We start from the raw sequence: 72089 nt of genomic DNA on the forward strand, positions 1-72089 counted from the left end.
GCTGCAATCTACGATCCATGAAACCTTCAGCCTTCCTTATGCTCTGCAGTGACTCCAGCTGCCCCTCAATCTCAGAAACCCTCAGCTTAAGCTCGAGAAACTAGAGGCATTTCCTGCACGTGTGGCCCTCAAGGATACATGAAGCATCCTGAAACTCCAACACGGCACAGGGATTGCAGGCAATGAGTCTCAACTGTCAGTCCATTATATTTAGAAAGCTTCATTTTGCAAACTCCCTTTGGATACTTGCTTATTGTTAATTTACTTATTGTTACTTATCCCAATTAACCTACCCTTAATCCGTGGTCACTCAGAGCTCCTCCTCTCTGTTCACTGTGACGTCACTGTGATGTCACTCCCTCTGTTCTTCATGAATGGGAAAGGGTTCCTCCCCTGGTGCTCAGCACCGCTTCTCACAACTCTGCTCCGCTCCTGCTTTTGTACTGATACCTGGGGCCTCCCATGGTGCTCAGCACGTCTTCTTCTGACTGAGTTATTCATCTATTTGGAGATAATGGGGGGAAAATTGGATAAGGGCCGTTTTTGGGTGCAAGTAGTGCGATGCGCTATTACCCCACCCCCAATGACCCCTGAGCAGGCAGGACATAAGTTTCTGCCGGCCGGAGGACTCACCTGCAATCAACGTTCCATTCCGGGCCTTGGACCTGCAATCAATGCAATTTGCATTTTCCACGACTGGGGCGAGCTCAATCTCTGAAAGGGAGGATGTTTCTTCGAAATCTCTGAAAGTAGTTGGTATCTGTTATTTGCTGAAAATAACAGTCTGCTGTCTGCATGGAGTCTGAACAGAGTTCAGAGGTCGCACACATAAAATACAGGTGCAGGTCCCATCCTTATGTTTACACACTGTAAGTTATGTTAAAACATTGAATAAAAGTTGGGCACAACTAAATCCAACATCCTAAGATCTGCACTTCGGACCTCACCAATCTGCCAATCTGAGTTGGTACCAGGCCTGCAAGAATGCGTGCACCAAGGTTCTCTGCTGATGCACTAGAGACCTTGGTGCAAGGGGTGGACAGAAGGAGGGACATCCTATACAAGTGGGGGAGGGGGGGTGCAAGAAGCACTCCAGACATATATCCAAAGGCAGTGGGAGACAGTGGGGGACGAATTTAATACCAGGCACAAAACATCATGAACATGGATGCAGTGCAGGAAGAAGTTCAATGCTTTGACATGAGTGGTCAAGGTGAGTGAGGCCAACTGTCTAGTGGCATCCCCTACGAACTGCACCACGCACTACACCCCTCATCACCCACATACCTACAAACTCTTTCCATCTCTACTCAATACTTCCAATCAGATGCTTCCTCTCACCCTTAAACATTACCACTGTCGCAAGCCGCCCACCCACAACTCACAGGCCACACACACTGGTAGCTATTCAACCATGACAGGCACATCAACCAGACATCCCGCTTTCTTGTAGGAGAAGGTAGCGCATACCAGGAGGCAGCAAGTGGGAGTGGCATTTAGCCCCTCAAGCCTGTTCCACCATTCAATGAGATCATGGTGGACCTGTGACCTAACTCCATGTACCTGCCTTAGCCTCATATACCTTCATACCCTTGGTTCACAAAAATCTATCAATATCAGCTTTAACATTCACAAGTGAGCTGGCATCAACTGCCGTTTGCAGAAGAGCGATCCAAACATCTCCCACCCTTTGCGTGTAGAAGCATTTCCTAACTTCACTCCTGCACACTCAGGCTCTAAATGTTAGGCTATGTCCCCGGATCCTAGTATTCAAGGCTAGGAGACCTCCAAAAACAGTTACAAATGTCTCGGCAGCAAGAAGCAATAATCCAGCCACTAACCTGTAAATCCTGCATAGTCCCTTTAAATAGCAATCGAGGGGGGTCCTCCAGGCTTCAGCACGTCTGCCATTGGAAACAGTTTCTCCACATTTATTCCATAAGAACCGTTCATGATTCTGAACATCTATATTATTCTTCTCTTAACCTTCTCTGCTCTAAGGACAACAACCCCAGCTTCTCTAGTCTCTCCATGTAACTGATGTCCCTCATCCCTGATACCATTCTAGTCAATCACCACTGCACCCTCTCTAAGACCTTGACGTTCTTCTTAAGTATGGTGCCCAGAATTGGACATAATTCTCCAACTGAGGCCTAACCAGTGATTTATAAAGGTTCAGCATAACTTTCTTACTTTCATATCCATTCTAAAATTGAAGGCATTAAGTAGAAAAGGAAATTCCGAGATACCTAGTGGGGAGGGGATTTGGAGGATCAGTCAGGGACGATAGAAGGGAAAATGAGACAATGAGTGGAAGGGACATCAGGCAATGAGTGGGGAGGGGAATCAGTGGAAAGTGGGAATGAAAATCACTTGTGTGACATTTTATCCTACACATTTTGAAAATCTATAACTATAACTCTGACTACATTTCTTTATTTATATCTGTGACTTCCTTGAAAAAGTTAAATAATTATCCAAACACAACCTGTCCATTACAGATTCATGATGACTGCCCCGAATGACCCCATGTCTTTTCAAGTATTCATAAATTTCTTCCCAGATTGTGGACTCCATAAATTGGCCTATAGCTGAGTTAAGAAGAAAGGGACTTACTATTTCATGCCACCCTCCAATCCTTTCATCTTTCAGCCACATTAACGTTTCATCCTCCGTGTGTGTTGCCCACCAGTGCTTTTCAGACTCCCTTTTACACTTCCTGATCCCCTTTTCGCCTCCCTTCTGAACTTTAAATAATTATTAAAACATTAGCCTATTTTATAGGCAATTACTACATTTCAGTTTTACTCTTAGCTCTCCCGATAACCATTGATCCCCAGCCTTAGAAGGTCAATCAAAAACTAAACGATTTGATGAAAAGGTTTTCACCAAAACAGTATCTCTTTAAGTTGCTGTCATGTGATTGTTTAATTCAAGCCCAAATCACTCACTGCCGCTGTCCACAGGTGGTGCTGGTGGGATTCGGTCCCAGATTCACTCATGGAGAAGTTTTTGTTTGTAGTTACAGCTGAGAGTGATTTTATGATATTCCCGAGTAACCGGGGTATCCCGGATATCCCAAACCTTTTCCCAGCTCCCCCTCACTCCCTCTCAGGGTGATCCGTTCTGTTTACAAACACTCCTCAATTTCGGAAATGACGAGACTCGTCACTTTCCCTGAGGCACTTTCGCTTTCGGTGAAATTGACACAAGGCTCATTTTCACAGACAAACTGACACGGACACTTTCCCGGGAGAGAGAAAAGAAAGAAACGATGAAAGAAAAGGAGTCGGTTCTTCCTTCGGATTCAGAGTCCGAGCAGATTAAATATTCTTGGAGAACAAAATCTCAAGAAACCTCCAAAAAACAACCGAGAAATGAGGAACTTTTTCTACTTAAAGAGCAGAATCTCCGACAGGGGAATCGGACAGACAGCATCAGACCGTGACCCTGCACTGTGAGCCGGGCTCTCTGCAATGTCCAGCCCGCGAAGTGTGAACAGTAAAAGCACGATGTGAGCACACCGGGGAGAGAGTGGATTTAAAAGGGAATCGCTCTCCATGGAGCCGAATGTCAGCACTAAAAGCCGCGGCACCGGGATCACCGCTGTCGGTGTCACTATAACCCGGATTATAAAATACAGCCCCCAATACATGTCCGCACTCCCCCAATACAGACTCTGCCCCCGACACCACTTCAGTGCTCCCTTGATTCGAATCCAGACAACATTGAGCTGGGACCGAGCGCTGGTTGTGATCTTCGATGGGGGATTTTCCAGTCGCTGGTTCACGAATCTCCAGCTTTTGGATTCCTCACCTCAGAAAGGAACCGCACAAATTATTGCTCTCCTGCGGCCAGATTTCACTTTTCGAATGTAATCCAAACATTCCCAGTCTCTCCTCTTAAAGCCGACAGCATGGCAGTGAGAGCTCACAGCAGTATCCAGCCAAACACCCACAGGACTCGGCAGCTCAGGCAACCGCTCCGGGATCACAAGCGGCGACATTTCGACTTCCAGAGTTTCATTCAGAACCGTTTTCGGAGCTGAACCGCGATCCGCTCAGTTTCTCATCCTTCAAATCGGCGTTTTACCCATGGGTCGGTTGAACATGGATTTGGCGAGTGTTTGGAGATTTTGGATTGTGTGGGTCTTGTTTTCCGGGACCCTGAGTCTGGGCTGTGAGAGGCTGCAGTTACAGCAAGTTCTCAACAGAGAGACTCTGGGGAAACTGAATGAAATGGTGAGTTTAAACAGCATCAAAAGTCGGAACCGAACTATACAGGGTCTGTTTGTTATGAAAAGTTATATCAGGAGAAATAGTTTGGGGTTTTGTAACTTTGTCCAATTAATATCAACTGAGTCTTCAGTATGAATTTGACGTCTTTATGGTTAGAGTGACTCTACTGTTACACTCGGTACACTCATTGATAGTGTCCTACAGCAAGAGTTCCCTGAAACCTGGAGGGGTAATTAGACCCCTGGTTGGAACAGAGGAATTAGACCTTGAGGCGACAGGGAGAATCGGGTAAAGAAGAGATGGGAATCAGGGGCTGAGTGGAGAGGGAACGTGATCCTGATGGAAGACGTGGAATCAGACCATGAGGGGAGAAGGGAACTGAAAAACTGATGAGGTGGGTAATCTTATATTGAGGGGAGTTTGAGTCAGATTCTATAGGTAGAACAGATAAGATATGGAGTGGAGAAAGGAAGTGAATGACTGAAGGGGGGGGTAATCTTATATTGAGGGGAGGTTGAGTCAGATTCTATCGGTAGAACAGATAAGATATGGAGTGGAGAAAGGAAGTGAATGACTGAAGGGGGGGGGGTAATCTTATATTGAGGGGGGAGATTGAATCAGACCCCGGGGGAGTTGAATCAGATTCTAAGTGAAGGAGGGAATCAGATCTGAGGAGAACGAAAACCGAACAGTGAGGAGTGGGGTACCCTGATATTAAGGAGGGAATCAGATCTGAGGAGAGAATGGGAACTAGATACTGAGGAGACGGGAAGTCATGAATTGAGGAAAGAGAGGGAATCAGATATTGAGGGGTGGGAGAAATCGAGATTGAGGGGAATCAGATATTAAGGGAAGAGGAGAATGATGGTTTGAGTGGGAAACAGAAATGGTGGAGATGAGACCAAATGGAGAGTGGGAGAATCAGATACAGAGGAGAGGGGAAATCAGGCCCTGGTGGCGGGGGGGGGGGGGGCATCCTGATATATAGAGGGGGGAATCAGAGACTGAGGGTAGAGGGAAACCAATATTGTCTGGAAAGGGAGAATCTGATGTTGAGGGAAGGGAGCAATCAGACCCCGAGGGTAGAAAGGAAATGAAACACTGAAACACTGAGAGGGGTAATTATATTGCGGGAGGGTGAATCAGACTCGGCGGGGGTGGGGGTGGGAGAACAGAAGAGACACTGAGGGGAGAGGGGGACACCCACAGTACTCGGCAGCTCCGGCGGTCGCTCAGTTTCTGATCCTTCAGATCGGCTCTTTACCCTGGGTCGTTTGAGCATGGTTTTGGCGAGTATTTGGAGATGTTGCATTGTGTGGGTCTTGTCCTGGACCTTGAGTCTGGTCTGCGAGAGGCTGCAGTTACCGCAAGTTCGAAACACACAGAATCTCAAGAAACTGAATGAAATGATGTGTTTAAACAACACCCAGAGCCGGATTCGAAACACATAAGGCCGGTTTGTTGTAAAAACTCATATCAGGAGAAATAGTTTGGCGTTTTATAACTTTATTCAATTAAAAGTCACTGATTCTCCTGTATTTCTCTCTCTGGGCTGTCTGTGACGGTGATGATCTTCTGTTTCAGGGCGGTCCCTTTCCCCGTCAGTGTGTGAACGAGAGGCTCTCGCTGAAAACCAAGTCCTTGAACCTGGTGAAACTTTCAGGGGGTTTACAGGTGAGCGAACACTGGATATTATTTTATATTATTCAAGCAAGAGTTTGCTGGAAACTATGAGTAAGATCAACAACCTCATCAGAACCTTAATCAGGAAATTCAAACCACGTGTTGGCCGCCCATTGATGTGAAAATGGCAGAAATATTCACTCGCTCCAGCTCACTCTCTCTATCTCACTCCCTCTAATTATCTTACTCCGTCTAACCTCCTCAATCCATCCAACCATCTCACTCCTAATAATTCCATTTCCTTTAACTATCTGACTCCCTGTATTCATCTCACTCCCTCTAACCATCTCACTCCTAAACTGCGATGATTGGCTATGTGGTATGCATCATCACGGGCAGGTTAAATCATAGATTCATAGAATGATCCAGCACAGAAGAAGGCCATTTTGCCCATCGTGCCTGTGTCAGGTCTTTGAAAGAGCAATCCAATTAGTCCCACTCTCCTGCCCATTCCCCACAGCCCTGAAAAAAATGCCCCTTCAATTGATACAGTTCCCTTTTGAAAGTTATCATTGAATCTGCTTCCACCACCCTTTCAGGCAGTGCATTCCAGATCATAACAACTCGCTTCATAAAAACATTTCTTATCATCTCGCATCTGGTTCATTTGCCAATTGCCTTTAATCTGTGCCCTTTAGTTACTGACCCATCTGCCACTGGAAACAGTTTCTCCTTATTTACTCTATCAAAACCCTTTCAACACCTCTATTAAAACTTACCTTAACCATCTCTGCTCAAGAGAACAACTCCCGATCTTCTAGTCACTCTACATACCTGAAGTCCCTCATCCCTGGTACCATTCTAGTCAATCTCTGCTGCACCATCTCTAAGGTTTTGGCATCCTTCCTAAAGAGTGGTGCCCAGAATTGGACACAATATTACAGCTGGGGCTGAAACATTGATTTATAAAGGTAAAACACATTGTCCTTGCTTTTGTACTCTATGCATCTGTTTTTAAAGCTAAGGATCCTGTAAACTTTTTTAACAGTCTTCTCAACTTGTCCTGCCATCTCAAAGATTTGAGTACGTAAACCCCCAGGCCTCTCTGTTCCCGTCCCCCTTCAAAATTGTAACATTTAATTTATATTGCCTCTCCTCATTCATCCTACCAAACTGCATCACTTCACACTTCTCTGTGTTAAATTTCATCTGCCATGTGTCTGCCCATTTCACCAGTTTGTCTATGTTGTCCTGAAGTCTGTTACTATCCTCCTCACTGTTTCCTACAGTCTTGAGTTTCATGTCATCTGTACACTTTGAAATTATGCACTATATACGCAAGTCCAGGACATTAAAATATATCAATAAGAGCAGCGGTCCTAACACTGACTCCTGGGGAACACCACTTTACACTTCCATCCAGTCGGAAAAACAACCGTTCACCACTGCTCTCTTCTTTCTGTACCTTAGCCAATTTTACATTCATGCTGCAACTACCCCCTTAATCCCATGAGCTTCAGTTTTGTTAACAAGTCGACTATGTGATACTTTATCAAATGCCTTTTTAAAGTCCATATACACAACATCAACCACACGACCCTCATCAACTCTCTCTTACTTCATCAAAGAACTCAATCAGGTTACTTAAACACAATTTGCCTTTAATAAATCCATGCTGCCTGTCATTTATTAACCGATTTTTTTCCAAGTGACAATTAATTTTGTCTAACTTTATTGTCTCTAAAAGTTGCCCCATCACCATTGTTAGGCTGACTGGCCTGTTGTTGCCGGGTTTATCCCTCTCCCCCTTTTTTGTAACATTTGCAATCCTCCAGTCCTCTGGCATTGCTCCCATATCTAAGGAGGATTGGAAGATTGTGGCTGGAGCCTCCGTTATCTCCAACCTTACTTCCCTCAGCAACCTAGAATGCATCCCATCTGGACCGGGTGACTTCTCTATTTTAAAAGCTGCTTATCTTTTAAGTACCTCCTTTTAATCTATTTTTATCCTATCCAATTTCTCTACTCCTTCCTCCTTTACTTTGATATTGGCAGCATCCCCTTCTTTTTTGAAGAACGATGCAAAGTACTCGTTCAGTCCATCAGCCATTCCCTCTGCCACCACAAGATCTCCTTTTTTGGTCCCTGATCAGTTCCACCATTCTATTAACTACCCTTTTACTATTTATTTGCTTATGAAAGACTTTTATGTTACCCATTAATCTGTTCCAATATACTCTCTTTGCCCCCCTTTTTTTCCTTTTTCAGTCCTCCCCTGTACTCTGTATTCAGCTTGGTTCTCCACTTTATTATCAGCCTGGTAGTTATAATAAGCCTCCTTTTTTTGTTTAAGTTTTATCTCCATATCTTTAGCCATCCAGGGACCTCAAGCTTTGGATGCCCTTCCTTTCCCCCAAATGGGAATGTGTCGAGTCTGTATCCAAACTATCTCCTCTTTGAAGGCTCCGATTGATCATTTACTGTTTTACCTGCCAATCTTTAAATCCAATCCACCTGGGCCAGATCCCCTTTCAACTCACTGAAATTAGTTCTCCTGCAGTTGAGTATTTTCATGTTTCATTGTTCCGTGTCCTTGTCCATAACCGCTCTAAATGGTTTGACATTCTTCTGTCTATTCGACAGAAGGATTAGTCTGCTAAAATAAAGGGGTTAAATTAGCCCACAGCGGAATGTGGTAGGAACCAGTTATGTATTAACCCAGTAATATTGCCAACATCAATCCATGTGCCGTAGCTTAAATTTTTGAAAAAGAAAAAACATCTCTAGGTTGTGGTTTTAAATTCAGACACTTTACACATTTACACCATCATTAAAATGGGAAATAGCTGAGCTGCGGTGATGGGCTGTTAGGTTTGCCCAATATCGGGCCGGTGAAATAGGAACAGACCCCCTCTAATGTCCTTGTGTGTATTTTGCTCAGACCCAGGACAGGATCCAGATTGTCCATCAGACACTGCGTCACTTCATCAAGATCTACAGCATGAACCTGGACTCGGTCACATGGCCCCAGGACAAGGTGGAAAACTTCCGGCTTCTCCTGGATCGGCAGCTCGAAGAGCTGGAGGAATGTGTCAAGAAACCGGGCTCAGAGTCCAGGCCCAGGAGAAACGCCGCCATTCACAGATACTTCAGGAAACTGAGAAAATTTCTCAAACAGAAGGTGGGACAATTGATATTTGACTGTTTGGTTACTGACAGATAGTTCATTTCACCCAATTTAAATCTGTTCATTCTCTAATGTATTTTCCTGAATATTTCTCTTTTTCAGAGATTCAGTGTCTGCGCCTGGGAAATAATCCGCGCTGAGACCAGGGCCCGTTTACAACAGATCCTTTTCATAACGGCACAAATCAGAAGAAGAAACTGAAGACTTTCCAAAGACATGTTTAATAGAGACTGGCAACAATTAATATTTATTTAAAAGACCATCTATTTATTAAAAAAAATTATATTTTAAAAGATGTTACCTTGTGTTGCTGTAAACAAGCGATTTGCAGCTAGGTGACTGATGAAGAAGAAGGAATGTTTTGATATTTTTCTATATTTGTTTATTTATTTTAATTTATTGATATTTATTGGTGTAATATTTATCTTGATGAAATGTTAAAGGTTTGACTACAATAAAATTATACACTTTTTACACAATGTGTAAAGACAAAAATGAGAAGAGTAAACATGAAGATTTTCCAATGACTTGTTTAATTCAGACTAAGAATGATGATACTTTATGTTAAAGGCACTGAATTTCTAAAATATATTTTATGTAATGAAAAGTATTATTAATTTTACAATGTTGTCAACTTAGCTCAGTGGTAACACTCTGAGTCAGAAGGTTGTTGGTTCCAGCCCCATTCCATAGGGAAACTGTTCCATTGCCATTCAGCTTTGTGAGGCTCCTTATTCCAGTTGCTGATCTTCCAGTGACAACTCTCTGCACTGGATTGCCCTGCCAATACCCAGCTCGGTCACTGGATTACAGAGTGAAGTCAGGATTTCAAAGGTTGGGCTCCAGACTGATGCCCCCTGACCTTAACCCTGACCCGCTCTGACCTTTTAGTTTCTGCTCTCCCAGCGGCCAGCACTTCAACTCATCTCAGGGTCATCTTAATTTATTGATATTTATCATCGTGATCTCTTCAACTAATGAAATGTTACAGTTTTATACAATGCGTAATGTGAGTTCAAAAAGAAATATTAATTTATTGATATTTATTAAGAGTTGGGGAATAGACAATGTTTTTCTAAACTGAAAACTTTTTATACTGAATGAAAACGTGTGTGAAAATAAATTGTTTTAATGATAACACTTTTACTGGAGTGATATTCATTTCCCATTTGTATCTGTCAGTTTCTCATTATAAATGCTCTGGATTCTCCTCCCTGCTGCCTGTTACCGTGACTCCCTCTCCTCTATTATCTTCTCTCCACTGTCTGATTGTTCCTCCCCGATCAAAGCATGTCAACCCCATTTGAACCCAATTTACCATAAGGACATAAGAAATTAGAACATAAGAAATAGAAGCTGGAGTAGACCATACAGCCCCTCGAGCATGCTCCGCCATTCAGTATGGCTGATCTTTGACATCAACTCCATTTTCCCGCCCGATCCACATATCACTTTACTCCCTTGAGTCCAAAAATCTATCTATCTCAGCCGTGAATATACACATCCTCTGCCCTCTGGGTTCGAGAATTCCAAAGATTCACAACCTTCCAAGTGAAGAAATTCCTCCTCATCTCAGTCCCAAATGCCCGACCCCTTCATCTGCAACTATGCCCCGTCCTTCTAGACTCTCCAGCAAGGGGAAAGAACCTCTCAGCACCTACCCTGTCAAGCCCCCTCAGAATCTTATGTGCTTCAATGAGAGCACCTCTCATTCTTCTAAAATCCAGAGATTACAGCCAGCCAACCTGAAAATGACCCATTTATACCTACTCTCTGTTTTCTGTCCGTTCATCAATCATCCATGCTTACTAATATATTACCCCCAACCCTATGAACCCTTATCTTACGTAACAACCTTTTAGGTGGCACCTTATCGAATGCCTTTTGAAAATACAAATATATTACATCCACTGATTCCACTCTATCTCCTAGATACTACCACAGTTTTTCTTTTCAGCTATTCAACCCAATATTCCCTATTCTCCCTCTAAATGAGAGATGATCGAGCCTGAGGTGTTGAGCAGGAAAGGGGGAATTGATTCATAGAAGCATACAATCATAGAATCATACAGTACAATAGAGGCAATTCAGCCCACCATGCCTGTGCCAGCCCTTTGGTAGAGATATCCAATTCGTCCCATGCTCCAGCCCTTTCCCCATCGCCCTGAAAATGTTATTACCTTAAATCTGGGACCTCTGATTACCGACTCTTAGAATCATATAGAATGGTTACAGCACAGAAGGATGCCATTCGGCCCATCGAACCAGTGCTGGCTCTTTGTAAGAGCAATCCAGTTGGTCACATTCCCCCACTCTTTCCCCATAGCCCTGCAAATTTTTCCCTTCAAGTATTTATACAATTCCTTTTTGAAAGCTATGATTGAATCCACTTCCACCACACTTTTCGGCAGCGCATTCCAGATCATAACAACTCGCTGCATAAAAATAGCTTTCCTCATGTCACCTTTGGTTCTTTTGCCAATCACCTGAATCTGTATCCTTTGATTCTCGACCCTTCTGCCAATCGGAACTGTTTCTTTTTATTTACTTTATCTAAACCCTTCATGATTTTGAATGTTTCAATCAAATATCTGCTCCAAGGGGAACAACTACAGCTTCTCCAGTCTATCCAGGTAACTGAAGTCACTCCTCTCTGAAACCATTCTAGTAAATCTTTCTGCACGCTCTCTAAGGCCTTCACATCCTTCCTAAAGTGCGGTGGCCAGAATTGGACACAATACTCCAGTTGTGGCTGAAACAGTGTTTCATAAATGTTCAACATAACTTCCTTGCATTTGTACTCTATGACTCTATTTTTAAAGTTCAGGATCCCACTTGCCTTTTAAACCACTTTCTCAAGCTGTCCTGCCACCTTCAAAGATTTCTGCACATATACCTCCAGGTCTCTATATTCTTGCTCCTCTTTTAGAATTGTACCGTTTAGTTTATTTTGCCTCTCCTCATCTTTCTTGCCAAAATGCATCACTTTGCACTTCTCTGCACTAAATTTCTTCTGCCATGTCTTCGCCCATTCCACCAGTCTGTCTATGTCCTTTTGAATTCTATTATTATCCTCCTCCCTATTTCCCACACTACCAAGTTTTGTGCCATCTGCAAATTTTGAAATTGGGCCCTGTACACCTAAGTCCAAGTCATTAATATATATCAAAAAAGCAGTGGACATAATACCGACCCCAGGGGAACACCACTGTATACCTTCCACCAGTCCAAAAAACAACAGTTCACCACTACTCTCTGTGTCCTGTCACTTGGCCAATTTCGTATACATGCTGCTGCTGCTCCTTTTATTCCATGGGCTTCAGTTTTGCTGACAAGCCTATTATGTGGCACTTTATCAAGTGCCTTTTGAAAGTCCATATACACAACATCAATCGCATTGCCCTCGTCAACCCTCACCAGCCTTTCTAGTAGCTCCTCTTTATCAATTTTTAGCCCATCCAGTATCGCAACTACCTCCTCTCCTACTGTGACTTTGGCAGCATCTGCTTCCTTGGTAAAGACAAATGCAAGGATCTCATTTAGAACGTGGCCATGCCCTCTGCCTCCATGTGTAGATCTCATTTTTGGTCCCTAATTGACTCCATCCCTCATCTTATTACCCGTTTACTATTTATATGCCTATAGAAGATTTTGAATTCCCTTTTATGTTAGCCGCTAGTCTGTTCTCATACTCTCTCTTTGCCCCTCTTATTTCCTTTTTCACTTCTCCTCTGTACTTTCTATATTCCACCTGGTTCTCTCTTGTATTATCAACCTGACATCTGTCATACTGTCTATTTCTGTTTCATCTTACTCTACCTCTTCTGTCACGCAGGGAGCTCTGGCTTTGGTTTCCCTACCTTTCCCCCTCGTGGGAATGTACCAAGACTGTACCCGAACCATCTCCTCTTTAAAAGTCGCCCATTGTTCGATTACAGTTTTGCCTGCCAATCTTTGATTCCAATTTATCCGTCCAGATCCGTTCTCAACCCACAGAAATTGGCCCTCCTCCAGTTAAGTATTTTTAATCCAGATTGCTCCTTCTCCTTTTCCAAAACTAATCTAAACCTTATGATCATTGTTCCCTAGATGATCCCCCACTAAAATTTACTCTACTTGACCCACTTCATTCCCTAGAACTAGATCCAGCAATGCCTCCTTCCTCGTTGGCCAGAAATATACTGATCAAGAAAGTTCTTCTAAACACACTTAAGAAATTCCATCCCCTCTTTGCCATTTAAACTATTACTATCCCACACTATATTAGGATGTTTGAAGTCCCCCATTGTCACTACTCTATAGTTCTTCCACCTCTCTGTAATTTCCCTGCAAATTTCCTCCTCTATATCATTCACACTAGTTGGCGGCCTAAAGAATACACCCAGTAGTGTAATGGCACCTCTATTGTTTATATCTCTAACCAAATAGATTCTGTCCTTGACCCCCTCAAGGACATCCTTTTTCTCCAGCACTGCAATATTCTCCTTAATCATACTGCCACCAATCCCCCACCCCACCTCCTTTTCTTACTTCAGATCTTTCCTGAACACCGTGTATCCAGGAATATTTAATACCCAATCCTGCCCTTTTTTGAGCCAGGTCTCCATTATCGCCACTACATCATATTCCCATGTGACTATTTGCACCTGCAGCTCACCAACCTTATTTACCAGGCTTCGTGCCTTCACACACACACACACACTCTCAACCTATCTTAGACCTTCTCATCTTATCTCTTATACCGATCCCACCTAACACTGTACTATTTCTTACTCTAGTTCTATCTGTCTCTCACATTCCTTTGTGCACTTTGTTTCTCCTTTCTAATGCTTCTTGCTGGTGACCATCACCTTGCAAAATTAGTTTAAACCCTCCCCCACAGCACTGGTGACCCACCCCATGTGGACATTGGTCCCAGGTCTATTGAGGTGCAATCTGTTCATCTTGAACAGTTCCCTCCTGCCCCAGAACTGGTCCTGATGCCCCAAGAATCTGAAGCCCTCCCTCTTGCACCATATCTCTAGTCATGCATAAACTTGCCTTATCTTCCTCTTTCTGTATTCACTGGCGCATGGCACTGGGAGTAATCCAGAGATTACTACCTTTGAGGTCCTGCTTTTTAACTTCCTCCCTTGATCCTGAAACTCTGACCGCAGGACCTCATCCCCTTTCTTTCCTTTGTTGTTGGAACCCACACACGGACCACGACTTCTGGCTGTTTCTATTCCCCCCACAGAATCTTCTGCACCCTCTCCATGATGTCCTTCCTGGTACCAGGGAGGCAACACAACATGTGGGACTCACATCGGCGATCACAGAAACGACCGTCTGTCCCTTTGACTATCGAATCCCCGATGACGACTGCAGTTCTACACTTCACTCTGCCCCACTGTGCAATCCTTTGCCCCATGGTGCCACGCTCAGGACTGCACTCCTTTGAGGTGTAGTCACCCTCACTGGTATTCAATGCTGAATTGAATACCAGTGAGAGTGCCACACACCCAGAAGATTCTTGCACTGCCTGCCTCTTCCTATCAGTTCGGTCGGCCACCCACTTGCTATCCTGAACTCTCTGTACCTGCAGAGTGACCACCTGCTGCAATGTACGATCCATGAAACCTTCAGCCTTCCTTATGCTCTGCAGTGACTCCAGCTGCCCCTCAATCTCAGAAACCCTCAGCTTAAGCTCGAGAAACTAGAGGCATTTCCTGCACGTGTGGCCCTCAAGGATACATGAAGCATCCTGAAACTCCAACACGGCACAGGGATTGCAGGCAATGAGTCTCAACTGTCATTCCATTATATTTAGAAAGCTTCTTTTTGCAAACTCCCTTTGGATACTTGCTTATTGTTAATTTACTTATTGTTTACTTATCCCAATTAACCTACCCTTAATCCGGGGTCACTCAGAGCTCGTCCTCTCTGTTCACTGTGGCGTCACTGTGATGTCACTCCCTCTGTTCTTCATGAATGGGAAAGGGTTCCTCCCCTGGTGCTCAGCACCGCTTATCACAACTCTGCTCCGCTCCTGCTTTTGCACTGATACCTGGGGCTCCTCCTATGGTGCTCAGCACCTCTTCTTTTGACTGAGTTATTCATCTATTTAGAGATAATGGGGGGAAAATTGGATAAGGGCCGTTTTTGGGTGCAGGTAGTGCGATGCGCTATTACCCCACCCCCAATGACCCCTGAGCAGGCAGGACGTAAGTTTCCACCGGCCGGAGGACTCACCTGCAATCAACGTTCCATTCTGGGCCTTGGACCTGCAATCAATGCAATTTGCATTTTCCACCACTGGGGCGAGCTCAATCTCTTAAAGGGAGGATGTTTCTTCGAAATCTCTGAAAGTAGTTGGTATCTGTTATTTGCTGAAAATAACAGTCTGCTGTCTGCATGGAGTCTGAACAGAGTTCAGAGGTCTCACACATAAAATACAGGTGCAGGTCCCATCCCTATGTTTACACACTGTAAGTTATGTTAAAACATTGAATAAAAGTTGCGCACAACTAAATCCAACATCCTAAGATCTGCACGTCGGACCTCACCAATCTGAGTTGGTACCAGGCCTGCAAGAATGCGTGCACCAAGGTTATCTGCTGATGCACTAGAGACCTTGGTGCAAGGGGTGGACAGAAGGAGGGACATCCTATACAAGTGGGGGGGGGGGGGGGGTGCAAGAAGCATTCCAGACATATATCCAAAGGCTGTGGGAGGCAGTGGGGGACGAATTTAATGCCAGGCACAAAACATCATGAACATGGATGCAATGCAGGAAGAAGTTCAATGCTTTGACATGAGTGGTCAAGGTAAGTGAGGCCAACTGTCTAGTGGCATCCCCTATGAACTGCACCATGCACAACACCCCTCATCACCCACATACCTACAAACTCTTTCCATCTGTATTCAATACTTCCAATCAGCTGCTTCCTCTCACCCTTAAACATTACCACTGTCGCAAGCCGCCCACCCACAACTCACAGGCTACACACACTGGTAGCTATTCAACCATGACAGGCACATCAACCAGAAATCCCGCTTTCTTGTAGGAGAAGGTGGCGCATACCAGGAGGCAGCAAGTGGGAGTGGCATTTAGCCCCTCAAGCCTGTTCCACCATTCAATGAGATCATGGTGGACCTGAGACCTAACTCCATATACCTGCCTTAGCCCCATATGCCTTAATACCCTTGGTTCACAGAAATCTATCAATCTCAGCTTTAACATTCACAAGTGAGCTCACATCAACTGCCGTCTGCAGAAGAGTGTTCCAAACATCTTTGCGTGTAGAAGCATTTCCTAACGTCACTCCTGCACACTCAGGCTCTAAATGTTAGGCTATGTCCCCGGGTCCTAGTATTCAAGGCTAGGAGACCTCCAAAAACAGTTACAAATGTCTCGGCAGCAAGAAGCAATAATCCAGCCACTAACCTGTAAATCCTGCATAGTCTCTTTAAATAGCAATCGAGGGGGGTCCTCCAGGCTTCAGCACGTCTGCCATTGGAAACAGTTTCTCCACATTTATTCCATAAGAACCGTTCATGATTCTGAACATCTATATTATTCTTCTCTTTACCTTCTCGGCTCTAAAGACAACAACCCCAGCTTCTCTAGTCTCTCCATGTAACTGATGTCCCTCATCCCTGATACCATTCTAGTCAATCACCACTGCACCCTCTCTAAGACCTTGACGTTCTTCTTAAGTATGGTGCCCAGAATTGGACATAATTCTCCAACTGAGGCCTAACCAGTGATTTATAAAGGTTCAGCATAACTTTCTTACTTTCATATCCATTCTAAAATTGAAGGCATTAAGTAGAAAGGGAAATTCCGAGATACCTAGTGGGGAGGGGATTTGGAGGATCAGTCAGGGATGACAGAAGGGAAAATCAGACAATGAGTGGAAGGGACATCAGGCAATGAGTGGGGAGGGGAATCAGTGGAAAGTGGGAATGAAAATCATTTGTGTGACATTTTATCCTACACATTTTGAAAATCTATAACTATAACTCTGACTACATTCCTTTATTTATATCTGTGACTTCCTTGAAAAAGTTAAATAATTATCCAAACACAACCTGTCCATTACAGATTCATGATGACTGCCCCTAATGACCCCATGTCTTTTCAAGTATTCATAAATTTCTTCCCAGATTATGGACTCCATAAATTGCCCTATAGCTGAGTTAAGACGAAAGGGACTTACTATTTCATGCCACCCTCCAATTCTTTCATCTTTCAGCCACATTAACGTTTCATCCTCCGTGTGTATTGCCCACCAGTGCATTTCAGACTCCCTTTTACACTTCCTGGTCCCCTTTTCGCCTCCCTTCTGAACTTTTAATAATCATAGGGAGAGGTTAGACAGACTGGGACTTTTTTCCCTGGAGAGTAGGAGGTTAAGGGGTGATCTTGTAGAAGTCTATAAAATAATGAGGGGCATAGATAAGGTAGATAGTCAAAATCTTTTCCCAAAGGTAGGGGAGTCTATAACGAGGGGGCATAGATTTAAGGTGAGAGGGGAGAGATAAAAAAGGGTCCAGAGGGGCAATTTTTTCACTCAAAGGGTGGTGAGTGTCTGGAACGAGCTGCCAGAGGCAGTCGTAGAGGCGGGTACAATTTTGTCTTTTAAACAGCATTTGGACAGTTACATGGGTAAGATGGGTATAGAGGGATATGGGCCAAGTGCAGGAAATTGGGACTAGCTTAGTGGTATAAACTGGGCGACATGGACATGTTGGGCCGAAGGGCCTGTTTCCATGTTGTAACTTCTATGATTCTATGATTAGCCTATTTTATAGGCAATTATTAAATTTCAGTTTTACTCTTAGCTCTCCCGATAACCATTGATCCCCAGCCTTAGAAGGTCGATCAAAAACTAAACGATTTGATGAAAAGATTTTCACCAAAACAGTATCTCTTTAAATTGCTGTCATGTGATTGTTTAATTCAAGCCCAAATCACTCACTGCCGCTGTCCACAGGTGGTGCTGGTGAGATTCGGTCCCAGATTCACTCATGGAGAAGTTTTTGTTTGTAGTTACAGCTGAGAGTGATTTTATGATATTCCCGAGTAACCGGGGTATCCCGGATATCCCAAACCTTTTCCCAGCTCCCCCTCACTCCCTCTCAGGGTGATCCGTTCTGTTCACAAACACTCCTCAATTTCGGAAATGACGAGACTCGTCACTTTCCCTGAGGCACTTTCGCTTTCGGTGAAATTGACACAAGGCTCATTTTCACAGACAAACTGACACGGACACTTTCCCGGGAGAGAGAAAAGAAAGAAACGATGAAAGAAAAGGAGTCGGTTCTTCCTTCGGATTCAGAGTCCGAGCAGATTAAATATTCTTGGAGAACAAAATCTCAAGAAACCTCCAAAAAACAACCGAGAAATGAGGAACTTTTTCTACTGAAAGAGCAGAATCTCCGACAGGGGAATCGGACAGACAGCATCAAACCGTGACCCTGCACTGTGAGCCGGGCTCTCTGCAATGTCCAGCCCGCGAAGTGTGAACAGTAAAAGCACGATGTGAGCACACCGGGGAGAGAGTGGATTTAAAAGGGAATCGCTCTCTATGGAGCCGAATGTCAGCACTAAAAGCCGCGGCACCGGGATCACCGCTGTCGGTGTCACTATAACCCGGATTATAAAATACAGCCCCCAATACATGTCCGCACTCCCCCAATACAGACTCTGCCCCCGACACCACTTCAGTGCCCCCTTGATTCGAATCCAGACAACATTGAGCTGGGACCGAGCGCTGGTTGTGATCTTCGATGGGGGATTTTCCAGTCGCTGGTTCACGAATCTCCAGCTTTTGGATTCCTCACCTCAGAAAGGAACCGCACAAATTATTGCTCTCCTGAAGCTCGATTTCACTTTTCGAATGTAATCCAAACATTCCCAGTCTCCCCTCTTAAAGCCGACAGCATCGCAGTGAGAGCTCCCAGCAGTATCCAGCCACACACCCACAGGACTCGGCAGCTCAGGCAACCGCTCCGGGATCACAAGCGGCGACATTTCGACTTCCAGAGTTTCATTCAGAACCGTTTTCGGAGCTGAACCGCGATCCGCTCAGTTTCTCATCCTTCAAATCGGCGTTTTACCCATGGGTCGGTTGAACATGGATTTGGCGAGTGTTTGGAGATTTTGGATTGTGTGGGTTTTGTTTTCCGGGACCCTGAGTCTGGGCTGTGAGAGGCTGCAGTTACAGCAAGTTCTCAACAGAGAGACTCTGAGGAAACTGAATGAAATGGTGAGTTTAAACAGCATCAAAAGTCGGAACCGAACTATACAGGGTCTGTTTGTTATGAGAAGTTATATCAGGAGAAATAGTTTGGGGTTTTGTAACTTTGTCCAATTAATATCAACCGAGTCTTCAGTATGAATTTGACGTCTTTATGGTTAGAGTGACTCTACTGTTACACTCGGTACACTCATTGATAGTGTCCTACAGCAAGAGTTCCCTGAAACCTGGAGGGGTAATTAGACCCCTGGTTGGAACAGAGGAATTAGACCTTGAGGCGACAGGGAGAATCGGGTAAAGAAGAGATGGGAATCAGGGGCTGAGTGGAGAGGGAACGTGATCCTGATGGAAGACGTGGAATCAGACCATGAGGGGAGAAGGGAACTGAAAAACTGATGAGGTGGGTAATCTTATATTGAGGGGAGGTTGAGTCAGATTCTATAGGTAGACTCTATAGAGTGGAGAAAGGAAGTGAATGACTGAAGGGGGGGGGGGTAATCTTATATTGTGGGGGGAGATTGAATCAGACCCCGGGGGAGTTGAATCAGATTCTAAGTGAAGGAGGGAATCAGTTCTGAGGAGAGAACGAAAACCGAACAGTGAGGAGTGGGGTACCCTGATATTAAGGAGGGAATCAGATCTGAGGAGAGAATGGGAACTAGATACTGAGGAGACGGGAAGTCATGAATTGAGGAAAGAGAGGGAATCAGATATTGAGGGGTGGGAGAAATCGAGATTGAGGGGAATCAGATATTAAGGGAAGAGGGGAATGATGGTTTGAGTGGGAAACAGAAACGGAGGGATGGTGGAGATGAGACCAAATGGAGAGTGGGAGAATCAGATACAGAGGAGAGGGGAAATCAGGCCCTGGGTGGGGGGGGGGGGGACATCCTGATATAGAGAGGGGAGAATCAGAGACTGAGGGTAGAGGGAAACCAATATTGTCTGGAAAGGGAGAATCTGATGTTGAGGGAAGGGAGCAATCAGACCCCGAGGGTAGAAAGGAAATGAAACACTGAGAGGGGTAATTATATTGCGGGAGGGTGAATCAGACTCGGCGGGGGTGGGGGTGGGAGAACAGAAGAGACACTGAGGGGAGAGGGGGACACCCACAGGACTCGGCAGCTCCGGCGGTCGCTCAGTTTCTGATCCTTCAGATCGGCTCTTTACCCTGGGTCGTTTGAGCATGGTTTTGGCGAGTATTTGGAGATGTTGCATTGTGTGGGTCTTGTCCTGGACCTTGAGTCTGGTCTGCGAGAGGCTGCAGTTACCGCAAGTTCGAAACACACAGAATCTCAAGAAACTGAATGAAATGATGTGTTTAAACAGCATGCAGAGCCGGATTCGAAACACACAGGGCCTGTTTGTTGTAAAAACTCATATCAGGAGAAATAGTTTGGCGTTTTATAACTTTATTCAATTAAAAGTCACTGTTTCTCCTGTATTTCTCTCTCTGGGCTGTCTGTAACGGTGATGATCTTCTGTTTCAGGGCGGTCCCTTTCCCCGTCAGTGTGTTAAAGAGAGGCTCTCGCTGAAAACCAAGTCCTTGAACCTGGTGAAACTTTCAGGGGGTTTACAGGTGAGCGAACACTGGATATTATTTTATATTATTCAAGCAAGAGTTTGCTAGAAACTATGAGTAAGATCAACAATCTCATCAGAACTTTAATCAGGAAATTCAAACCCCGTGTTGGCCGCCCATTGATGTGAAAATGGCAGAAATATTCACTCGCTCCAGCTCACTCTCTCTATCTCACTCCCTCTAATTATCTTACTCCGTCTAACCTCCTCAATCCATCCAACCATCTCACTCCTAATAATTCCATTTCCTTTAACTATCTGACTCCCTGTATTCATCTCACTCCGTCTTATCATCTCACTCCTAAACTGCGATGATTGGCTATGTGGTATGCATCATCACGGGCAGGTTAAATCATAGATTCATAGAATGATCCAGCACAGAAGGAGGCCATTTTGCCCATCGTGCCTGAGTCAGGTCTTTGAAAGAGCAATCCAATTAGTCCCATTCTCCTGCTCATTCCCCATAGCCCTGAAAAATATGCCCCTTCAATTGATACAGTTCCCTTTTGAAAGCTATCATTGAATCTGCTTCCACCACCCTTTCAGGCAGTGCATTCCAGATCATAACAACTCGCTGCATAAAAACATTTCTTATCATCTCGCATCTGGTTCATTTGCCAATTGCCTTTAATCTGTGCCCTTTAGTTACTGACCCATCTGCCACTGGAAACAGTTTCTCCTTATTTACTCTATCAAAACCCTTTCAACACCTCTATTAAAACTTATCTTAACCATCTCTGCTCAAGAGAACAACTCCCGATCTTCTAGTCACTCTACATACCTGAAGTCCCTCATCCCTGGTACCATTCTAGTCAATCTCTGCTGCACCATCTCTAAGGTTTTGGCATCCTTCCTAAAGAGTGGTACCCAGAATTGGACACAATATTACAGCTGGGGCTGAAACATTGATTTATAAAGGTAAAACACATTGTCCTTGCTTTTGTACTCTATGCATCTGTTTTTAAAGCTAAGGATCCTGTAAACTTTTTTAACAGTCTTCTCAACTTGTCCTGCCATCTCAAAGATTTGAGTACGTAAACCCCCAGGCCTCTCTGTTCCCGTCCCCCTTCAAAATTGTAACATTTAATTTATATTGCCTCTCCTCATTCATCCTACCAAACTGCATCACTTCACACTTCTCTGTGTTAAATTTCATCTGCCATGTGTCTGCCCATTTCACCAGTTTGTCTATGTTGTCCTGAAGTCTGTTACTATCCTCCTCACTGTTTCCTACAGTTTTGAGTTTCATGTCATCTGTACACTTTGAAATTGTGCACTATATACGCAAGTCCAGGACATTAAAATATATCAATAAGAGCAGCGGTCCTAACACTGACTCCTGGGGAACACCACTTTACACTTCCATCCAGTCTGAAAAACAACCGTTCACCACTGTTCTCTTCTTACTGTACCTTAGCCAATTTTACATTCATGCTGCAACTACCACCTTAATCCCATGAGCTTCAGTTTTGTTAACAAGTCGACTATGTGATACTTTATCAAATGCCTTTTTAAAGTCCATATACACAACATCAACCACACGACCCTCATCAACTCTCTCTTACTTCATGAAAGAACTCAATCAGGTTACTTAAACACGATTTGCCTTTAATAAATCCATGCTGCCTGTCATTTATTAACCGATTTTTTTCCAAGTGACAATTAATTTTGTCTAATTTTATTGTCTCTAAAAGTTGCCCCTACACCATTGATAGGCTGACTGGCCTGTTGTTGCCGGGTTTATCCCTCTCCCCCTTTTTTGTAACATTTGCAATCCTCCAGTCCTCTGGCATTGCTCCCATATCTAAGGAGGATTGGAAGATTGTGGCTGGAGCCTCCGTTATCTCCAACCTTACTTCCCTCAGCAACCTAGAATGCATCCCATCTGGACCGGGTGACTTCTCTATTTTAAAAGCTGCTTATCTTTTAAGTACCTCCTTTTAATCTATTTTTATCCTATCCAATTTCTCCACTCCTTCCTCCTTTACTTTGATATTGGCAGCATCCCCTTCTTTTTTGAAGAAAGATGCAAAGTACTCGTTCAGTCCATCAGCCATTCCCTCTGCCACCACAAGATCTCCTTTTTTGGTCCCTGATCAGTTCCACCATTCTATTAACTACCCTTTTACTATTTATTTGCTTATGAAAGACTTTTATGTTACCCGTTAATCTGTTCCAATATACTCTCTTTGCCCCCTTTTTTTCCTTTTTCAGTCCTCCGCTGTACTCTATATTCAGCTTGGTTCTCCACTTTATTATCATACTGGTAGTTATAATAAGCCTCCTTTTTTTGTTTAAGTTTTATCTCCATATCTTTAGCCATCCAGGGACCTCAAGCTTTGGATGCCCTTCCTTTCCCCCAAATGGGAATGTGTCGAGTCTGTATCCAAACTATCTCCTCTTTGAAGGCCCCTATTGATCATTTACTGTTTTACCTGCCAATCTTTAAATCCAATCCACCTGGGCCAGATCCCCTTTCAACTCACTGAAATTAGTTCTCCTGCAGTTGAGTATTTTCATGTTTCATTGTTCCGTGTCCTTGTCCATAACCGCTCTAAAGGGGTTAAATTAGCCCACAGCGGAATGTGGTAGGAACCAGTTATGTATTAACCCAGTAATATTGCCAACATCAATCCATGTGCCGTAGCTTAAATTTTTGAAAAAGAAAAAACATCTCTCGGCTGTGGTTTTAAATTCAGACACTTTACACATTTACACCATCATTAAAATGGGAAATAGCTGAGCTGCGGTGATGGGCTGTTAGGTTTGCCCAATATCGGGCCGGTGAAATAGGAACAGACCCCCTCTAATGTCCTTGTGTGTATTTTGCTCAGAACCAGGACAGGATCCAGATTGTCCATCAGACACTGCGTCACTTCATCAAGATCTACAGCATGAACCTGGGCTCAGTCACATGGCCCCAGGACAAGGTGGAAAACTTCCGGCTTCTCCTGGATCGGCAGCTCGAAGAGCTGGAGGAATGTGTCAAGAAACCGGGCTCAGAGTCCAGGCCGAGGAGAAACGCCGCCATTCACAGATACTTCAGGAAACTGAGAAAATTTCTCAAACAGAAGGTGGGACAATTGATATTTGACTGTTTGGTTACTGACAGATAGTTCATTTCACCCAATTTAAATCTGTTCATTCTCTAATGTATTTTCCTGAATATTTCTCTTTTTCAGAGATTCAGTGACTGCGCCTGGGAAATGATCCGCGCTGAGACCAGGGCCCGTTTACAACAGATCCTTTTCATAACGGCACAAATCAGAAGAAGAAACTGAAGACTTTCCAAAGACATGTTTAATAGAGACTGGCAACAATTAATATTTATTTAAAAGACCATCTATTTATTAAAAAAAATTATATTTTAAAAGATGTTACCTTGTGTTGCTGTAAACAAGCGATTTGCAGCTAGGTGACTGATGAAGAAGAAGGAATGTCTTGATATTTTTCTATATTTGTTTATTTATTTTAATTTATTGATATTTATTGGTGTAATATTTATCTTGATGAAATGTTAAAGGTTTGACTACAATAAAATTATACACTTTTTACACAATGTGTAAAGACAAAAATGAGAAGAGTAAACATGAAGATTTTCCAATGACTTGTTTAATTCAGACTAAGAATGATGATACTTTATGTTAAAGGCACTGAATTTCTAAAATATATTTTATGTAATGAAAAGTATTATTAATTTTACAATGTTGTCAACTTAGCTCAGCGGTAACACTCTGAGTCATAAGGTTGTTGGTTCCAGCCCCATTCCATAGGGAAACTGTTCCATTGCCATTCAGCTTTGTGAGGCTCCTTATTCCAGTTGCTGATCTTCCAGTGACAACTCTCTGCACTGGATTGCCCTGCCAATACCCAGCTCGGTCACTGGATTACAGAGTGAAGTCAGGATTTCAAAGGTTGGGCTCCAGACTGATGCCCCCTGACCTTAACCCTGACCCGCTCTGACCTTTTAGTTTCTGCTCTCCCAGGGGCCAGCACTTCAACTCATCTCAGGGTCATCTTAATTTATTGATATTTATCATCGTGATCTCTTCCACTAATGAAATGTTACAGTTTTATACAATGCGTAATGTGAGTTCAAAAATAAATATTAATTTATTGATATTTATTAAGAGTTGGGGAATAGACAATGTTTTTCTAAACTGAAAACTTTTTATACTGAATGAAAACGTGTGTGAAAATAAATTGTTTTAATGATAACACTTTTACTGGAGTGATATTCATTTCCCATTTGTATCTGTCAGTTTCTCATTATAAATGCTCTGGATTCTCCTCCCTGCTGCCTGTTACCGTGACTCCCTCTCCTCTGTATTATCTTCTCTCCACTGTCTGATTGTTCCTCCCCGATCAAAGCATGTCAACCCCATTTGAACCCAATTTACCATAAGGACATAAGAAATTAGAACATAAGAAATAGAAGCTGGAGGAGACCATACAGCCCCTCGAGCATGCTCCGCCATTCAGCATGGCTGATCTTTGACATCAACTCCATTTTCCCGCCCGATCCAGATATCACTTTACTCCCTTGAGTCCAAAAATCTATCTATCTCAGCCATGAATATACACATCCTCTGCCCTCTGGGTTAGAGAATTCCAAAGATTCACAACCTTCCAAGTGAAGAAATTCCTCCTCATCTCAGTCCCAAATGCCCGACCCCTTCACCTGCAACGATGCCCCGTCCTTCTAGACTCTCCAGCAAGGGGAAAGAACCTCTCAGCACCTACCCTGTCAAGCCCCCTCAGAATCTTATGTGCTTCAATGAGAGCACCTCTCATTCTTCTAAAATCCAGAGATTACAGCCAGCCAACCTGAAAATGACCCATTTATACCTACTCTCTGTTTTCTGTCCGTTCATCAATCATCCATGCTTACTAATATATTACCCCCAACCGCATGAACCCTTATCTTACGTAACAACCTTTTAGGTGGCACCTTATCGAATGCCTTTTGAAAATACAAATATATTACATCCACTGGTTCCACTCTATCTCCTAGATACTACCACAGTTTTTCTTTTCAGCTATTCAACCCAATATTCCCTATTCTCCCTCTAAATGAGAGATGATCGAGCCTGAGGTGTTGAGCAGGAAAGGGGGAATTGATTCATAGAAGCATACAATCATAGAATCATACAGTACAATAGAGGCAATTCAGCCCACCATGCCTGTGCCAGCCCTTTGGTAGAGATATCCAATTAGTCCCATGCTCCAGCCCTTTCCCCATAGCCCTGAAAATTTTATTAACTTAAATCTGGGACCTCTGATTACCGACTCTTAGAATCATATAGAATGGTTACAGCACAGAAGGATGCCATTCGGCCCATCGAACCAGTGCTGGCTCTTTGTAAGAGCAATCCAGTTGGTCACATTCCCCCACTCTTTCCCCTTAGCCCTGCAAATTTTTCCCTTCAAGTATTTATACAATTCCTTTTTGAAAGCTATGATTGAATCCACTTCCACCACCCTTTTCAGCAGCGCATTCCAGATCATAACAACTCGCTACATAAAAATAGCTTTCCTCATGTCACCTTTGATTCTTTTGCCAATCACCTGAATCTGTATCCTTTGGTTCTCGACCCTTCTGCCAATCGGAACTGTTTCTTTTTATTTACTTTATCTAAACCCTTCATGATTTTGAATGTTTCAATCAAATATCTGCTCCAAGGGGAACAACTACAGCTTCTCCAGTCTATCCAGGTAACTGAAGTCACTCCTCTCTGGAACCATTCTAGTAAATCTTTCTGCACGCTCTCTAAGGCCTTCACATCCTTCCTAAAGTGCGGTGGCCAGAATTGGACACAATACTCCAGTTGTGGCTGAAACAGTGTTTCATAAATGTTCAACATAACTTCCTTGCATTTGTACTCTATGACTCTATTTTTAAAGTTCAGGATCCCACTTGCCTTTTAAACCACTTTCTCAAGCTGTCCTGCCACCTTCAAAGATTTCTGCACATATACCTCCAGGTCTCTATATTCTTGCTCCTCTTTTAGAATTGTACCGTTTAGTTTATTTTGCCTCTCCTCATCTTTCTTGCCAAAATGCATCACTTTGCACTTCTCTGCACTAAATTTCTTCTGCCATGTCTTCGCCCATTCCACCAGTCTGTCTATGTCCTTTTGAATTCTATTATTATCCTCCTCCCTATTTCCCACACTACCAAGTTTTGTGCCATCTGCAAATTTTGAAATTGGGCCCTGTACACCTAAGTCCAAGTCATTAATATATATCAAAAAAGCAGTGGACATAATACTGACCCCAGGGGAACACCACTGTATACCTTCCGCCAGTCCAAAAAACAACAGTTCACCACTACTCTCTGTGTCCTGTCACTTGGCCAATTTCGTATACATGCTGCTGCTGCTCCTTTTATTCCATGGGCTTCAGTTTTGCTGACAAGCCTATTATGTGGCACTTTATCAAGTGCCTTTTGAAAGTCCATATACACAACATCAATCGCATTGCCCTCGTCAACCCTCACCAGCCTTTCTAGTAGCTCCTCTTTATCAATTTTTAGCCCATCCAGTATCGCAACTACCTCCTCTCCTACTGTGACTTTGGCAGCATCTGCTTCCTTGGTAAAGACAAATGCAAGGATCTCATTTAGAACGTGGCCATGCCCTCTGCCTCCATGTGTAGATCTCATTTTTGGTCCCTAATTGACTCCATCCCTCATCTTATTACCCGTTTACTATTTATATGCCTATAGAAGATTTTGAATTCCCTTTTGTGTTAGCCGCTAGTCTGTTCTCATACTCTCTCTTTGCCCCTCTTATTTCCTTTTTCACTTCTCCTCTGTACTTTCTATATTCCACCTGGTTCTCTCTTGTATTATCAACCTGACATCTGTCATACTGTCTATTTCTGTTTCATCTTACTCTACCTCTTCTGTCACGCAGGGAGCTCTGGCTTTGGTTTCCCTACCTTTCCCCCTCGTGGGAATGTACCAAGACTGTACCCGAACCATCTCCTCTTTAAAAGTCGCCCATTGTTCGATTACAGTTTTGCCTGCCAATCTTTGATTCCAATTTATCCGTCCAGATCCGTTCTCAACCCACAGAAATTGGCCCTCCTCCAGTTAAGTATTTTTAATCCAGATTGCTCCTTCTCCTTTTCCAAAACTAATCTAAACCTTATGATCATTGTTCCCTCGATGATCCCCCACTAAAATTTACTCTACTCGACCCACTTCATTCCCTAGAACTAGATCCAGCAATGCCTCCTTCCTCGTTGGCCAGAAATATACTGATCAAGAAAGTTCTTCTAAACACACTTAAGAAATTCCATCCCCTCTTTGCCATTTAAACTATTACTATCCCACACTATATTAGGATGTTTGTAGTCCCCCATTGTCACTACTCTATAGTTCTTCCACCTCTCTGTAATTTCCCTGCAAATTTCCTCCTCTATATCATTCACACTAGTTGGCGGCCTAAAGAATACACCCAGTAGTGTAATGGCACCTCTATTGTTTATATCTCTAACCAAATAGATTCTGTCCTTGACCCCCTCAAGGACATCCTTTTTCTCCAGCACTGCAATATTCTCCTTAATCATACTGCCACCAATCCCCCACCCCACCTCCTTTTCTTACTTCAGATCTTTCCTGAACACCGTGTATCCAGGAATATTTAATACCCAATCCTGCCCTTTTTTGAGCCAGGTCTCCATTATCGCCACTACATCATATTCCCATGTGACTATTTGCACCTGCAGCTCACCAACCTTATTTACCAGGCTTCGTGCCTTCACACACACACACACACTCTCAACCTATCTTAGACCTTCTCATCTTATCTCTTATACCGATCCCACCTAACACTGTACTATTTCTTACTCTAGTTCTATCAGTCTCTCACAATCCTTTGTGCACTTTGTTTCTCCTTTCTAATGCTTCTTGCTGGTGACCATCACCTTGCAAAATTAGTTTAAACCCTCCCCCACAGCACTGGTGACCCACCCCATGTGGACATTGGTCCCAGGTCTATTGAGGTGCAATCTGTTCATCTTGAACAGTTCCCTCCTGCCCCAGAACTGGTCCTGATGCCCCAAGAATCTGAAGCCCTCCCTCTTGCACCATATCTCTAGTCATGCATAAACTTGCCTTATCTTCCTCTTTCTGTATTCACTGACGCATGGCACTAGGAGTAATCCAGAGATTACTACCTTTGAGGTCCTGCTTTTTAACTTCCTCCCTCGATCCTGAAACTCTGACCGCAGGACCTCATCCCCTTTCTCTCCTTTGTTGTTGGAACCCACACACGGACCATGACTTCTGGCTGTTTCTATTCCCCCGACAGAATCTTCTGCACCCACTCCATGATGTCCTTCCTGGTACCAGGGAGGCAACACAACATGTGGGACTCAAGTCGGCGATCACAGAAACGACCGTCTGTCCCTTTGACTATCGAATCCCCGATGACTACTGCAGTTCTACACTTCACTCTGCCCCACTGTGCAATCCTTTGCCCCATGGTGCCACGCTCAGGACTGCACTCCTTTGAGGTGCTGTCACCCTCACTGGGATTCAATGCTGAATTGAATACCAGTGAGAGTGCCACACACCCAGAAGATTCTTGCACTGCCTGCCTCTTCCTATCAGTTCGGTCGGCCACCCACTTGCTATCCTGAACTCTCTGTACCTGCAGAGTTACCACCTGCTGCAATGTACGATCCATGAAACCTTCAGCCTTCCTTATGCTCTGCAGTGACTCCAGCTGCCCCTCAATCTCAGAAACCCTCAGCTTAAGCTCGAGAAACTAGAGGCATTTCCTGCACGTGTGGCCCTCAAGGATACATGAAGCATCCTGAAACTCCAACACGGCACAGGGATTGCAGGCAATGAGTCTCAACTGTCAGTCCATTATATTTAGAAAGCTTCATTTTGCAAACTCCCTTTGGATACTTGCTTATTGTTAATTTACTTATTGTTTACTTATCCCAATTAACCTACCCTTAATCCGTGGTCACTCAGAGCTCCTCCTCTCTGTTCACTGTGACGTCACTGTGATGTCACTCCCTCTGTTCTTCATGAATGGGAAAGGGTTCCTCCCCTGGTGCTCAGCACCGCTTATCACAACTCTGCTCCGCTCCTGCTTTTGCACTGATACCTGGGGCTCCTCCCATGGTGCTCAGCACCTCTTCTTCTGACTGAGTTATTCATCTATTTGGAGATAATGGGGGGAAAATTGGATAAGGGCCGTTTTTGGGTGCAAGTAGTGCGATGCGCTATTACCCCACCCCCAATGACCCCTGAGCAGGCAGGACGTAAGTTTCTGCCGGCCGGAGGACTCACCTGCAATCAACGTTCCATTCCGGGCCTTGGACCTGCAATCAATGCAATTTGCATTTTCCACCACTGGGGCGAGCTCAATCTCTTAAAGGGAGGATGTTTCTTCGAAATCTCTGAAAGTAGTTGGTATCTGTTATTTGCTGAAAATAACAGTCTGCTGTCTGCATGGAGTCTGAACAGAGTTCAGAGGTCGCACACATAAAATACAGGTGCAGGTCCCATCCTTATGTTTGCACACTGTAAGTTATGTTAAAACATTGAATAAAAGTTGGGCACAACTAAATCCAACATCCTAAGATCTGCACTTCGGACCTCACCAATCTGCCAATCTGAGTTGGTACCAGGCCTGCAAGAATGCGTGCACCAAGGTTCTCTGCTGATGCACTAGAGACCTTGGTGCAAGGGGTGGACAGAAGGAGGGACATCCTATACAAGTGGGGGAGGGGGGTGCAAGAAGCACTCCAGACATATATCCAAAGGCAGTGGGAGACAGTGGGGGACGAATTTAATACCAGGCACAAAACATCATGAACATGGATGCAGTGCAGGAAGAAGTTCAATGCTTTGACATGAGTGGTCAAGGTAAGTGAGGCCAACTGTCTAGTGGCATCCCCTACGAACTGCACCACGCACTACACCCCTCACCACCCACATACCTACAAACTCTTTCCATCTCTACTCAATACTTCCAATCAGATGCTTCCTCTCACCCTTAAACATTACCACTGTCGCAAGCCGCCCACCCACAACTCACAGGCCACACACACTGGTAGCTATTCAACCATGACAGGCACATCAACCAGAAATCCCGCTTTCTTGTAGGAGAAGGTAGCGCATACCAGGAGGCAGCAAGTGGGAGTGGCATTTAGCCCCTCAAGCCTGTTCCACCATTCAATGAGATCATGGTGGACCTGAGACCTAACTCCATGTACCTGCCTTAGCCTCATATACCTTCATACCCTTGGTTCACAAAAATCTATCAATATCAGCTTTAACATTCACAAGTGAGCTGGCATCAACTGCCGTTTGCAGAAGAGCGATCCAAACATCTCCCACCCTTTGCGTGAAGAAGCATTTCCTAACTTCACTCCTGCACACTCAGGCTCTAAATGTTAGGCTATGTCCCCGGGTCCTAGTATTCAAGGCTAGGAGACCTCCAAAAACAGTTACAAATGTCTCGGCAGCAAGAAGCAATAATCCAGCCACTAACCTGTAAATCCTGCATAGTCCCTTTAAATAGCAATCGAGGGGGGTCCTCCAAGCTTCAGCACGTCTGCCATTGGAAACAGTTTCTCCACATTTATTCCATAAGAACCGTTCATGATTCTGAACATCTATATTATTCTTCTCTTTACCTTCTCTGCTCTAAGGATAACAACCACAGCTTCTCTAGTCTCTCCATGTAACTGATGTCCCTCATCCCTGATACCATTCTAGTCAATCACCACTGCACCCTCTCTAAGACCTTGACGTTCTTCTTAAGTATGGTGCCCAGAATTGGACATAATTCTCCAACTGAGGCCTAACCAGTGATTTATAAAGGTTCAGCATAACTTTCTTACTTTCATATCCATTCTAAAATTGAAGGCATTAAGTAGAAAAGGAAATTCCGAGATACCTAGTGGGGAGGGGATTTGGAGGATCAGTCAGGGACGATAGAAGGGAAAATGAGACAATGAGTGGAAGGGACATCAGGCAATGAGTGGGGAGGGGAATCAGTGGAAAGTGGGAATGAAAATCACTTGTGTGACATTTTATCCTACAAATTTTGAAAATCTATAACTATAACTCTGACTACATTCCTTTATTTATATCTGTGACTTCCTTGAAAAAGTTAAATAATTATCCAAACACAACCTGTCCATTACAGATTCATGATGACTGCCCCTAATGACCCCATGTCTTTTCAAGTATTCATAAATTTCTTCCCAGATTGTGGACTCCATAAATTGGCCTATAGCTGAGTTAAGACGAAAGGGGCTTACTATTTCATGCCACCCTCCAATCCTTTCATCTTTCAGCCACATTAACGTTTCATCCTCCGTGTGTGTTGCCCACCAGTGCTTTTCAGACTCCCTTTTACACTTCCTGATCCCCTTTTCGCCTCCCTTCTGAACTTTAAATAATTATTAAAACATTAGCCTATTTTATAGGCAATTACTACATTTCAGTTTTACTCTTAGCTCTCCCGATAACCATTGATCCCCAGCCTTAGAAGGTCAATCAAAAACTAAACGATTTGATGAAAAGGTTTTCACCAAAACAGTATCTCTTTAAATTGCTGGAATATGATTGTTTAATTCAAGCCCAAATCACTCACTGCCGCTGTCCACAGGTGGTGCTGGTGAGATTCGGTCCCAGATTCACTCATGGAGAAGTTTTTGTTTGTAGTTACAGCTGAGAGTGATTTTATGATATTCCCGAGTAACCGGGGTATCCCGGATATCCCAAACCTTTTCCCAGCTCCCCCTCACTCCCTCTCAGGGTGATCCGTTCTGTTTACAAACACTCCTCAATTTCGGAAATGACGAGACTCGTCACTTTCCCTGAGGCACTTTCGCTTTCGGTGAAATTGACACAAGGCTCATTTTCACAGACAAACTGACACGGACACTTTCCCGGGAGAGAGAAAAGAAAGAAACGATGAAAGAAAAGGAGTCGGTTCTTCCTTCGGATTCAGAGTCCGAGCAGATTAAATATTCTTGGAGAACAAAATCTCAAGAAACCTCCAAAAAACAACCGAGAAATGAGGAACTTTTTCTACTGAAAGAGCAGAATCTCCGACAGGGGAATCGGACAGACAGCATCAGACCGTGACCCTGCACTGTGAGCCAGGCTCTCTGCAATGTCCAGCCCGCGAAGTGTGAACAGTAAAAGCACGATGTGAGCACACCGGGGAGAGAGTGGATTTAAAAGGGAATCGCTCTCCATGGAGCCGAATGTCAGCACTAAAAGCCGCGGCACCGGGATCACCGCTGTCGGTGTCACTATAACCCGGATTATAAAATACAGCCCCCAATACATGTCCGCACTCCCCCAATACAGACTCTGCCCCCGACACCATTTCAGTGCCCCCTTGATTCGAATCCAGACAACATTGAGCTGGGACCGAGCGCTGGTTGTGATCTTCGATGGGGGATTTTCCAGTCGCTGGTTCACGAATCTCCAGCTTTTGGATTCCTCACCTCAGAAAGGAACCGCACAAATTATTGCTCTCCTGCGGCCAGATTTCACTTTTCGAATGTAATCCAAACATTCCCAGTCTCCCCTCTTAAAGCCGACAGCATGGCAGTGAGAGCTCCCAGCAGTATCCAGCCGCACACCCACAGGACTCGGCAGTTCAGGCAACCGCTCCGGGATCACAAGCGGCGACATTTCGACTTCCAGAGTTTCATTCAGAACCGTTTTCGGAGCTGAACCGCGATCCGCTCAGTTTCTCATCCTTCAAATCGGCGTTTTACCGATGGGTCGGTTGAATATGGATTTGGCGAGTGTTTGGAGATTTTGGATTGTGTGGGTCTTGTTTTCCGGGACCCTGATTCTGGGCTGTGAGAGGCTGCTGTTACAGCAAGTTCTCAACAGAGAGACTCTGAGGATACTGAATGAAATGGTGAGTTTAAACAGCATCCAGAGCCGGATCCGAACCACACAGGTTGTGTTTGTTGTGAAAAGTTATATCAGAAGAGATAGCACGGAGGTGTATGTTTCTTATCCAATTAATGGTCACTGGTTGGTCAGTGTTCATTTGACCGTATAAATTGTTAGAGTGACTCTCTTCTGTTCGGCGTGGGTTCTCTCCCTAATCGTGTCCAACAGCACAAGTCTCCTGAAACCAAGAAGGTAAATTAGCCACCGGATGAAACGGGGGAATTAGACACTGAGGGGACAAGGGGAATCAGGTACAGAGGAGAGGGGGGCATCAGACAGGAGAAAGGAAACAGAGTCTGAGGGGAGAGACGGAATCGGACCCTAGCACGATGTGGGATCAAACTCTGAGTCAAGGGATAATCAGATTTGTGGGGGAATTGTAATCAGACACTGAGTGGAGAGGGGAAGAAGAAACTGAGGTTAAGAAGAATCATAAAACTGAGGGAAGAGGGTTAATCAGGTACTGCGAGGAGACGGGAACTAAAACACTGATGAGAGGGTTAATCTTGTATTGAGGGGAGAGTGAACCAGTCCCTCAGGGGATAACAGATCATATACTGAGGGGAGAGAGAGAATGAGACCCTGGGCTGGTGGTAGTGAGTTGGGATGTATCAGAATATGGTTTAAAACAAGCATAGAAAATAGGACAGAAAAGGTCCAATCTCTGAGGAAAGTAACTTACAGAAACCCAAGAGGTCATTGAAAGTGTGCTGAGGTACTGAATAGTGAAAAACAGTAAGATTCACGAGACAGGGTGTCCTAACTTAGTATAAATATAATAAGATAAAAGCAGAAAATTGTGGAGAAGCTCAGCAAGTCAAGCAGCATCTGTGGAGAAAGAAACGGACAGAGTTAACGTTTAAGTTCGAAGACCTTTTGTCATACTAAGACCTGATAATGGTGAAAGGCTACATAAACACTAAGACATTAAACAATCCTTGGTAGTTTTTGGAGAGTCAACACAGTAGGATGGTTTACAAACAGGAGATAAGACCAGTGGTGCTTACATATAGAACAATACAGCTGAACAGTATAAAGATAGGGCAAGCTCCCGCCCAAAAGTTAGAGCTCTCACGAGGGTACGGTTGATAGTCCATCAGGTTGCATTGACTGCTTGTCATTTAATGTAATCTGTAGACTGTTGTATTATAACTGTTGAATGTAATGTTGAAGACAGCTGTAGTGCATCTCTGTTGTGAGTCAATCTACTAAATTTGCTTTTTATAACCACTTGGGCTCAAATCATGTGGAAGTTATTGTTGATGGATTAACAACCCATCCTTGCAACAGTAACGGAGAAATCCGCCGACAGGATCAGACTCTGTGCGAAGGTGGAATCAGATCTGAGGGGAGAATGTAAACAATGCACAGAGGAGATAAGGAATAATAAACTGAGGAAAGTTTGGGAATCAGACATTGAGGGGAGGGGGAATCAGACACTATGGAAAGAGGGGAAATGAGACCCTGAGGGGGAATCATAATTGGAAGGAAGGGGAAATGAGACCCTGCGGAAAGAGGAAGAATCAAATATGGAAGGGAGGGTGAACCAGGGCCTGACGTGAGGGGTATTGAGGAGTGATTTAGAGTCTGAGGGGAGAGGGAAAGCAATATTGTGGGGAAAGGGAGAATCTGACAGTGAGGGAAGAGAGTGAATCAGAACCCGAGGGGAGAAAGGAAATGAAACACTGAGAGCGGTAATTATATTGAGGGGAGGGTGACTCTGAGGGGAGAACAGAGGAGATACTGAGGGGAGAGAGGGAATCAGACCCTGGGGGGAGATGGACTCAGACTCTGAGTGAAGGAGTGAATCAGATCTGAGGGGAGAATGGGAACCAGGTACTGAGAAGAGGGGGAATGATAAACTGAAGTGAAGAAGTGGAATCAGAAACTGAGGGAGCTGGAAATCGGATACTGACGGTAGAGGGGGAATGTGATGTCTGGGGTAAAGGGGAAATGGAGACAGTCCATCAATCTGAACAACTGCTCCTTTAGTGCCCCCGTGATGCGAATTCTTACAATTCTGAGGAAACAATAGCGTTTTCCAAAATCCATGGTGAAATATTGGTACAAATCGATGGAACACTGAGCTGGAACGAGGCGCTGGTTGTCACCTTACATCGGGGATTTTCCAGTCGCTGGTTGAGGAATCTCCAACTTTTAGATTCCTCACCTCAGAAACTCCTGCAGCCCGATTTCACTTTTCGAATCTAATGCCACACATTGCCAGTGTCTCCTCTTAAAGCCGACAGCATGGCAGTGAAAGCTCCCAGCATCATTCAGCCGCACACCCACAGGACTCGGCAGCTCCGGCGGTCGCTCTGGAATCTCAAGCGGCTGCATTGCGCCTTCCAGAGTTTCATTCAGTGACAAGAGCCGTTTTCGGAGCTGAACCCGATCCGGTTTCTGACCCTTCAGATCGGCGCATTCCCCTGGCTCGATTGAACATGGATTTGGCGAGTGTTTGGAGATTTTGGATTTTGTGGGTCTTGTCCGGGACCCTGAGTCTGGGCTGTGAGAGGCTGCAGTTACAGCAAGTTCTCAACACAGAGACTGAGCAAACTGAATGAAATGGTGAGTTTAACCATCATCCAGAGCCGGATCCGAACCACACAGGGTCTGTTGTGAAATGTTATATCAGGAGAAATAGTTTGGGATTTTGTAACTTTATTCAATTAATAGACACTGATTCTCCTGTATTTCTCTCTCTGGGCTGTCTGTAACGGTGATGATCTTCTGTTTCAGGGCGGTCCCTTTCCCCGAGTGTGTGTTGAAGAGAGGCCCTCACTGAAAACCAAGTCCCTGAACCTGATGAAACTTTCGAAGGGGTTACAGGTGACTGAACACTGGATTTTATTTTATTCAAACTGGAGTTTTATAGAAAGTATAAGAAAGATCAACAACCTGATCAGAACTTTAATCAGGAAATTTAAATCCAGAATTGGCCGCCCATTGATGTGAAAATGGCAGAACTATTCACTCGCTCTATCGCACTCTCTCGAACTATCTAAGTCCCTCTATCTCACGCTCACTTTCTCACTCAATCGCAACCACCCAATCTAATTTTCTCTATCTCACTCACACTATCTCAGGCACTATCTCTCTCTCTCTCTCACTCTCTCTATCACACTCCTTTTAACTCACACTCTCACACCCTCTAACCATCTCACTCCCTCTAACTATCTAAACCCCTCTAATCATCTTGCAGTCTGTCACCATCTGTTTCCCTCTATTTCACTCCCTCTTAACCATCTCACTCCTTCGAATCGTTTCACGCCCTTTATCTGACTCCCTGAAATCATCTCACTCCCTCTAACCAGCTCAATCTTGAGCTGCGGTGATTGGCTGTGAGGCTTGCCCCATCCTGGAGAGGTCAATTCATGGAATCCGAGAACGGTCCAGCACAGAAGGAGGCCACTTGGCCCATCGTACAGTGCTGGCTCTTTGAAAGAGCTATCCAATTAATCCCACCCCTCTGCCCTTTCCCATTGCCAGGTAAATTTTTCCCCTTCAAGTATTTATCTAATTCCCTTTTGAAAGTTATTATTGAATCTGCTTCCATCACCCTTTCAGGCAGTGTATACCAGATCATTACAACTCGCTGTGTAAAAAAAATTCTCCTCATCTCGCCTCTAGTTCTTTTGCCAATTACCTTAAATCTGTGTCCCTGATTACTGACCCTCCTGCCACTGGAAACAATTTATCAAAACCCTTCATGATTTTGAACACCCCTATTAAATCTCCCCTTAACCTTCTCCGCTGTAAGAACAATCCCAGCTTTTCTAATCTCTCCATGTAACTGGAGTCCCTCATTCCTTGTACCATTCTAGTAACTGTCCTCTGCATCCTCTCTAAGGTCTTTGCATCTTTCCTAATGAGTGGTGCCCAGAATTGGATACAGTATTACAGCTGGGGCCTAACCAGTGATTAATAAAGATATAGCACATTATCCTTGCTTTTGTACTCTTTGCCTCTGTTCATAAAGCCAAGGAGCCTGTATGCTTTTGTAACAACCTTCTCAACTTGTCCTGCCACCTTCAAAGAATTGTGGATGCACAACCCTGGGATTCTCTGTTCCTGCACCCACTTTAAAATGGTACCATTTAGTTTATATTATCTATCCTCATTCTTCCTACCAAAATGCATCACTTCACACTTTTTGTGTTAAATTTTGTCTGCCATGTGTCTGCTCATTTCACCAGACTGTCTATGTCCTAAGTTTGTTAGTACCCACCTCACTCTTTAACACATTTCCTAGTTTCACGTCATCTGCAAACTTTGAAATTGTGCCCTGTATACCCAAATCTAGGTCATTAATAGCTATCAAATAGAGCAGTGGTCTTAATACTGACCCCTGAGTGATACCACTGCACACTTCCATCCAGTCTGAAAAACAACTGCTCAACGCTACTCTCTGCTTTCTGTCACATAGCCAATTTTGTATTAATGCCACCACTGCCCCTTTAATTCCATGGGCTTCACTTTTGCTAACAAATCTATTATGTGGTATTTTATTAAATGCCTTTTAAAAGCCCATAGACACGACATTAACCGTACCACCTTCATTAACTCTCTCCATTACTTCATCAAACAACTCAATCAATTTAGTCAAACATGGTTTGCCTTTAACAAATCCATGTTGGCTGTCATTTATTAACCAATATTTTTCCAAGTAACAATTCATTTTGTCTCTGATCATTGTCTTGAAATGTTTCCCCACCTCCAACATTAGACTGACTGGCCTGTAGTTCCCTGGTTTATGCCTCGCCCCTTTTTTTGAAGAGGGTGTAACATTTGCAATCCTCCAGTCCTCTGGCACCCCTCCCACATGTAAGGAAGATTGGAAGATTCTGGCTAGAGCTTCCATTATCTCCATCCTTTACATCCCTCAGCAACCTGGGATGCATTCAATCCGGCATGGGTGACTTTTCTACTTTGAGCACTGCCAATATTTTAAGTGCCTCCTCTTTATCTATTTTTATCCTATCCAATTTGTCTACTACATCCTCCTTTACTGTGACATTGGCAGCATCCTCTTTTTTAGTGAAGACAGATGCAAAGTTGTCATTTAGTCCATCAGCCATGCCCTCTGCCTCCACAAGAAGGCCCCTAATCAGTCACACCTATCCTTTGACTAGCCTTTTACTATTTATATGCTTATAAAAGACATTTGTGTTCCCTTTTATGTTACCTGCTAATCTATTCCCATACAATGTCTTTGCTCCTCTTATTTCCTTTTTCAGTTCTCCTCTGTATTTTTGTATTCAGCTTGGTTCTTGACTGATGGTTTGGATGCCGTTCCTTTCCCCTTCATGGGACTGTGTCTCGTCTGAACCCAAATTATCTCCTCTTTGAAGGCCCCCGTTGTTCATTTACTGTTTTACCTGCCAATCTGTGAATCCAATCCACCTGGGTCTGATCCCCTTTCAACTCAGTGAAATTAGTCCTCCTCCAGTTGAGTATTTTCACATTTGACTGTTCCTTTCCTTTTCCATATCTATTCAACATCTAAATGGATTCAGGCCTCCTCTAATGTCATTGTGTGTATTTTGCTCAGACCCAGGACAGGATCCAGATTGTCCATCAAACACTGCATCACATCAGCCAGATCTACAGCATGAACCTGGACTCAGTCACATGGCCCCAGGACAAGGTGGAAAACTTCTGGCTTCTCGTGGATCGGCAGCTCGAAGAGCTAGAGGAATGTTCCAGAAAACTGGATCCAGAGTCCAGACCGAGGAGAAACGCCTCCATTCACAACTACTTCAGGAATCTGGAAACATTTCTCAAACAGAAGGTGGGACAATTGATTTTTGACTCAGTGATTACTGACAGTTAGTTCATTTCACCCAATTTAAATCTGTTCATTCCCTAATGTATTTTCCTAAATATTTCTCTTTTTCAGAGATTCAGTGTCTGCGCCTGGGAAATAATTCGTGACGAGACCAGGGCCCGTTTACAACAGATCCTTTTCATAACGGCACAAATCAGAAGAAGGAAGTGAAGACTTTGCAAAGACAATAGAGACTGGGAACAATTAATATTTATTTCAAAGTCTTTCTATTTGTAAAAAATAATTATATTTTAACAGACATTATATTGTAGTGCTGTAATGAGGCGATTTGCAGCCAGGTTTCTGATGGAGAACAAGGAATGTCTTGATATTTTTCTATTTTCAATTATTTATTTTAATTTATTGATATTTATTGTTGTGATATGTTCCTGTGGTGAAATGTTAAATGTTTCACTGGGGGGAGACTGAGAAAATCCCATTTCTGTTCCTTTGTTTATGGACTGGCAGCTGCTACAATGAAATGTTTCATTTTAGGTTCGCACTGTAGGGCACCTTATTCACTGGCTGGTTTTCCAGTGTCAGCTCTCTGTACTTGCCCTCCCGGCTAACATCACTTTTGCTCTTCATCTCATCTGACTTCAGTCATATTTATTGTCATGATGTCTTCATACAAAAAAATGATACAGTTTGTACACAATGTGTAAAGTCAAAAATGAGAAGACTAAACTTGAAGATTTTCCAATGACACATTTAGTACTGACTTAGAACAATGCTAAGTCATTTTAAAGGCCCTGAATATATAAAATATTATATTTTATGTATATGAAAGGTATTATTAATTTTACAATGTTGTTAGCTTCGCTCAGCAGTAACGCTCTGAGTCAGAAAGTTGTTGTTTCAAGCCCTACTCCAAAGCAAAACTATTTCATTGCCATTCAGCTTTGTGAGGCTCCTTATTCCAATTGCTGATCTTCCAGTGATAACTCTCTGCTCTCGGTTGCACTGCCAATATCCAGCTCGGTTACTGGGTTTCAGAGTGTAGTTGGGATTTCAAGGTTTGGGCTCCAGACTGATGGTCCCTGACTGCCTCCTTCCACCTCCGTAACATCACCCGACCCCGCCCCGCCTCAGCTCATCTGCTGCTGAAACCCTCATCCATATCTTTGTTACCTCTAGACTTGACTATTCCAATGCTCTCCTGGTCAGCCTCCCATCTTCCACCCTCCACAAGCTTGAGCTCAATCAAAACTCTGCTGCCCGTATCCTAACTCACACCAAATCTTGTTTACCCATCACCCCTGTGTAAAGTGTGTTCAAAAATAAATGTTAATTTATTGATATTAAGAGTTGGGGAATCGACAATATTTTTCTGAACTGGAAACTTTTTTTATACTGAATGAAAATGAGGGTGTAAATAAATTGTTTTCAACATTACACTTTAATGGACTGATAATCATTTCCTATTTGTGTTTGTCAGATTCTCATACTATAAATGCTTTGAATTCTCCTACCTGCTGCCTGTTACTGTAACTTTCTCTCTGCTATATTACTCTCCCTTCACTGTCTGATTGTTCCTCTCCAGTCTAAGCCTGTGATCCTTTTTTGAACCCGATGGACCAGACCTGTGAACTCCTAGACAGTACCACAGTTTTACTCTTCTGCTACTCAACTCCTTATTCTTCACCTGAATGAGAGGGGATCAGGGCTGAGATGTGGAGCAGGAAAGGGGTAATTGAAACATAGAATCATAGAATGATAGAGCACAGAAGGATGCCATTCGGCCCATCATGCCTGTGCCGGCGCTTTGAATGAGCTATCCAATTAGGCCTACTTTCTTCAAGTATTTATCCAATTCCCTTTTGAAAGTTATTATTGAATCTGTATCCATCACCCTTTCAGGCAGTGCATTCCAGATCATAACAATTTACTGCATAAAAATAATTCTCCTCATCTTGTCTCTGGTTCTTTTGCCCATTACCTTAAATCTGTGTCCTCTGGTTACCAACCTTCCTGCCACTGGAAACAGTTTCTCCTTATTTACTCTATCGAAACCCTTCATGATTTTGAACTTCCCTATTAAATCTTCCCTTAATCTTCTCTGCTCTAAGGAGAACAATCCCAGCTTCTCCACGTAACTGAAGTCCCACATCTCTGATACCATTCTAGTAACTCTTCTCTGCACCCTCTCTAAGGCCTTGACATCCTTCCTGTGTTATTTTGCCAGAATGTCTTCCTGATGTCTGTTATTATCCTCCTCACTGTATATACTTTTTTCAGTTTTGTGTCATCTGCAAACTTTGAAATTGTGCTCTATATACCCAATCCAGGTCTTAAATAAAATGATAAAGAGCAGTGGTCCTAATACTGACCTCTTGGAGCTACTGTATATTTCACTCCATTCTGAAAAACAACCATTCACCACTACTCTCTGTTTCCTATCCATAGCCCATTACATATCCATTCTTATAATTGGAGACATTAAATGGAAAGAGACATTCTGAGATACTGAGAGGGGAGGAGGCTTGGTGGATCATACGCAGAGTATAGAAGGGGAAATCAGATAATGAGTGGAAAGGACATCAGGCAATGAGTAGGGAGGGGAATGATTGGAGAGTGAGAATGAAAGTCTCTTGTGTGGCTTCTTATCCTGCAGCTTCTGAAAATCCATAACCATAATACTGAATACATTCCTTTCTTTATATGTGTGGCTTTGTTGAAAAAGTTAATTAAATTATCCAAACACAACCTGTCCTTTACTGCCCTTAATGGGCCCACATCTTTTCAAGTGTTCTCTAATTTCATCCCAGATTATGGACTCCATAAATTGGCCTGTCGCTGAGTTAAGATTAAAAGGCCTATTATTTCTTGCCACACTCCAATCCTTTCATCTTTCAGCCACATTAAAGTTTCAAACTCCCTTCCCCTGTGCCCCCATTTTACTCTCTTTACACTTTCTTTTGTATATTTATCTCAATACTTCCATTCTACATCCTCCTCAGGTTCCATTTTCAAAATAATAATACTGATGAGGGATCTTTGCCATTTATTCACACTCAAGTGTAACATGTCCTCATTTATCTATATGTGCTCCCGGCCCTGCACAGACTATCATTACACTTTTTATTAGCAAATTTCACCTGGCTTTACCCACAGTCAGTTGATCAATTTACATTTTTGATATGCAAGATGGGGAGACCTCAGAAACTCATTCCACAGAATCACCTCATTACCTCGAGTAAACCTTTGCCTTAGTTTTAGTATTCCCGCCTCTGAGTCAGAAGGTGAAGAGCTCAAACTCAGCTCCAGATGGTCCCAGTTAGTGGAGACCGGAGTTCCGGCTCTGAATTCTACGCTGTCATCCAGCCAGCTACTGGTGTCCGGTGGGTGTGGGTACTCCCCCTTTGTATGGGTTGTGGGAGCCCATAACGCCTTCCCGTTGTATAGGACCAATCACCTTATCGGTTCGAATAACGATGATTACGGACATGGAAAGAATGTACCAGTGAATGTCAGACTGTTCTTCAGCCTGTGAATCCTTCCACTACTGCACACTATTCCCTCCAATGGGAAGAATGTGAAGATACGCAAATATCACCCTCATGGCCAGAGGCTGCAACTACATCATGACAGTTGAAATATCAAACTTGAATTGCAAATGTGGACATCACAATTTACAATGGGAAATGTTGACAAAAAACTTCATCAAAATTTGAGAAAACAGGAAGTAAGAGTCGATCTCCAGTCGTGATTCACATGGGGAGTTCAATGGTCGGTTTTGCCCTCACATTCGCCTCCTTTGCATCCCTTACCATTTCATCTTCCCACTACTCGTTCTACACCTACCACCCACTCACTCCCATCAATATCCCTACCTCTTTTCATTTGAACTATCTGAGGCAGTGCTCAGTTTATGCAATCAGACTGTCAAGTTCACATCGGCCAGAGACATTATAAATGTGGGCATAGCAATTTATAATGGAACAAAGTTAACACAAAGAGTGTGACACAGACGTGACCTCAGGAAGTCAAGTGATGCAGAAGGAAGTGTGCACGATTCCTTGCTATTTCCCAGTCTGTTTCCCACCAGTGCTTGTCAGACTCCCTTTTAAACTGCCTGATCCCCTTTTCGCCTCCCTTCTGAACTTTTAATAATTATTAAAACATTAGCCTATTTTATAGGCATTTTTAAAATTTCAGTTTTAATCTTAGCTCTCCCTTGGAAGGTCAATCAAAAACGCCAAAACTAAACGATTTGATGAAAAGGTTTTCACCAAAACAGTATCTCTTTAAATTGCTGGAATATGATTGTTTAATTCAAGCCCAAATCACTCACTGCCGCTGTCCACAGGTGGTGCTGGTGGGATTCGGTCCCAGATTCACTCATGGAGAAGTTTTTGTTTGTAGTTACAGCTGAGAGTGATTTTATGATATTCCCGAGTAACCGGGGTATCCCGGATATCCCAAACCTTTTCCCAGCTCCCCCTCACTCCCTCTCAGGGTGATCCGTTCTGTTTACAAACACTCCTCAATTTCGGAAATGACGAGACTCGTCACTTTCCCTGAGGCACTTTCGCTTTCGGTGAAATTGACACAAGGCTCATTTTCACAGACAAACTGACACGGACACTTTCCCGGGAGAGAGAAAAGAAAGAAACGATGAAAGAAAAGGAGTCGGTTCTTCCTTCGGATTCAGAGTCCGAGCAGATTAAATATTCTTGGAGAAGAAAATCTCAAGAAACCTCCAAAAAAACAACCGAGAAATGAGGAACTTTTTCTACTGAAAGAGCAGAATCTCCGACAGGGGAATCGGACAGACAGCATCAAACCGTGACCCTGCACTGTGAGCCGGGCTCTCTGCAATGTCCAGCCCGCGAAGTGTGAACAGTAAAAGCACGATGTGAGCACACCGGGGAGAGAGTGGATTTAAAAGGGAATCGCTCTCCATGGAGCCGAATGTCAGCACTAAAAGCCGCGGCACCGGGATCACCGCTGTCGGTGTCACTATAACCCGGATTATAAAATACAGCCCCCAATACATGTCCGCACTCCCCCAATACAGACTCTGCCCCCGACACCACTTCAGTGCCCCCTTGACTCGAATCCAGACAACATTGAGCTGGGACCGAGCGCTGGTTGTGATCTTCGATGGGGGATTTTCCGGTCGCTGGTTCACGAATCTCCAGCTTTTGGATTCCTCACCTCAGAAAGGAACCGCAAAAATTATTGCTCTCCTGCGGCCAGATTTCACTTTTCGAATGTAATCCAAACATTCCCAGTCTCCCCTCTTAAAGCCGACAGCATGGCAGTGAGAGCTCCCAGCAGTATCCAGCCGCACACCCACAGGACTCGGCAGCTCAGGCAACCGCTCCGGGATCACAAGCGGCGACATTTCGACTTCCAGAGTTTCATTCAGAACCGTTTTCGGAGCTGAACCGCGATCCGCTCAGTTTCTCATCCTTCAAATCGGCGTTTTCCCCATGGGTCGGTTGAATATGGATTTGGCGAGTGTTTGGAGATTTTGGATTGTGTGGGGTTTTGTTTTCCGGGACCCTGAGTCTGGGCTGTGAGAGGCTGCAGTTACAGCAAGTTCTCAACAGAGAGACTCTGAGGAAACGGAATGAAATGGTGAGTTTAAACAGCATCCAGAGCCGGATCCGAACCGTCTGTTTGTTGTGAAAAGTTAAATCAGGAGACATAGCATGGAGTTGTATGTTTCTTATCCAATTAATACTCACTGGTTGGGCAGTATTCATTTGGTCGTTTTAATTGTTAGAGTGACTCTTTTCTGTTACACTTGCTCTCACTCCCTGATCGTGTCCAACAGCAAAAGTCTCCTGAAACCAAGAGGTCTAATTAGACCCATGGTGAAAGTGGGGAATTGGACACTGAGGGGACAAGGAGAAACAGATACAGAGGAGGGGGGACATCAGACGCTGACGGGAGAAAGGAATCAGAATCTGAGGGGAGAGGGAATCGGACCCTGGCGCGAAGTGGGATCAAACTCTGAGTGAAGAGGGTATCAGATCTGAGGGGAGAATGGAAACCAGGCACTGAGGGGAGCGGAACCCTAATATCAAGGAGGGAATCGGGTCTGGGGGAGATTGAGAACTGGGGAGTGGTAGAATCATAACCTGAGGCGAGTGCGGAAATCTGACATTGAGGGGAGGGGGAGTCAGACACTTTTGCGAGGAGGAGGAATGAGGCCCTGAGGAGGAATCAGAATCGGAGGGGAGACCCTGTTGGAGATAGGGAGAATCAGATACAGAAGGGAGGGGGAATCAAGGCGTGGGGAGAGGCGCACCTGATATTTTGCAAATGAATTAGAGTCTGAGGGGAGCGGGAAACCAATATTGCGGGGAAAGGGAGAATCTGACGGTGAGGGAAGAGGGTGAAACACTGAGAGCGGTAATTATATTGAGGGAAGGGTGAATCAGACTCTGAGGGGAGAACAGAGGCGATACTGAGGGGAGAGAGGGAATTAGACTCTGGGGGGAGATGGAATCAGATTCTGGGTGAAGGAGTGAATCAGATCTGAGCGGAGAATGGGAACCAGGTACTGAGAAGAGGGGGAATGATAAACTGAAGTGAAGAAGTGGAATCAGAAACTGAGGGAGCTGGAAATCGGATACTGACGGTAGAGGGGGAATGTGATGTATGGGGTAAAGGGGAATCAATCTAACTGCCTCCGTGACCCCAAACTAACCAACTGCCCCCTGCAGACCCTAATTATCTGCCCCCTTAGTGCCCCCGTGAGGCAATTTCATATAATTTTGAGGAAACAATACCGTTTTCCCAAACCCATATTGAAAATATTGGTACAAATCGATGAAACATTGAGCTGGAACCGAGCGCTGGTTGTGATCTTCCATCGGGGATTTTCCAGTCGCTGGTTCACGAATCTCCAGCTTTTAGATTCTTCGCCTCAGAAAGGTACCGCACAAATTACTGGTCTCCCGCAGCTCTTTCAAAACTCCTTTTCGAATATAATGCCACACATTGCCAGTCTCTCCTCTTAAAGCCGACAGCATGTCATTGAGAACTCTCAGACGCACGCAGCCGCACACCCACAGGACTCGGCAGCTCCGGCGGTCTCTCTGGGGTCACATTTCGCCTTCCAGAGTTTCATTCAGTGACAAGAACCGTTTTCTGAGCTGAACCCGATCCGGTTTCTGACCCTTCAGATCGGCGCTTTCCCGTGGCTCGATTGAACATGGATTTGGCGAGTGTTTGGAGATTTTGGATTGTGTGGGTCTTGTCCGGGACCCTGAGTCTGGGCTGTGAGAGGCTGCAGTTACAGCAAGTTCTCAACACAGAGACTCTCAACAAACTGAATGAAATGGTGAGTTTAACCATCATCCAGAGCCGGATCCGAACTACACAGGGTCTGTTTGTTGTGAAAACTCATATCAGGAGAAACAGTTTGGGGTTTTGTAACTTTATTCAATTAATAAGACACTGATTCTCCTGTATTTCTTTCTCTGGGCTGTCTGTAACGGTGATGATCTTCTGTTTCAGGGCGGTCCCTTTCCCCAACAGTGTGTTAAAGAGAGGCTCTCGCTGAAAACCAAGTCCTTGAACCTGGTGAAACTTTCAGGGGGTTTACAGGTGAGCGAACACTGGATATTATTTTATTTTATTCAAACAGGTGGTTTATGGAAACTATGAGTAAGATCACCAACATTATCAGAACTTTAATCAGGAAATTTAAATCCAGTATTGGCCGCCCATTGATGTGAAAATGGCAGTAGAACGATTCGCTGGTCTATCGCACTCTCACTCACTATCTCACTCCCTCTATCTATCTCACTCCCTCTATCTCACTCACTCTAACTGTCCCTCTTACTATCACACTCCCCTATTCACTCCCTCTAATCATCTTAATCCCTGTAACCATTTGCCTCCCTCAAACCATCTCACTCTTGTTGTGGTGATTGGCTGTGTGGTTTGCACCATTTCGGGCAGGTTAAATGATAGAATCATAGAATGATCTAGCACAGAAAGAGGCCATTTTGCCCATCGTGCCTGTGCCAGGTCTTTGAAAGAGCTGTCCAATTAGTCCTACTCTCCTGCTCTTTCCCCATAGCCCTGCAACCGTTTTCCCTTCAGGTATTCATCCAATTCCATTTTGAAAGTTATTATTGAATCTGCTTCCACCACCCTTTCAGGCAGTGCATTCCAGATCATAACAACTCGCTACATAAACAAAATTCTCCTCATCTCCCCTCTGGTTCTTTTACAATTACCTTAAATCTGTGTCCTCTGGTTACTGACCCTTCTGTCACTGCAAACAGTTTCTCCTCATTAACTCTATCAAAACGCTTCATGATTTTGTACACCTCCATTAAATCTCCCGTTAACCTTCTCTGCTCCAAGAAGAACAACCCCAGCTTCTGAAGTCTCTCCATGTAACTGAAGTCCCCTATTTCTGGTTCCATTCTAGTAAATCACCTCTGCACCCTCGCTAAGGCCTTGATATTTTTCCTAAAGTGTGGTGCCCAGAATTGGACACAGTACTCCAGCTAGGGCATATCCAGCGATTGATAAATGTACAGCATAATATTTTTTTTTATTCGTTCATGGGATGTGGGCGTCGCTGGCGAGGCCGGCATTTATTGCCCATCCCTAATTGCTCTTGATAATATCCTTGCTTTTGTACCATATGCCTCTGTTTATAAAACCAAGGATCCCGAACACTTTTTTAAAAGCCTTCTCATCTTGTCCTGCCACCTTCAAAGATTTGTGTACATATACCCCCAGGGCTCTCAGTTCGTACACCCCCTTTAAAATTGTACCTTATTGTATATATTGCCACTCCTCATTCTTCCGACCAAAATGCATCACTTCATACTTCTCTGTGTTAAGTTTCATCTGCTATGTGTCTGTTCATTTTACCAATCTGTCTATGTCCTCCTGAATTCTGTTGCTATCCTCCTCACTCTTTACTACTATTCTGAGTTTCTAGTCATCTGCAAGCTTTGAGATTATGCCCAGGTCATTAATATATACAAAAAAGAGCAATGGTCCTAATATCGACTCCTCCGGGACACCACTCTATACTTCCCTCCAGTCTGAAAAACAACCGCACTACTTTCTATCACTTAGCCAATTTCGCATCCACACTGTCAGTGCACCTTTAATCCCATGGGCTTCAATTTTGCTAATAACTCTATTATGTGGTACTTTATCAAATGCTTTTTAAAAGTCCATATACATAACATCAACCGCACTACCGTCATCAACCCTCTCCATCACTTCATCAAGGAACTCAATCAAGTTAGTCAAACACAATTTGCCTTTAACAAATCTGTGCTGGCTGTCATTTATTAACCCATATTTTTCCAAGTGACAATTAATCTTATCTCAGTTTATTGACTCTAAAAATTTCACCATCACCAACGTTAGGCTGACTGACCTGTAATTGCCGGGTTTATCCCTCTCCTCTTTTCTGAACAGGGTTGTAACATTTGCAATCCTCTAGTCCCTAGCACCACTCCCATATCTAAGGAGGATTGGAAGATTGTGGCCAGAGCCTCCGTGTATCTCCACCCTTACATTCCTCAGCAACCTAGGATGCATCCCATCCAGATCGGGTGACTTTTCTACTTTGAACACTGCTAACCTTATAAGTATCTCCTCTACTTTTATACTATCCATTTTCTCTACTACATCCTCCTTTACTCTGACATTGGAAGCATCCTCTTCTTTAGTGAAGAAAGATGCAAAGTACACGTTTGGTAACTCAGCCATGCCCTCTTCCTCCACAAGATGATCTTTTTCATCCCTAATCAGTCCCACCATTCCTTTAACTATCCTTTTACTATTTATATGCTTATAAAAGACTTTTGAGTTACCCACTAAATTATTCTCACACACTGTCTTTGCCCCTCCTATTTCCTTTTTCAGTTCTCCCCTGTACATTCTGTATTAAGCCTAGCATTTATCATAAGTGTCCTTTTTCTGTTTAATTTTTGTCTCTATATCTTTAGCCATCCAGGGACCTCTAGCTTTGGATGCCCTTCCTTTCCCCCTCATGGGAATGTGTCCAGTCTGTACCCAAACTAGTTCCTCTTTGAAGGCCCCCATTGCTCATTTACTGTTTTACCTGCCATTCTTTGAATCCAATCCACCTGGGCCAGATCCCCTTTCAACTCGTTGAAATTAGCCCTCCTGCAGTTGAGTATTTTCACGTTTCATTGTTCGTTGTCCTTTTCCATAACTACTCTAGTCCTAAATGGAAACAGGTCCCCTCTAATGTAATGTGTATTTTGCTCAGACCTAGGACTGGATCCAGATTGTCCATCAGACACTGCGTCACATCATCAAGATCTACAGCATGAACCTGGGCTCGATCACATGGCCCCAGGACAAGGTGGAAAAATTCCGGCTTCTCCTGGATCTGCAGCTCGAAGAGCTGGAGGAATGTGTCAAGAAACCGGGCTCAGAGTCCAGGCCGAGGAGAAACGCCGCCATTACAGATACTTCAGGAAACTGAGAAAGTTTCTCAAACAGAAGGTGGGACAATTGCTATTTGACTGTGTGATTACTGACACATAGTTCATTTCACCCAATTTAAATCTGTTCATTCTCTAATGTATTTTCCTGAATATTTCTCTTTTTCAGAGATTCAGTGTTTGCGCCTGGGAAATAATCCGCGCCGAGACAGATCCTTTTCATAACGGCAAAAATCAGAGGAAGAATCTGAAGACTTTCCAAAGACAATAGAGACTGGGAACAATTAATATTTATTCTAAAGACCTTTAATTTAAAAAAATTATTTATATTTTAACAGACATTAAAATATATCGTTGTAATGATGCGATTTGCAGCTAGGTGCTGATGGAGAACAAGAAATGTCTTGATTCTTTTATGATTGATTATTTATTTTAATTTATTGATATTGGTGTGATATTTTTCCTGTGATAAAATGTTAAAGGTTTCACTGGGGGGAGTCTGAGAAAATCCTGTTTTTGTCCCTTCCTCTACGGACTGGCAGCTCCTACAATGAAAAGTTTCATTTCAGATTTTCTCTGTAGGACACCTTAGTCCACTGGCTGGTTTTCCAGTGTCAGCTGTCTGTACTGGCCCTCCCAGCTGACGATACTTTTGCTCCTCATCGCATTTGAATTTAGACATATTTATTGTCATGATGTCTTCATACAATAAAATGTTACAGTTTATACACAATGGGCTCGATATTAGGAGGGAGATGGGTTGGCAGCGGGGGGTCGACTGGCGCGTGGGTAACACGCCCGGTGAATTCGGGGTGCTCCGCACGCGATCGCAGCCTAATTGAAGACACTTACCTGTGCTTCCGGGTTTCGCGCACCCGCATCATAGGCTGTCAGCTGGAGGAGCCCTATTTAAAGGGACAGTCCTCCACTGACTGATGCTGCAGAAAATAGGCAAAATTATAGCACGGAGCAGCCCAGGGAGAAGGCTGCTCCCAGGTTTAATGTTGCCTCACTGCAGGTCTTACTGGATGGGGTGAGGAGGAGGAGGAGGGAGATCTTCCACCCGGCGGACCGGAGGAAGTGGCCTGCCTCTGCCACCACGAAGGCCTGGCTCGAGGTGGCAGAGGAGGTCACCAGCATCACGCACCTGCATATAGTGCAGGAGATGCTTCAATGACCTAACCAGTTCAGCCAAAGTGAGTACTCTTACCCATTCCCCTCCACTCCGTCTGCCACATCACCGCCCCTCACCCCACATCTCCTTCTGCACTGCCAACACTACTCTATCACATCACTCCTCACACCCACTGAACCCTCATCCTCATCTTACCTGCACTTCCTCACCTCCCCACTACTCATCCCACCAGTACCACTCAACCCAATCCTCATACAATCTCATGGCTCTGTCTCATACTCACCCTCTCATGCATCTCTTTTATGATCAGCCTCACCCCACCTGCCACTACCTGTGCTGCAGCCACAGGGCATGCATCACATATATGTAGTAGGAAGTGTAAGGCAAATGTGTTGTGTGCATGAAGGGGATGCACAAGGATGTTTGAGGGTTTGTCATGGTTTTTACTTATATTTGATTTCTGATCAACTCACATTACATATTACGTTGTCACCACTACTGCCACATCTTGGCCATTCTTGACTGGCTTGTGCAATAATGCCCTTTCATGAGGTTCTCCATGAACACCCTTGATGCCACCCATTGGGTCACCCTACAGTGGGTGTATGTGTAGTTGCATGATTACTTTGTGCAGGTGCCTGTTGCACAGCACTGTGTTGTGTAGCTCTACATGGCGGAGGTGGACTGCATGGCTTGAAAGGCTGGTGATGTTGCTCATCCTCCAATGGAGCAATGAATGCAGCAATGGACCCCCACCCAATCCTGACAGTGTGAGTGTGAGGGGGTCCACAAAGTAGGTAAATGTGTTTGGACAGCAGAGTTTAGGGTATGATTTAATAATTTGGAGTGTGGAGACAACGGTGTGGCAGGAAATACTTTGTCTGAGGTGACAGAGTGCCATGCTGCAATAAATGAGGGTTTACCCCGCACCTGTTAAATGGACCTTTGCAGTTGCCACAGGCTGCTGGCTGCAACACATCTGTTTAAACAGGGAGTGTTTCCTCCAGCATGGGAAACACGCTCTGGGTAGGCCAAAATCCGAATCCTCCTAAAATCTCCAACTAATGAGGTCTGTAAATGATCTCAAGTCACCAGATAATGATCTTAAGTGGGATCCCGCCGGCTTTGATTGCCGGTGGGAGTCCCCCATGCGGGGGCTGCACGCGCACTGATTCGTGTCATTGGGGAACCCGGAAGTGGGCGAGTTGGAGCCTGGCTCCGGTCCTCTCCGGGAGTCCCCAATTTTGGGAGCACCCCACCATGAATGCACCCACTCGGCCATCCAAAAATTGACCCCTTAATGTCTCAAGTCTCATGTCTCTTCTGATTCCACAATTCCTGATCAGCAGCATTAGTTTGTCCCTTCTAATCCTCACCATCCCTGATTTCCACTTTGAGTAGGAGAAAGAAATTCCAAGACACTGAGTGGGGAGTTGACTGCCCTGGTAATGGTCATCGAAAACATCCTTTATTACTGTGACATGCTATCCCTCTTTGTCCTCCTCGACTTCTCTGCTTTATGCCACATGATCTACCACTCCATCCTTTACCACCAATTCACCTCAGTGATTCACTTCAGTTGCACTGGCCTAGTTTGGCCCCACTCCTACATGTCCCAATGTATTCATTACACATTCTAAAATGGCTTCTCCCCCAAGTCATTTCACAGTCACTTTGAGTGTCTCTTAAGGCCATTCCTTTCCTCTTCTTTCAACTACATGCTTCCCTTTTGTAACATAATTCATAGACTTAGGGTCAACTTCTATATGTGTGGTGTTGACCTTTGGCATTGTCTCACCACTGTCACTGTTATTTTTGGACCACCACTGTGCTGTCTGACATTGAGTCATCCATGTCGCAGATGCATCTGTCCATGACAGTATTGGTAGGAGTGACCACCACACAGTCCTTGTGGAGATGAAGTCCCGTCTTCACACTGAAGACACCATCCAACATGTGTAGTGCTACCACCGAGCTAAATGGGATAGATTCAGAACAGATCTAGCAGCTCAAAAGTGGACATCCATGAGGCACTGTGGGCTATCAGCAGCAGCAGAATTGTATTCCAGCACAATCTGTAACCTCATGGTCCGGCATATTCCTCACTCTATCTTTACCAACAAGCCAGGGGATCAACCTTGGTTCAATGAGGAGTGTAGAAGAGCATGCCACGAGCAGCACCAGGTGTACCTAAAAATGTGGTGCCAAGCTGGTGAAGGTACAACTCAGGACTACATGCATGCTAAACAGCAAAAGCAATATGCTATATACAGAGCTAAGCAATTCCACAACAAACGGATCAGATCAAAGCTCTGCAGTCCTGCCACATCCAGTGAATGGTGGTGGACAGTAAAACAACTAACGGGAGGAGGAGGCTCCATGAACATCCCCATCCTCAATGATGGCAGAGTCCAGCACATGAGTGCAAAAGACAAGGCTGAAGTATTTGCAAGCATCTTCAGCCAGAAGTGCCGAGTGGATGATCCATCTAGGCACCGTCCTGAGATCCCCACCATCACAGAAGCCAGTCTTCAGCCAATTCGATTCACTCCACATGATATCAAGAAATGGCTGAGTGCACTAGATACAGCAGAGGCTATGGGCCTCGACAACATCCCGGCAGTAGGGCTGAAGACTTGTGTTCCAGAACTAGCTGCGCCTCGAGCCAAGCTGTTCCAGTACAGCTACAACACTGCCATCTACCCGACAATGTGGAAAATTGCCCAGGTATGTCCTCTTCACAAAAAGCAGGACAAATCCAATCCGGCCAATTATCACCCCATCGGTCTACTCTCAATCATCAGCAAAGTGATGGAAGGTGTCGTCGACAGTGCTATCAAGCGGCACTTACTCACCAATAACCCGCTCACCGATGCTCAGTTTGGGACCACCCCGCTCCAGACCTCATTACAGCCTTGGTCCAAATATGGACAAAAGAGCTGAATTTCAGAGGTGAGGTGAGAGTGACTGCCCTTGACACCAAGGCAGCATTTGACCGAGTGTGGCACCAAGGAGCCATGGTAAAATTGAAGTTAATGGGAATCAGGGGGAAAACTCTCCAATGGCTGGAGTCATACCTAGCACAAAGGAAGATGGTAGTGGTTGTTGGAGGCCAATCATCTCAGCCCCAGGACATTGCTGCAGGAGTTCCTCAGGGCAGTGTCCTAGGCCCAACCATCTTCAGCTGCTTCATCAATGACCTTCTCTCCATCATAAGGTCAGAAATGGGGATGTTCACTGATGATTGCACAGTGTTCAGTTCCATTTGCAACCCCTCAGATAATGAACCACTCCGTGCCCGCCTGCAGCAAGACCTGGACAACATCCAGGCTTGGGCTGATAAGCGGCAAGTAACACTCGTGCCAGACAAGTGCCAGGCAATGACCATCTCCAAAAAGAGAGAGTCTAACCACCTCCCCTTGATATTAAACAGCATTACATCACCAAGTTCCCCACCATCAACGTTCTGGGGGTCACCATTGACCAGAAACTTTACTGGACCAGCCACATAAATACTGTGGCTACAAGAGCAGGTCAGAGGCTGGGTATTCTGTGGCGAGTGACTCACCTCCTGACTCCCCAAAGCCTTTCCACCATCTACAAGGCACAAGTCAGGAATATGATGGAATACTCTCCACTTGCCCGGATGAGTGCAGCTCCAACAACACTCAAGAAGCTCGACACCATCCAGGACAATGCAGCCCACTTGATTGGCACCCCATCCACCAACCTAAACATTCACTCCCTTCACCACTGGCACACCGTGACTTCAGTGTACACCATCTACAGGATGCACTGCAGCAACTTCGACAGCACCTCCCAAACCCGCGAACTCTACCACCTAGAAGGACAAGGGCAGCAGGCACATGGGAACAACACCACCTGCATATTCCCCTCCAAGTCACACACCATCCCGACTTGGAAATATATCGCTGTTCCTTCATCGTTGCTGGGTCAAAATCCTGGAGCTCCCTTCCTAACAGCAATGTGAGAGAACCTTCACCACACGGACTGCAGCGGTTCAAGAAGGTAGCTCACCACCACCTTCTCAAGGGAAATTAGGGATGAGCAATAAATGCCGGCCTTGCCAGTGACGCCCACATTCCATGAATGAATAAAAAAAAGATGAGCCAGAATTTTTCCCAACTCAAGACCAGCAAAAGCAAAGCCATCTTATTCAAATCACACCAACAACTCCACACCCTAGCCTCAATTTCACCCCCTCCCTGGCAGTTCACTCATGTTGAATCCAACTATGTGCATTGTCAGCAATCTATTTGACCCTGAGTTGAACTTCAAGCCCTATCTCTTATCCAGCACCAAGAATGCCTTTATCTATCTCTGCAACATCACTTCCCTCCACTCCTAGCCATCCCCCATCCCTGCCCCTATTGTCAATGAAACCTTCATCTACTCTTTTGTCACCTCCAGCTTGAGTTGTCCAATGCTCTTTTTGTCAGCCTCCTAAACTCCATTCATCAGGAATTTATCGCTCACTGTTGCGATAATATTGTGTATTAACTATTATCTGTTGATATTATTGAAATTGGATGTTTATTATTGTGTAGAAGTTGCTGAACTAACATGTGAAATAATGTGCATGGGAAAAAATTACATTTGGATTTAATGTATGGAGTGAATGTGTCTAAAACAATCTGATAATGACCTGGTCACATGTGATCATGCATGAGGTAATGTCCTAATCTTAAAGGAAAACTACGTTCGAAGATAAGATTCAGGTGTATAAGGTGGAAAAGCAGAAGCAAGAAAGCAGTCCAGAGATAGAATTGCTTAGGTTCAGAACATTTATATTTCCTGAGATGTAAATAACTTGGGTTTAAATAGAGGCAAAGAAGTAGAAGAAAGCATGCAACAAGACAAGAGGCGCAGAATAGCATGACAGGTTACCTTGGGCGAGCGACAGAGGAGCCAATGGATTATTCAGGCAGAGAGGCTCAGAGAAAAGCGAGCGGAAGGTCATAAACAACATTGTAATAAAGCTACTGACCAGCTATTAAACTAATAGACTAGAGAACATAAGAACATAAGAAATAGGAGCAGGAGTAGACCATACGGCCTCTCGAGCCTGCTTCACCATTCAATCAGATCAGGGCTGATCTTCAACCTCAACTCCACTTTCCCGCCCGATCCTCATATCCCTTGATTCCCCTAAAGTCCAAAAATGTATCCATCTCAGCCTTGAATATATTCAGTGACTCAGTATCCACAGCCCTCTGGGATATAGAATTCCAAAGATTCACAACCCTCTGAGTGAAAAAATTCTTCCTCATCTCAGTCTTGAATGGCCGACCCCTTATCCTACAACTATGTCCCCTGGTTCTAAATTCTCTAGTGAGGGGAGACAATCTCTCAGCATCTGCCCTGTCAAGCCCCCTAATAATCTTAAATGTTTCAATGAGATCACCTCTCATTCTTCTAAACTTCAGAGAGTATAGGCCCATTCTACTCAACCTCTCCTCACAGGACAACCCTCTCATCCCAGGAATTAATCTAGTGAATCTTCGTTGTACCGCCTCCAAGGCAAGTATATCCTTCCTTAGATAAAAAGACCAAAACTGTACACAGTACTCCAGGTGAGGTCTCATTAAAGCCCTGTACAAATGTAATAAGATTTACTTACTCTTGTACTCCATCCCCCTTGCAATAAAGGCCAACATGCCATTTGCTTTCCTAATTGCCTGCTGAACCTGCATACTAACTTTTTGTGTATCTTGTACAAGGACACTCAAGTCTTTCTGAACACCAACATTTAATAGTTTCTCACCATTTAAAAATATTCTGTTTTCCTATTCTTCCTACCAAAGTGAATAACCTCACACTTCCCCACATGACACTCCATCTGCCACCTTCCTGCCCACTCACTTAATCTGTCTATATCTCTTTGCAGACTCTTTGTGTCCTCCTCACAGCTAACTTTCCCACCTAGCTTTGTATTGTCAGTAAACTTGGATACATTACACTCAGTCCCTTCATCTAATTCATTAATATAGATTGTAAATAGCTGAGGCCCAAGCACCGATCCTTGTGGCACCCCACTAGTTACAGCCTGCCAACCTGAAAATGACCCGTTTATTCCTACTCTCTGTTTTCTGTCCTTTAATCAATCCTTTATCCATGCTAATATATTACCCCCAACCCATGCGCCCTTACCTTGTGTAACAACCTTTTATGTGGCACCTTATGAAATGCCTTTTGAAAATCCAAATAAACTACATCCACTGGTTCCCCTTTATTTACCCTGCTAGTTACAGCCTCAAAAAATTCTCATAAATTTGTCAATCATAATTTCCCTTTCATAAAACCATGTTGACTCTGCCTAATCATATTATGATTTTTTAACTTCCTTAATAATGCATTCCAGCATTTTCCAGATGACCGATGTCAGGCTAACTAGCCTGTAGTTCCCCATTTTCTCTCTCCCTCTCTTTTTGAATAGCGGGGTAACATTTGCTACTTCCAGTCCACTGGGACCATTCCAGAATCTAGAGAATTTTGGAAAATCATAACCAATGCATCCGCTATCTCTGCAGCCTTTTAGAACCCTAGGATGTAGGCCATCAGGTCCAGGGGATTTGTTGGCTTTTAGTCCCATTAGTTTGTCCAGTACTTTTTCTCTTGTGATATTAATTTCTTTAAGTTCCTCACTTTCACTTATCCTTTGGTTCCCCATTACTTTTGGTATGCTTTTTGTGTCCTCAGAAGTGAAGACAGATACAAAATATTTGTTTAACGTATCTACCATTTCCTGATTCCCCTTTATAATTTCTCCTGTCTCAGCTTCTAAGGGACCAACATTTACTTTTGCTACTCTCTTCCTTTTTACATACTTGTAGAAGCTCTTACAATCAGTTTTTATATTTCTTGCTAGTTTACTTTCATATTCCATTTTCTCCCTTTTTATCAATTTTTTGGTCACCCTTTATTGGTTTCTAAAACTCTCCCAATCCCCAGGCTTATTACTCTTCTTGGCAACATTATAGGCCTCTTCTTTCAATCTAATACTCTCCTTAACCTCTTTAATTAGCCATGGGTGGATCACTTTTCCTGTGGAGTTTTTATTTCTCAATGCAATGTATATTTGTTGAGAATATTGAAATATTGCTTTCAATGTATGCCATTGCTTTTCAACTATCAAACCCTTTAATTTAATTTCCCAATCTACCTTTGACAACTCGCCACTCATACCTATGTAATTGGCTTTATTTAAGATTAAGACTCTAGTTTCTAACTTAATACATTACTTTCAAACTGAATGTGAAATTCTATCATATTATGATCATTCTTCACCAAAGTGATTGATGATTTTAAATAAACAATGAAGGCAGAGATATAATATTTTAGTAAAATGATTAGCTAACTACTCGATTGTTATGGAATAAGAGGATTGTAAAGAGGACCATAATACAGAATTTGAGTAAAGATATTAAGAAAAGGGGGAATTAAAGTCTCTGTCTTTCTGAGTCAGATTGAAACCTAAACAAACGCCAAGACAGACTGAGCTGGTATGGGTGACTATGAGTTAAATGTCAAGATGGGGAGTCCCGGACATCACTGACATAATATCACTACTGACAGGGTCAATTCTGCAAATCTTATGTAATGCTGTATTAGCTTTCCTGTACTGTCTTGACATGCATAATGCAACTTTTATGAGCCTCTTAAAAAAGATCAGGAGCAGAAAACCTGATAAATTTTCCCATTCTTTATCCCAGCGGCACTGAAAGGAATTGCACTGTCCTGAAGACAATCCCAAGAGACCAGTTTAATCAGCACAGACCGGTTCCAGACTAAGCAGTGCGATGCTTTCTTTTTATTTTAAGATGGCAGTATCAGCAGAGTCAGCCATAACAGATGAGAGAAAAACTGCTTAACTGTGGGGCAAATTGGCAAGTGGGGGACAGGAGCAGTGAGTATTCAGCAGCCTTTCAGTCAGTCCTCCAATCAGCCCTTGGAGAAAACCTATCTGTGAGGGGCATATTATTGACCTGGACACCAATTCAGATCACAACATTAGTCATAGCATGCAAGGAGCCAGGATTTCAGGATGGAAACAGAATCCTTTTGCTACCATAAACATGGCAAGTTGGCACACTGGTTGTCTGTTCGTCTGCTGTGTACCCACATAGAGGATCAAAGAGATTTGGGAGTCCAAGAACACAAATTATTAAAAGCTAGTGCACTGGTACAAAAAACAATCATAAAGGCTAATTGAATGTTGCCCCACCCCGCCACCCCCAAACCTCTCCCCCCCCCCCCCCACTCCTCCATCCGCGGCATCACCACCAAAATTATGTACATGTCTCTGAGGATGGAAAATTGACTGGGATCAGAGCACATCTTTGCAGCGGGCTGAGATCTCGCCACACTCCTGTTCTGCAATCACAGAAGATCTAGGCCTCATTGTCCAAAATTACACATGTTCACCGGCTGCTTGGACAAGGAAATGGAGATTTTGCTTGCCTATGGAATGATACCTCAGCATCAGATGCTCCTTTCAAGAGAGAGAAGTTAAGAGAAAAAAATGGGAGGAAAAAACAACCAAAGGGAGATGAGAATTTTTTTTTAACGCTGTGAGTTGTTATGATGTGGAATGCACTGCCTGAAAGGGTGGTGGAAGCAGATTCAAATGGGAATTGGATATATACTTGAAAAGGAATAATTTGCAGGGCTATGGGGAAAGAGCAGTAAAATGGGACTAATTGGATAGTTCTTTCAAGGAGCCAGCACAGGCACGATGGGCCAAATGGCCTTCTTCCATGCTGTAAGACATTATGATTCTATGATTTTCATGCTTTCAATGATGTTGACATATACCTTTGTGGCTCCCTTTCTACCATCTCATTTTCGATGTTATTTTATCCCCTCTTTTATGTTCTTCCTGCTCAACCCATGCAGCATTATAAAAGAATAAACCTTTGTCAATGTCTCTCAGTAAACAAACTCTGAAAGGTGCATAGAGACAGTTTGGCTTGATGTGACCCCCTGAATTTCCATCCTCCACTGAAGGGAAGGAACTTGCCTCCACTCAGTATTTCCTCAACGTTTGGGTTGAGTCTGGGAATTTGGTGTGCCCGGACAGAGTCATGGACATGAACCAATGTCTTATCACTGGAGGCACAGAGGATTGATAAACTGGCACATAATGGATCAGTCATAGCTGCTGTAACAGCTGCTGCGGACTATGTGCACTCATGCTCGATGCAGGTTTACAGGTACCAATGCCCTTCAATACTTCATCTAAATGGCCATTGTTCACATGGCCTGGGTGGAAGGCTAATCCCTTATTTGGGGCATCAGCAAAGTCCAGTCCTCTCCTGACCCAAAATCCACAGACATGCCCATTCCAGTAGGCATAACTGGATAATGATTAGGAATGGTAACACTGACTGATTTTGAACCTGCCATGCCAGGGTCACCCATAATGTTGTCCCAGGTCAGCTGACACCTATGGGGGATTGAATCCAGCACCTTCCTGGTCTAAATTCCATCTACAAGTTGTACAGCAGCAACTCGCCAAGGCTTCTTCGATAGCATCTACCAAGCCCTCAACCTTTACCACCTAGAAGGACAAGGGCAGCAGGCACATGGGAACACCACCTGCACGATCCCCTCCAAGTCACACACCATCCTGACTTGGAAATATATCGCCGTTCCTTCATCGTCGCTGGGTCAAAATCCTGGAACTCCCTACCTAACAGCACTGTGGGAGAACTTTCACCACAGGGGCTGCAGAGGTTCAAGAAGGCGGCTCACCACCACCTTCTCAAGGGCAATTAGGGATGGGCAATAAATGCTGGACTTGGCGGCGACACCCACATCCCATGAATGAATAAAAAAAAGTAATAGTATTTTTTTTAAAGCACTTGCATAGCATAATTAAAATCTACAGGAAAATATAACAATGATGTTGTTCAACTGAAACCCAGTAAATGCTATGAAAGAAAAGATAATTTATAATATATAGCTGTGAACTATAATTCCAGGTCTGTTGCTTATGAACTGCTGAGGTCTGCTTATATACTGTCATTGTGCAATGTGTACCATGTCACTGGACAATAAAGCATTGCTTCATTTCAGCAATCTACTGAACACATTTTTTCAGGCTGGAATTACTGGCAAAACCATGGGATCGAAATATCGGATTGAGTTTGGTATATGCCCTTCAATGTTGCTGCAGCCCTGGCACATTTCCTACCAAATATGAGATTAGATTCCTCTATTTTTTGACCCACTGTGTGTTTCTTTTCTCTTGCTATTTTCATAGTCGCTTTCAGTCTCAGTATCGCTTTCAGTTTCATTTTAACTGAACGTGGAGAGTGGGATTTCTCATTGTATGTGGTCAGTCAATGAGCAGCCTCCTGTGCAGATAGCTCACCTGATAAGGTAGACAGTGCAAACCATTGATTTGATCAGACATAGGGGCATACTTGAAATGTTACAGACTTCCCGGCACAAATTTCCCTAGTTCAGCACGAAATTGGAAATCTCACTCAGAATGGCTGGTGTGGAAAATGCAAAATGTTACACAGGAGCAGCAGGGGATGGTCTTATGAGGTTTGGATTAAGACGCATTGGGCTGGATTCTCCTCTGTAATCCCACCCAAAATGAGGCAAAATCTGGCACTGAGGCCTACAACCAACTCGCAACCCCAACCTCGATTTCCATTCTCCACCCCTGTCCCCACCAGGAATTTTGCTGGCTGCATTAGGGGATGGGTGTTTCTCATCAAAATAACAGGGTTCACAGCATTTGTCAGACATTCACAGATTTATTAAGCATATATATTATTGAGAATAATTAAACATACACTTAACATCAACACTTACGATAAAACCTTGCGAGTTCTGGCTGAGAAAGTCACAAACTTGGTGTATTGGTTGGCCAGACCTTCGAACTGTAAAGTATCTATTCTAACACCCGCTTTATATACCCTTTATCACAACTGGTACATGACAATTCGCATGTTTCATAGCATTACCTAATAAACAGTTATCATTCAACACTGATTTGCCTGTACCGTCCTTTCAGCCATAGATCCCACTCCCTAACTTGACTCTTAGTCTTAGATGAAGGCATAGAAAGTCTCATATCTAAGTTTGCCGATGACACAAAGATTGGTGGCATTGTAAGCAGTGTAGATGAAAACATAAAATTACAAAGCGATATTGATAGATTAGGTGAATGGGCAAAACTGTGGCAAATGGAATTCAATGTAGACAAATGCGAGATCATCAACTTTGGATCAAAAAAGGATAGAACAGGGTACTTTCTAAATGGTAAAATGTTAAAAATAGTGGATGTCCAAAAGGACCGAGGGGTTCAGGTAAATAGATCATTGAAGTGTCATGAACAGGTGCAGAAAACATCAATAAGGCTAATGGAATGCTGGCCTTTATATCTAGAGGACTAGAGTACAAGGGGGCAGAAGTTATGGTGCAGCTATACAAAACCCTGGTTAGACCGCACCTGGAGTATTGTGAGCAGTTCTGGGCACCGCACCTTCGGAAGGACAAATTGGCTTTGGAGGGAGTGCAGCGTAGGTTTACTAGAATGATACCTGGACTTCGAGGGTTAAGTTATGAGGAGAGATTACACAAATTGGGGTTGTATTCTCTGGAGTTTTGAAGGTTAAGGAGTGATCTGATCGAAGTTTATAAGATGTTAAGGGGAACGGATAGGGTGGATAGAGAGAAACTATTTCTGCTGGTTGGGGATTCTAGGAGTAGGGGGCACAATCTAAAAATTAGAGTCAGACCTTTCAAGAGCAAAATTAGAAAACATTTCTACACACAAAAGGGTGGTAGAAGTTTGGAACTCTCTTCCACAAACGGCAATTGATACCAGCTCAATTGCTAAATTTAAATCTGAGATAGATAGCTTTTTGGCAATCAAAGGTATTAAGGGATTATGGGCCAAAGGCGGGTATATGGAGTTAGATCACAAATCAGCCATGATCTTATCAAATGGCAGAGCAGGCACGAGGGACTGAAAGGCCTACTCCTGTTCCTATGACTCACACTGCCTAACTTTCCAGATACATGGTATTTCTCAGGCAGGTGCTTCTTCAGGCCTTCCTAACAAAGGGAGCTTTTCCACCTGTTCTGTGTCTGTGCAATAACTTTAGTTTTAATGAGTTATTTTCCCATACCAATCTCTTGCTTCTAAAAAGGACGATGCATTCACAGATGTATCCTGCTGTAGAACTTGTTATCAAGTAATTGGGATTACTGTCCAAACTGACTATTGCCCTTCACTGCATTCTATATTAATAAAATAAAGTAAGTCTGTCTTATGATTACACTTTCATTCTTTTAACAGAAACTCACTTAACAGGCAAAAGCAAAAGTTAATACAACATAAAGATTAACCCTTTCCTTACAGCAGCCCCTTCCCCACATGTTAGATGCAAATGGCAGTGGGGGTGAGATGTGGGGCCCAGATCACTGATGGATTTTCCCAGTATCTCTCCCAGTTACCACTGCTTCTCAGGACCACCATGTGGAAGATGGTGGTAGGCACCTGGAAGCAGCAGTAACAGCCCAGATGCTCCCCCAACAGTGACCTCCACTCCCTCCAGCACCCACTTACCTTCTTGTGCAGGCTTAGGCCTCTCCCAAGGCCTAGTGCGCTGCTGATTTCCTAATCTTTAGGGCTCATCTGCTTCTTTAACTGCCTAGCTGCCTATTCTGGTACAGGTTGGTGGTCCCATTGTAACACTTCCAGGATTTTGGAGTCGGGCATTGGCAGGCATCATCTTGGTGGCAGGAATCCCGTCCTGTACATGAAATGACCCCTGAGCCAAGTAAATGGGTCAAGGTTAGGACAGATTTGGAAAGGTGGCTGGAAGCCCCATCTCCATGCCAAAGAGGACAATCTAGCCCATTGTTTTGCCAGAGTAGAGCAGACATCTAATTGGGCTGTATCTGACCTGGGAATGATTGATGGTGAAACTGGATGTTTCAAATGGGAAAGTGTTTCATTTCCCAGCACTAAGTACATTTCTTTGATGGTTTCTCTTTGGAATTTTAACAAGCTCACTTATCATACTGATAAGCACCTCCTACTTTTGACTTTCTGCAAGAATTTTAACAAGCACAGTTACCACCATAACAAGAGGCCTTTAATTACCTGGTGTCATGGGGAGAGAATATAGTTTTGCTTCAGGGATATTTCTTTTAATCACTACGCTGCCCATTTTATCATTGTCCTGCAAATATCCACTAACACATCCAGCACCATAATTTTAGAATTTCCAATATAAATGCATAATCAGTGGAATGGCACATGGACTTAGAAACATAATGCATGAGTGCAGTACACACACTGGGTGGAGTAATGGATTAGATATGGGACTTTCACCTCTCGGACATGGGTTTGAATTCAGCCCATACTGATGGGATGCAAGACTCCTCTGTCTGCTGCCTGAAATTAGTTTGAAGCACTCTCAGCCCAGTTCCTAGTGGGTATTGGGCAACAGCAAAAAACTGCCCATAATTTGATACTGAATTTGTCAATCTCACAGATAGAGCAAGGTGGTGTGGAAAATTCTAAAATGTCACAGAAGTGTAGTACACTTTTCTGAGGTTGGGCTAAGGTACATTCTAAGGGGTCAGTGTTGGCACCACTGCTCTTTTTGATATATATTAATGAGCTGGACTTGGGTATACAGGGCATAATTTCAATTTTTGCATGTGGAGGATAGTAACAGACTTCAGGAGGACATAGCCAGATTGGTGAAATGAGCAGACACATGACAGATGAAATTTAACACAGAGAGGCGTGAAGTGATGCAATTTGGTAGGAAGGATGAGAAGAGGCAATAATAACTAAATGGTGCCATTTTAAAGGGGTGCAGGAACAGAGAGTCCCGGGGGTGTACATACACAAGTCTTTGAAGGTAGCAGAACAAGTCTGTTAAAAAGGCATACAGGATATGTGGCTTTTTAAATAGAGGCATAGAGTACAAAAGCAAGGAAGTTATGCTAAATCTTTATAAAACACTGGTTGGATCTCAGCTAGAGTATTGTGTCCAATTCAGGGCACCACACTTTAGGAAGGATATCAAGGCCTTAGACGGGGCGCAGAGATGATTTACTAGAATGGTACCACTGATGGAAGATTTCAGTTATGTGAAGAGACTAGGGAATCTGGGGTTGTTCTCCTTAGAGCAGAAAAGGTTAAGGGGAGTTTTGATAGAGGTGTTCAAAATCATGAATGGTTTTGATAGAGTAAATAAGGAGAAACTGTTTCCAGTGGCAGAAGGGTCAGTAACCAGAGGACACAGATTTAAGGTAATTGGCAAAAGAACCGGAGGTGACATGAGGAAAAAAATTTACGCAACGAGTTGTTATGATCTGGAATGCACTGCCTTAAAGGTGGTGGAAGCAGATTCAATAGTAACTTTCAAAATGGAATTGGATAAATATTTGAAGGGGAAAAAATTGCAGGCCTATGGGGTTAGAGCAGAGGAGTGGGACTAATTGGATTACTCTTTCAAAGAGCCCGCACAGGCACGATGGGCCGAATGGACTCCTTCTGTGCTGTAACAGTCCATGATTCTATGATTCTTGGGATAGTGTAGAGAGAGCTTTACATTGCACCTAAACTGTACTGTACCTAACCTTGTAGTACTTGATGCTGCCATTGGGTACTTGAAATGGGAAAATGTTTCAGAACATTACGCAGGGATCAATGCTTGGGCCCCAGCTATTCACAATATATATCAATGATTTGGATGAGGGAACTAAATGTAACGTTTCCAAGTTTGCAGATGACACAAAGCTGGGGTGGAATGTGAGCTGTGAGGAGGATGCAAAGAGGCTCCAATGTGATTTAGACAAGTTGGGTGAGTGGGCAAGAACATGGCAGGTGCAGTATAACGTGGATAAATGTGAGGTTATCCACTTTGGTTGTAAAACAGAAAGGCAGATTATTATCTGAATGGTGATAGATTGGGAAAAGGGGAGGTGCAACAAGACCTGGGTGTCCTTGCACACCAGTTGCTGAAAGCGAGCATTCAGGTGTCGCAAGCAGTTAGGAAGGCGAATGGTATGTTGGCCTTCATTGCAAGAGGATTTGAGTACAGGAGCAGGGATGTCTTATTACAGTTATACAGGGCATTGGTGAGGCCACATCTGGAGTATTGTGTGCAGTTTTGGTCTCCTTATCTGAGGAAGGATGTCCTTACCATGGAGGGAGTGCAACGAAGGTTTACCATACTGATTCCTGGGATGGCAGGACTGACGTATGAGGAGAGATTGGGTCGACTAGGCCTATATTCACTAGAGTTCAGAAGAATGAGAGCTGATCTCATTGAAACATGTAAAATTCTAACAGGACTAGACAGATTAGATGCAGGGAGGATGTTCCCGATGGCTGGGGAGTCCAGAACCAGGGGTCACAGTCTCAGGATACGGGGTATGCCATTTAGAACCGAGATGAGGAGAAATTCCTTCACTCAGAGGGTGGTGAACCTGTGGAATTCTCTACCACTGATGGCAGTGGAGGCCAAGTCATTAGATGTATCCAAGAAGGAGATAGATATATTTCTTAATGCTAAAGGCATCAAGGGATATGGGGAAAAAGCACAAACAGGGTACTGAGTTAGACGATCAGCCATGATCATTTTGAATGGTGGAGCAGGCCCGAAGGGCCAAATGGCCTACTCTTGCTCCTATTTTCTATGTTTCTATGTTACTAACTTTCTTCATTTTGATGAGTATTAAAATGTTCAGGCACCAAAAAATACACCATTTTCTGGCTAGGAAAAGGGAACTTATGTGATGGCTCCTGCTCCTAATTCAGTGACTTTGACATGAAGGACCCAAAACTCCTAGGCCCCAGCTCCATCACTGGATGTGCGGTGGGGTAAGACTTATCGCTGCTATTCTGCTGCATTCCCAATCCCAATCCACATTCTGGTGTGAGGGTCATTTGCTTAGGGAGATGGGCACCCATACCATTTTCATCGTTACTGGGAAGTTTATAAACACCCCCCCTCCACCCCCCATTCCCCAACTCTCTATTCCTCTGACTCTGGCCTTTTGTGCATCTCCCTCTCTTCATCCCACCATTGGCAGCTGTGCCATCATGCACTGGAATTCCCTTGCTAAACCTTCTCCCCCTCCCTCTCCTCCTTTAAGATCCTTTTAACATCTTTAGCCAAGCTTTTGGTCACCCCTCCTAATATCTCCTACTTTGTGTCTGCATCCATTTTTGTCTGATTACCCCTCTGTGAAGCAACTTGGGACATTTTTCTACATAAGAGGTGTAATATAAATGCAAGTTATTGTTGTCTGCTTTGGCTGGAGGCAGGCAAGGTGGGGGAGGCAGAAATGTTGAGCGGTGTTTTGCCATAATATTGAGGGGCCCTGTCATTCCAGTTGAAGATGGCTAGAGAAACAAAAAATAAGTTCTCCAAAATTTCAATCTGCTGCCTTGCCAAAAGCAATCAATTACTTTGCAATCAATTGCTGTTGGAAAACTCCCATTTAAAGCACTTGTGGGCCCCACTTCTGCCAGGATCTGGTCCTGGCATGCTAGCCTGCATGGTACTTAGTGCTGGGGGCAATGGAGGCAGAAGCGGTGGGCTATCTGGTGGACGATGCCATCCTATCAATCCCGCCTCTTCCAGTGATACCCATCTAAGGGAGGGGACGGATGCAATAAGAACCCTCTCACAATTCGGGCGCAATTCAGCAATTTAAAAATGCGGGGCAGAGGCACTCCTATACAAAAGTGTTGAGTGTTCGTATAATAATATCCACAGCGTAATTTCCAGACTAATATAAAAAATAAAAATTCAAGTAACAACTGTATCGCCCAGTTATAAATATATTTCAATAAATATTTTAACACGCTTTGCAAAAATATCGCTATAATAAATAAAAATAATTTAATATCACTATTGCATAATAATTTCACGATTCTTTAACATTGTCAATGTTGTAAATAGCAAATAAAAATATTGGAATAAGTTAACCAATTTCTTCCAGTAATTAGAAAATCTTCTGTTTAAAGTGACCAACACAATGCAAAGTCTCCAAATACACCAAACAGCCATGTTTAACCCCAAACAGGGTAAAGCACCGATCTGAAATAGCAGAGATAAAATCATTAGCGATCAGCATCCAAAGAAATACATTTGAATGTCTGTTAGTGAGTGACCAAACTTAACCTGTTTTAAATGATCACTCTGACACAGACGAGTCAAACTCAGGAGTGAAGTTTCAGATCTAAACCATGCCAAATATAAATGATCCTTGGGTCTACTCTGCCGAGTAAATGCTCCTCCTCGGCATCCTCCTGAGGTCCCCGCCATCACAGATGCCAGTCTCCAGCCAATTCGATCCACTCCACAACTCTCTGAGTAGTTTCTCTCTGTTCTATATCTCTTACATTGATCTTGTATCTATGCCCCCTCATTTTTGATTCCCCCAACTACAGGAAACAGTCTGCTTTTATCTACACTGTCCTATCCTTTCATCATTTCAAACACTTCTAAGATATCGCCTGATAATCTGTGTTGTTCTAATGGAAAAAGACCCATTTTTTCAAATCTTTCTTTGTAATTGTATTTCCTGGTACCAGGCAGAATCTGTATTGTACTCTCTCTAAAGTCTCAATATCCTTCCTATAGTGTGAAGCTTAATACTGCGCACACATTGCAACCCAATGCATGATCTAACTGAGATCTTATTAAGGCTGCCTACATTGCAATAATGATTATCCTTCAAGAGTACTTCATTGGCTGCGAAGCATATTGGAGTGTTTTAAGGATGTGAAAGGCGCTATATAAATGGAGAAATGCCTTTAATAGCTTTTAATATCTACCTATGGTGGGAAAAAAGAAAACAGCCTCCACTTGTTCAATTAAAACCACAGCAATACTATGGGACTACTTAGTGTCAGTATTAGCATTATTGGGGTTCTTCATAAGGAGACTTATGAAACCTAATCTTAGTAATCCTTTATCACTTAGCTATTTTTAATGTTCAATCTTCAATGTCATAGTGTGCCCATGAAACTCTCAAGCTTATAACCAATGGTAACATGTTTAGATTAATTTTTCAGTTGTTATGGGGATTTCTGGGAGGGAATCCAAAAGTGCATCTTTCCCTTCTGAGATCTGGGTTTTAATTCACCGTACCCCAAACCAAAACCAGAGCCATTGCCTCTTTCCAGTGGTCATTAGTGACCATAATGTTCTAGAGTGAGAGCACGAAAATTGTTGACGTGACGGAGGGGGGACTTTTGCAAAGTCCTGACATAAACCTCCTTGTGGGCCTAACCAAGGTGACAGGAAAAAAAATTACAACACAAAAGAAAATTGAGAATTAATTCGGCAAAGGTCATGTTCATCCTACGGGTGCAACACTGACTCTCCTTAAATCCCTCTGGTGATTCTGTCAACAACTGCCAAGTTGTTAGAAGGACACGTGCAGCTGTTTGTAGTCAATATGAGTGCACAGAGTTATGTATGAGCATCCTGGAATATCATTCTCTTCAACATTCCCTCCCTCTCTACAGGGAAATGCCTGGCCTCCACTTGATGCTTCTCCACAGAAATACTGCTGGGATAGGGAAGTAACCAGTGTGTGTGATCATATGAGTGGATCCATATCTTACCATTTCATGTTGTTCTGCATTAGTGCCACAATGTCACAATTAGTTCCTAGCATCTTCGACAACTGTGACCTTATATCTTGAGGCATCAGCAGTTTAGAAAATCACAAAACATTAATTTTATTTTTAATACTAAGTGATAAAAACAGGGTTACAGATTTATCAGGCCACAAAAGGAGGGGAACTAATGTCTGATGCAATTCAGTACAAAATGCATAAGTGCATAGGTTAACTCTTCCATGTGTACATGTGAAAAATGATTAGCCTCTCTTACACAATAATTGTTGGATCTGAATTGTATTTTATGTCAATTATATTTTTACTCAAAGTTTCCTCCTGATTCAGTTACTCCTGATTCAGTTACTCATTCTAACTGAGACAAGTAAGTCCAAATGATAGTAGATGTTTAAAACTTTTTCTCTATGAGCTAGTACAAAGATTATAAAGAGCATGTTGCATAAGTCAAAATTGTATCAGGTCTTATTCGTGTTATTTAATTTGGTTCAAACTGCTTTATATCGTAGGAATGTAGGAACAGGAGTAGGCCATTCAGCCCCTCGAGCCTGTTCTGCCATTCAATGATATCATGGCTGATCTGTATCCTAGCTTCATCCACGTGCCTTGATTCCATATCCCATAATACCCTTGGCTATCAAAAATCCATTGGTCTCAGATTTAAAATTATTAATTGAGCTAGCATCTCTTACATAATGATTTAAACTCCACTGAGAAGTATCAGCAAAGACTGCTGCCATTTAGGATTACAAAACAATCAACAGGAAAAGCAAATTAGGTATATACACAGCTGTATAAAGGATGAAGAAGAGCTATATGGAAAGGAAATCTGAAATTAAAACAGAAAGTGCTGGAAATCCACAGCAGGTCAATCAGCATCAGAAGAGAAATGTGGCTTATTGTTTTGGGAATACCCTTCAATACTATTGTTCTATAACTTTCTGTTTTATTTCCGAATTCCATCATTTGTGTGTTTTTAATTCTTATCTCAGAGAAACATTTTATATAAATATATAGATTTTATAAAATAGAGAAATAAAGTAATAACTTTGAAGGAAACTTAGAGAAATAAAATATATATGCATACCCATCCTTCATATATATTTATGGAGAAAAGTAATATGGGTACATTTTTATGTGATATGATTACACAACTGACTTATTGCAAAGGTGGCTTTATAAAAGAAGCAAGAAAGAACTTGCATTTACATAATACCTTTCTCAGCCTCAAAACATCCCAAAGTGATTCACAGCCAATTGAGTACTTTTAAATTGTGGGGAAATGCGGCAGTCAATTTGCAAACAGCAAGGTCCCACAAACTGCAATGAGATAAATGACCAGATAATTTATTTTATTGTTGTCAGCTGAGGGATAAATATTGGCCAGATCAGCAGGAGAGCTCCCCTGTTGTTCTTCAGAAAGACCGTGAGATTTTTAAAATCCATCTGACCTGGCAGATGGGGCCTCAGTTTAAGATCTCATCTGAAAGACAGCACCTCCAGACAGTGCAGCACTCTCTCCACATTAATGACTCAAGTCTCTGGAGTGGGGCTTGATCTCACAACCTTCTAACTCAGAGGCAAGAGTGCTACCACTGAACCAACGTTGACATCTATGACTGTAATAAACATGGTGGGCAGGGTACACTTAAGGCCTCTGTTAAGGTGTCAGCCTCCATGGTGGACTTGAGATCTACAAATGAGCAAATACCATTGCACAGATGCAATTAGTGGACTTCCACACAGTGACCATCATGATGGGAACTAGCCTGGAGGCGAATAATACACTCTGCTTGCCCCTCTTCAGTTGGCTCCACAGATTCTAGGCCCACCGTTAAAAGAATCAATTCTTTCACCTACAGATTAGGGGCCAATTTTCAATTGATCACCCAACCCTTCTAATGTAAGCTTATTTTTCCTGCACTCATAGACAAATTGGTGAAGAGCCCTGACATAGCAATGCATGGGGCCTCCCAAAATAATTGTGAGTCAATGATCATGCAACACGCAAGTTGTTCTTAGTGCAAACATTAGTAAGCCTATTTTTTTCTGATGAACGAGTCATATCATTGGAAGTTTTCCCTGTAAATTGGAGGTTTATCATGCAAGCATGAAAAGACTACAACATTCCTAAATTATAAATATGTATTTAAAATGAAGGTGTAAATGATTGAGGTAGAAGTTTTTATTCCAGGCATGCCATGCCATTCCACTAGCTA

The 72089-nt window shown here is 43.6% G+C and overlaps 3 protein-coding genes and 1 pseudogene across 3 annotated transcripts; all 4 read left to right on the forward strand.

Moving 5' to 3' along the window:
* Positions 1-4109: 4109 nt before the first annotated feature.
* On the forward strand, positions 4110-9300 carry LOC137300178 (interferon alpha-A-like). The gene is made up of 4 exons (XM_067969257.1): positions 4110-4241; positions 5823-5912; positions 8803-9042; positions 9151-9300. The coding sequence occupies exons 1-4, from the start codon at positions 4110-4112 to the stop codon at positions 9247-9249; spliced, it is 561 nt and encodes a 186-aa protein (XP_067825358.1). The 3' UTR covers positions 9250-9300.
* A 9751-nt stretch (positions 9301-19051) lies between these two features.
* On the forward strand, positions 19052-24155 carry LOC137300179 (interferon alpha-21-like). The gene is made up of 4 exons (XM_067969258.1): positions 19052-19301; positions 20783-20872; positions 23709-23948; positions 24057-24155. The coding sequence occupies exons 1-4, from the start codon at positions 19155-19157 to the stop codon at positions 24153-24155; spliced, it is 576 nt and encodes a 191-aa protein (XP_067825359.1). The 5' UTR covers positions 19052-19154.
* A 9507-nt stretch (positions 24156-33662) lies between these two features.
* Positions 33663-39953, forward strand: LOC137300180 (interferon alpha-B-like). The gene is made up of 4 exons (XM_067969259.1): positions 33663-33794; positions 36575-36664; positions 39387-39626; positions 39735-39953. The coding sequence occupies exons 1-4, from the start codon at positions 33663-33665 to the stop codon at positions 39831-39833; spliced, it is 561 nt and encodes a 186-aa protein (XP_067825360.1). The 3' UTR covers positions 39834-39953.
* A 6880-nt stretch (positions 39954-46833) lies between these two features.
* On the forward strand, positions 46834-50550 carry LOC137300182 (interferon alpha-21-like; annotated as a pseudogene).
* The last annotated feature ends 21539 nt before the right edge of the window (positions 50551-72089 follow it).

Source organism: Heptranchias perlo, chromosome 30 (genome assembly GCF_035084215.1).
Source record: "Heptranchias perlo isolate sHepPer1 chromosome 30, sHepPer1.hap1, whole genome shotgun sequence".
Taxonomy (NCBI): domain Eukaryota; kingdom Metazoa; phylum Chordata; class Chondrichthyes; order Hexanchiformes; family Hexanchidae; genus Heptranchias; species Heptranchias perlo.

Bases quoted from the DNA above. Each gene is read 5' to 3' on its own strand.
- LOC137300178 (XM_067969257.1), top strand. From the start codon at position 4,110: ATGGATTTGGCGAGTGTTTGGAGATTTTGGATTGTGTGGGTCTTGTTT. The intron at 4,242-5,822 runs GTGAGTTTAAAC...CTTCTGTTTCAG, and splicing joins TGGGGAAACTGAATGAAATG to GGCGGTCCCTTTCCCCGTCA. The intron at 9,043-9,150 runs GTGGGACAATTG...TCTCTTTTTCAG, and splicing joins GAAAATTTCTCAAACAGAAG to AGATTCAGTGTCTGCGCCTG.
- LOC137300179 (XM_067969258.1), top strand. From the start codon at position 19,155: ATGGGTCGGTTGAACATGGATTTGGCGAGTGTTTGGAGATTTTGGATT. The intron at 19,302-20,782 runs GTGAGTTTAAAC...CTTCTGTTTCAG, and splicing joins TGAGGAAACTGAATGAAATG to GGCGGTCCCTTTCCCCGTCA. The intron at 23,949-24,056 runs GTGGGACAATTG...TCTCTTTTTCAG, and splicing joins GAAAATTTCTCAAACAGAAG to AGATTCAGTGACTGCGCCTG.
- LOC137300180 (XM_067969259.1), top strand. From the start codon at position 33,663: ATGGATTTGGCGAGTGTTTGGAGATTTTGGATTGTGTGGGTCTTGTTT. The intron at 36,665-39,386 runs GTGACTGAACAC...TATTTTGCTCAG, and splicing joins AACTTTCGAAGGGGTTACAG to ACCCAGGACAGGATCCAGAT. The intron at 39,627-39,734 runs GTGGGACAATTG...TCTCTTTTTCAG, and splicing joins AAACATTTCTCAAACAGAAG to AGATTCAGTGTCTGCGCCTG.